This window comes from Numenius arquata, chromosome 13 (genome assembly GCF_964106895.1).
Source record: "Numenius arquata chromosome 13, bNumArq3.hap1.1, whole genome shotgun sequence".
Lineage (NCBI taxonomy): Eukaryota > Metazoa > Chordata > Aves > Charadriiformes > Scolopacidae > Numenius > Numenius arquata.
The window spans coordinates 5,393,147-5,465,235 of NC_133588.1; the positions used below are offsets into that span (position 1 = coordinate 5,393,147).

At 39.3% G+C, this 72,089-nt stretch overlaps 2 protein-coding genes across 3 annotated transcripts; one reads left to right on the plus strand and one right to left on the minus strand.

Annotated features, from left to right (window-relative positions):
* Window positions 1-2,539: 2,539 nt before the first annotated feature.
* On the plus strand, window positions 2,540-18,280 carry BRD7 (bromodomain containing 7). 2 transcript variants are annotated; one of them, XM_074158170.1, is made up of 17 exons: window positions 2,540-2,645; window positions 3,004-3,212; window positions 3,985-4,114; window positions 4,590-4,647; window positions 6,269-6,413; window positions 7,738-7,848; window positions 8,188-8,372; window positions 9,240-9,363; window positions 10,030-10,105; window positions 10,990-11,097; window positions 11,662-11,794; window positions 12,696-12,807; window positions 13,978-14,034; window positions 14,850-14,961; window positions 15,118-15,261; window positions 16,560-16,703; window positions 17,725-18,280. In XM_074158170.1, the coding sequence occupies exons 1-17, from the start codon at window positions 2,597-2,599 to the stop codon at window positions 17,787-17,789; spliced, it is 1,962 nt and encodes a 653-aa protein (XP_074014271.1). In that variant the 5' UTR covers window positions 2,540-2,596; the 3' UTR covers window positions 17,790-18,280. The 2 variants fall into 2 exon arrangements, with proteins under 2 accessions (XP_074014271.1, XP_074014272.1); XM_074158171.1 differs by having other exon boundaries at window positions 2,560-2,645; window positions 13,978-14,028; window positions 17,725-18,248.
* A 3,375-nt stretch (window positions 18,281-21,655) lies between these two features.
* ADCY7 (adenylate cyclase 7) lies at window positions 21,656-53,363 on the minus strand. Its single transcript, XM_074157867.1, has 26 exons — window positions 53,193-53,363; window positions 51,711-51,911; window positions 49,518-49,682; window positions 48,560-48,709; window positions 46,131-46,279; window positions 45,701-45,812; window positions 42,825-42,952; window positions 42,418-42,576; window positions 38,461-38,593; window positions 37,008-37,193; window positions 36,411-36,454; window positions 35,838-35,918; window positions 34,416-34,488; window positions 33,510-33,607; window positions 32,728-32,812; window positions 31,073-31,210; window positions 29,750-29,812; window positions 29,135-29,173; window positions 27,602-27,765; window positions 26,291-26,372; window positions 25,562-25,717; window positions 24,711-24,857; window positions 24,193-24,300; window positions 23,267-23,381; window positions 22,491-22,615; window positions 21,656-22,370 (listed from the first exon to the last, which is right to left on the minus strand). Exons 1-26 carry the CDS (start codon window positions 53,361-53,363, stop codon window positions 22,224-22,226), a joined length of 3,219 nt encoding a protein of 1,072 aa, XP_074013968.1. The 3' UTR covers window positions 21,656-22,223.
* Window positions 53,364-72,089: the final 18,726 nt, after the last annotated feature.

Genomic DNA, 72,089 nt, shown 5'->3' on the forward strand with positions numbered 1-72,089 from the left:
CAGCCGTTCCAAGTCGTATCCAACCTCTGTGTTGATATATAGGACATTAGGACTTCCATCTTTCCTCTTTGCACAACTGAATTCCCCTGGAATACGAAGGACTGCCCCCGATCAGGGCTAAGAAGGCATAATGTATTGGAAGAGGAGGCAGGCATAAGATTCCTTTAGTTTTCCTCTGGTGCTACACGTACCCAGCAGAGCCAGTTGAGTATGCAGGCACATGGGCTTTTTTCTCAGGGACGTGACAAGACCCAACAGCAACGCTTTTGAACATTGCTGAGAAATGCAGTATCTCTTTCCAAGCTTGTCCAAGCTGAACTGTGCTTTAAAAAGCTTCCTGAGTGTTTTGGAGGGAAAGAAATAGTGATCTTTTAATAGGAAAGGAGAGCTAGAGATGAGGATGGCAAAAACGATGCATATTCTTACGTATGTGTGCCTGTGCTAATAGTTAAGAAAAAGTATCTTTCCCTGATCTGGGGATGTTATTCAATGAGACACCTAGAAATGGCAGCTCTCAAAGTTGGCAATATGTCATATTACTTGTTTGTGCATAATTCTCTCAAATTTCATTAAGTTCAGGACAAGATTAGTCAAGAAATTTCAGAATAACAATTGCACAAATGGCCTTGCCATGTAACATTTAAAAGAAAAAAAAAACTTAGAAAGTCTGCCAGTCCTCTTGTGGGAAGAGAGGATATAGCAACTTTTTTTTTTCATTCTATAAAACATGTCCTTTAAATATTTACTAGTCTTATATTTTCTACATGTGGCCACATCCTAAGCAAAAGCCCTCTACCTCTCACTAAAGTACACTTAAGAACATTCACTGCATATGTAATAAGAGTATTAAAGGATCCAGATGTGAATTAGAAAAACAACTGTGTCTATTATAGCTGAATTTCAAACTACTGGAGTAAGATCAAGCGGGAAAGTTGTGGTTTATTCCAGAGCACCACCCATACAATTCTCTGAGTAGGTTACCAAATGACAGTAAATCTAACCAGTAAAATGCAAAACAAAGCTGTCACATCTGATTAAATTCCCAGTGACCGAATAGACAACCAACTTCTCTAACTTTCTCAAGCTTTCAAAATAAAACTTGTGTAGATGTGCAGCCACACAAATCATAAATTTCTCATTAACAGCTATTATTTTCTTTGGCTATACAGTATCACATATGATTCAACAAACCTTAGGAATACAGGATGATTGTGTGGGAATAAAATTAAACTTTCTCTTTTGAAAAAGACACAGTTTATGTTTTCAGTCCAAACTTCACAGAAGTGAAATTTCAGGATGTGTTACAGAACAGGTGTTAGCAGAAAACAATACCTACAGAGTGCTGTTGAAACAGCAATGACTACAGTTAAGTGATACCAACAAATACACTATTAACTTTGAAAGACTATACATTTAATTTTGAAAACCATTTGCCTGCTTTGGGAAGTACTGACAGACAAGGCAAACGTGTTAACTCGCACCATTTCTAAGAAGTCCTAATCTCTAAGATATTTCTAAGATAACCTGTCATGGGCAATACACATTTATTTTCCTTACATTTATAACCTCATTGTAAAGGATTTGCTTTCAAGACTGGCGAGCAAGTTTAGGCACTCAGTCTGTAAGGCTGGAACAGGCAAATCATCGATTCCTGTTCATCGGTGCAGACCTCGGCACATCCCTGCAAACTCTCTACCTTTCCTCAGCCTCTGCTCTTCTCACTGGCACAGATGAGGGCACAGGCTCTCAAACTTTTGGGACTAGCAGGCCTTTATTGAGGCCTGACGTGCTCCCCCCCGGATCACAGCCCCCACCACAGCCAGGAAGCGGGCGACCCTCCCAGGTCCCTTTGCATCAAGTACAACTTAAAACTACACTTTCAGGACAGCAGGCTTCCCCAGCACCCCTTTGGCTAGTACCACGCTTGCCCCCTGGCACTTACAGCCACGGCAGGGGAGACTCTGCAGCACAGGCTCCACACGGGAGTACGCTGGATGAATCCTGCCAAAGCCACTGAAACGCTGCGCTGCCGCAGAGACCCAAGGGGACAAGAGGGACAGGGCTGCTGGCACAGCCTGCCTCCAGGAGGGAACGAAGGGCATCTCCAAGGGAGCAGGAGGCGGACGGCCGGCTGCGGTGTGAGGTGAGAGGGGCCGCGGCCGCCGCGAGGGGAGAGAGGGCGGGAAACCGTGAGGAGAAAGGGGGCGGCGGGCCCTGAGGGGAGGGGGCGCGAGGCTGTGAGGGCTCTGGGGCGGCAACGCTGCCCGAGGAACGGGGCCGGGCCGACCGGCCAGCCTCTCCCCGCGGGCCGCACAACGCCGGGGGCGGCTGAGGGGGCTGCTCACGACAGAAACCCCCCCGACCTCCCCGCTCACCGGCGCGGAGAGCAGCTCCCGGCGCTGGGGTGCAGCCGCCCCGGCCGAGCCAACGGGCCGCCCGCCTAAGCTCTTCCGCGCCTGCGCCGGCGGCAGCGCGTCCGGCCGTACCTCCGGCCCGCCAGGGGGCGCTGCGCGAGGGCGCTCACCCTCCTCCCGGGCGCGCGGGGCGCCGCTCTCCGCCAGAGGAGCGCGGCCTACCCGGGCCGGCCGCCGCCGCCATGGGGAAGAAGCACAAGAAGCACAAGTCGGACAAGCACCCCTACGAGGGTGGGTGGGCAGGGGGACGCCCGGCAGGAAGGCCCCCAGGAGGGCGCGGGTCCTCGGCCTTCGCCGCCGGCCGGCCGGGCCCACCCGCCGGGTCGGGGGTGGGTTGATAACTTGGTGGTGAATCTGAGGGAACGGGGCGGGGAGAGCGGCCTCGGTGGGCCCCGGGGCTGGGCCCAGCGGCTCTGCCGGGGTTCGGGGCGGGAGGGAGGGAGCGGCAGGGTCTGGAAAGAAAATGAGGCGTGGGTGTTAGTGTCAGGGTGTGCAGGGGAGAGCCTGCGCCCTGGGGTCTGAGGCAGAGCAGCAGGGTATGTCCTCGGCGGTGGCCGCTCTCACGGCCGGTTTCTCTGCCGGGTTGTAGAGTATGTGGAGAAGCCGCTGAAGCTGGTGCTGAAGGTTGGAGGGAGCGAAGTGGCTGAGCTGTCTACTGGGAACGCGGGGCTCGATTCCAGCCTCTACGAAGACAAATCGGAACATGAAAAGCACAAGGACAGAAAGAGGAAAAAGAGAAAGAAAGGAGAAAAACAAGCTCCTGGAGAAGAAAAGGAGAAAAGGAAGAGAAAAGTTAAGGTACATACTGATGCTAGTGCATTTTAGGAAAAAAAACCCTTCAATTTTCTCTAGTCTTCACATCAAAACATGAGCAGGTATAACTGTAACTTGTATCCTTAAATTGGAATACATTCAAATTCAGTATATTAGTTTTGCCAATTCCTTTTCTCTGTGTAATTTATTAGAAAAAGATGAGCAAAGTAATCTGAAATTTCTCATCTTTCAAAAAAATATTGGCGAATATAAACGCACAGGAAATTAAAAAGGGGGGGAGATTATGTGTCTAAATAAATCTATTTATAGAAAACATAGTGAAGAGTTTACAAGTTCTTAATTAAAAAGAAAAAAAATTACTTCCCTCTCAGGGTTCTTAATGTGATAATAAATTCTAACACATTTATTTGAAGCATTATGGGTATCTCTAATTTTAAATTTCCTGACTCTTTCTTACTATTTTTTCTAAAACCTTCAAAGATCATCTTAGGGGCTTTGCCGGAGACAATTCTCTGTGCAGAGAACAGCGCAGGGTCGTTCCTGTCATGCCCTAAGTGGCTGTCTGTCACATTTTTTAAAAGAATAATTTTGTGATACATTGCATTGTATAGCTGAATTACTCTATTGTCCAGCAGATGGAGACAGTACATAAAGAATACAAAGTTTTTAAAGACTTAAAAACTGTTATTTTTTTTATACTACGTGAGGTTGTTTTGAAAAATCAGCATTATGTACAGGAATAGTACTGGTTTGGAAGGTTCTCTTAAGTTTTCTGTAAGAATCTTTCTCTTTCCAGGAGGATAAAAGGAAACGAGATCGAGACCATGCAGACAGTGAGGGAGAACAGGAAATGAAATGTCAGACCCCCATCAGGTTGGAATTGCCACCAGAGAAACCACTGACGAGTACTTTATCAAAACAGGAAGGTAGGAAAAAGAAAAAAAAAAAGACATTTATTTTGCTAATTCCACTTTTCTTTAATTGATATGGCAGGGGGTTGGAACTAGATGATCTTTAAGGTCTCTTCCAACCCAAACCATTCTGTGATTCTATGACTGACATTTTATTGGTCTTTGGTTCTATAGCAGCTGACTTGACCTTTTTTTTTTTGTTTGTTTAGCTATGTCAGTGTTTTTACCCATCTCGCACAAATTTGCAGTGAAGTTACTGTGTACTTCCTGGTACCTGTGTCAGAGGGAGCAGAATGTCAAGTCAGACCAATGAGAAAAGTAGATCCCCTATATATGTTGTGGGTTTTACCATTGTATTCTTTTCATTTATGATGAATTCTCAAGTTGCACCAGTTTTTTTATTAGTTCATTTCAATATCTTGGAAGTTTAGTACCTCTTGCAGTCAGTTCTGTTTCACACCCTTTCTTCCCCCACTTCTTTTTGGTCTAGAGGTGGAGCAGACGCCACTTCAGGAAGCTCTGAATCAACTCATGAGGCAGCTGCAGAGGTGAGTGTCTGGGCTACAGGCTTCCAGAGGTATCAGATGAAAATAACATACATTAAGAGAAGAGGCATAGAAAAAGCTGAGTGAAAATATTATTCCTAAATGTATTGCTAACAGGACTATTTTAGGAATTTGAGTACTAGTTTAAGAATGCATACTTATAACTTCTCAGCTTAGGCTTCTTGTAGGCCCTTTCAGTTTCAAGTTTAAAGTACTTTAAAACTTTCAGAAATAGGACAATCTCACAATACTGTGACGCTTTCTTTGTAAGAACCTTTTTTGAGACAGGCACAAGAGTTTGGAGTGAACTTGCCAAAACTTTTTACCTTGAGTTCTCCTGTTTTTAGCATTACTTACTATAAAAAAAGAAGTACGCACTTGAAAACTTAAACCATGTTCTCCTACTGTCTCATTAACCAAATGTCTTCCGATTAAAACAGTCAGACTTGCAGAATTTGCAGTTCTTTCAAGTAGTCTGTGGTTTAAGATATTCTTTCTTGACTTTAGAATTAAGATTATCTGTATGTCTTGTACAAGAGCGGTTGAAGGATCTTTCCCTTTACCCGTCCTGCCAGACTAAGTTTGAATCTGTTCACGAGTTTTCTCTTAACCTTAAATTCTCAAGACCTTGGTGTCACTTTCAAGGAACTAACAACCAGCCATCAAAAAGCGTGTGTGTTTGCTTTGACTGCCCTTCCATGCGTGCAGAAAGCAGCAGCCACCTTTCGTTCTGAATCCTGTCTCTCAGGGGCGTTCCACGGGTGTTGCAGAATGTCTGCGCTGGGCGCTTCTGCAGCACGTATAGCAAAGTGCTTCTCACTCTTCTGTGGCAACTTGGAGTAGAAATCTGCAAGTCACAAGTAAGCCTCAGGAAACAGGCCTGAAACGCCCAGGGTTTCACCAGCGTGCGTAGTATCAGCACTGGCGGAGGCGGCCAGTCTCGTGCTACAGATTTTAGCAAAAAGCAAAAAACCAGTGGCTCTGGAGGAGAGATTCTTGCCGGCTTATCAACTAAGCCTGAGCCTAAGGAGAAAATACCAACCGACTATATTTGATTTTAACGCTATTAGAAAAACCCAGGAACATCGGTGTATGTCAGAGATCACTGAAAGTCTTAGGAAATTCTAATGTAAAAAAAATGATTAACATTACATAACCTGAAAATTATCATAAACATAAATGCACACGTTCTATCACAACTTTTAGCAGCAAACCTTCCCTTCTGTTAATTTCAGAGTAAGCAATGAATGACAAGTAAATATTCTTAGGACATTTGTTCCTTTTATTTTTCAGTAACTTAATTATTATAAAGCCACTTTTCGAAAAGCCAAAACCTCGAAAAAAAAGGGTTGGGTTTTTTTTAATCTTCTTGGGAGCACAGGGAGTTATCAAAATGTAGAGCTTAACTTCTAAAACATGTTTGTAGCACTTTTTTGGTGTATGGGTTTGCGTACGGGATCTTTTCAACCTTCAGAAGTGAAAGATGATGCTGACACAAGCCATTTCTAGCTTTATGTTTTTTATTCCTTTCAGCTTTGTCCTTTCCTTTCTGTTTAATTCCAAGCTCAATATGTTCTTTGTTATAAGTTGAAACATAAAAAACTGTCTTTTCATTTCTTAACAGAAAAGATCCAAGTTCCTTCTTTTCATTTCCTGTGACTGACTTTATTGCCCCTGGCTATTCCATGATCATTAAAAACCCAATGGACTTTAGTACCATGAAGGAGAAGATCAAGAACAACGGGTACCAGTCCATAGAAGAATTAAAGGTAATTCTGTACATTTTATTTTGACTACAGAGATGCGTTATACTTAATTGACTTGAGCTCTAGTATTTTATGAGAATGTGAAAATGCCAAAAAAACCCAGTACTGCTGCCTGAAGAAATGTTTGTTGTTGAATTTTTGTGAGCAAATAAGTTCTGGAAGTGAAAGAGAAAGCGTTTCTGGTTTGTAAATATGCACCTCAAAAAGATGGGGATGGTTTTAGGTTTTATTCAGGATTCAGTAGAACCTGTCAGATTGTCCTTTAGCGCGTCGTTTCAGCGCTTTACTTAAGAACGAAGATGTTAGCATTTCTGTCAGACTGGTCTGTTTTTTAGTGTGTTACCTCTCGAAAACCAAGGAGTCTGGTGAATTTATTGGGTGTTATTGTCACCTGTGTGCCAGCCAGGCTTAGCTAGTTGTGTACATCCCCAGCTAGTGAAGGCAGGATGAGCTCAGTCCTGTTGGCAGCAGCCGCTTAACCCTGTGCTGTACTGTGTCTAGTGGATTCAAGGGCTTGTTTTGAAGCCTCCTAAAGCTTTTAAAAAGTGCGGGGGCTTGTTTTGTTTTGATTTCTTCAGCAGAAGTATTCTCTACTTCTTTACTGGGCTAGCTGAGGACCCGAGACGTGTAATTAACAGTGGAACTTAGGCAGATGTTAGTTAATAGCATTGGCTGTATTTTCTTGCACATTCTTCTTTAGAGCTCCAAAACTTAAGAAGAACATTCCCTGTTGTTTCAGCTGTTTCTGGTTAGTTTTTCATTTTAACTTTTTGGGTTTGTAAATAGCTGAGAATGTGATAAAACATACCAACCTGCAGAGGCTCTGCGATGAGGAAAGTTTCTAGCTCAGTCATTCAAGACATGAACTTGCAACAAGCAGAGATTCCTTTTCTTCGTTGTAACTGAAACTTTGGCATATTCCATGTAATGATTTAACTTTGAATTGCAGCTTTTCTGTATTTTAAGATAGCTTTAGTGTCTTTTTTATGTTGCCTTGCTTTGTTTTTCCTTTAATGACTGCGGATTGGTCAGGGAAGTGGGTAATTTTAGCTAGGATTTCCATTAAAACTTTGAAAACTACAAAAAATACTGAACACTTAGGAATATTTTCAGGATGTTTTTTGTGGTGCTAGTTTTGAGACTTTAATTTACATATTCATTTCTGTTTAAATTTTTAATTAAATAAATTTCTTAAATTCATTAATTAAAAATGTTCTTTGAAGTTCTTTTTCTCTAAAGCTCAAGACACTGCATTTGCAACAAGGATTTTCATACAGTGTACTATAAAATTTTAACTTCCATTCCAAAATTATTAATATCTGTACAGGATAACTTCAAATTGATGTGTACTAACGCAATGATTTACAACAAACCAGACACCATTTACTACAAAGCTGCAAAAAAACTGCTGCACTCAGGGATGAAGATACTTAGCCAGGTAATACAAAATATAAAACAAAATATTCAAAAATATGTTTCTTCCTTTTTGACCCCGATTTCATTCCACTTTTCTTACAGGGACCTCATGAAAATTAATAAAAACTTGCTTAATATTTGTCAATTGCTTGTATATTAGAATTTAAGTAGTACATTGTTTTAACGTTCATGCTTTAGTACCAGATCAGTTATTGAAATATTTGCATTTAATATTTCATTTTCTAAACTGACTTTATACTTGCTAATCTAAGAAAGAAAAAACCAAAACGGTTGTTCTCTGTGGGTAGGTTAGGAAAAGATTCATTGAAGCAGCAAATAAAAGGATTCTGGTGTTTTTTAGGAGAGAATTCAGAGCCTGAAACAAAGTATAGAATTCATGGCTGACCTGCAGAAGACAAGGAAGCAGAAGGACAAGATGGAACTGCAGCAAACTGGGGAAGATGAAAATGGTCCTGGGAAAGACAAAGGAGACCCTGCAGATGGTGACACCAAAGGATTCAAAACACCTAGCAAAGAACACAGAAAGTAAAGTATTAGCTCAATAATATCTCTAATTATAGGATACACCCTTTAAACGCTACCGAAACAAGGTGGCTTTTAGGGACCAGTGGATGTGGGTTTCTCTCTTTCTGGTACCACATCTACACTAAGACTTCGGCAACATTTCTATAAAGTGACTTCATACACCAAAAATAAATAAGTTTAGAATCTTTTATGATACCATCATTTTTTTTTTTGTGTAGGTAACTTACATGAGGTAACCTACCTGATGAGGTAAATGCTCATCCACCCCATTCCTTCAATTACTTTCTATTTTAGTGTCTATTCCACAGAAATAGTATTGTTTGGGAGAAAGCTTGCAAACATGACCTTTAAACATTTTGGTACAGATAACTATATAGCCAATTTCACATACCTTTTTCTTTTGGCATAGTAGTTGCGTTTGAAACATGTAAATGCATAGCTACAGAACATCTACTTCCTGATATGTCTTTTAATACCTAGAAATACCCCTTTCAGTGTTCTGAAATATTAGTGACTTTATTTTCACATATTTGAACATACAGGTAGTAAAATTAAGAGTTATTTAATATTTTATTTTACCAAAAATAAAGTGATCACGTAAAATCTAGCAACACGCTGAAGTAAGCTAAAGACAGAGACCTTCACAGTTGCTAACGTAAAAAAAGCATTTTCTGGTCTAAATCCTTGTTACATATTTTCCCAGTTATATTAAATAGTCATATTAAATGGCTTTTCTTTTTTTTGTTTGTTGTTTTGTCTACAAAACCAGTTTCTTCACTGTATCCTTTTGTGGTATTGGTGTTGAGCCAATTGGTGTCTGTTAACTCTATCTGTTAACCAGCTCAGCTCTGCGGGTTTTATTCACAGGAAGGACAAAGATCTACTTGAAGACAAATTACGAAACAATAGCTTGGAAAGGGAACAAGAGCAGATTGATCGCATTGTTAGAGAGTCTGGAGGAAAGTTAACAAGGCGACCTGCAAACAGCCAGGTAAATCTTCTGTGTATTCAGTAACTCCTGTCACTTTTTCATAACCCAACCCAGGCTTACTCAGCTGCTTACGGCAGTTGAAACTCAAAGAGTGCTTTTCCTCCAGTTTACACCATTTTACATGCGACTGATTGATCTTCTCTGTAACAGCATAAGGTTAAAAAAAAGGCATACCAGTTAAACGCATGCTGAATTGTGTCAGCAGAACAAGTTCAGCTTAAGTTTTCTAGAACTTTTAGATAAAGTAGTAGAAGAGGATGAATGGTAGGAACCTCAAGGAAATATCTCAAATCTGACCTGCAGAAAACCCCGTTGTTCTGAACCAGCCACATATCTGATCAAAGGTTATTAGTGTCACAGGAGGAGGAGCCCAGTTTGGTAATACTGAGCCCATTTCATTTTCTACATGAATTACATGTTTGATCTCTTAGCTTCTGCAGAATCATTAATATTTATCATAATTTCTTAATTCCTTGTGGCTACACTGATAAAGTTATCTAGTGAAAATAAAACACTTAAAGCAGCACTCATTTCTGAGTCTAACTGATCATTCCAAATCCCTTTCTGATTCCTATGGATAGGACAGGTTCATTAGACGTTTTTATTAGTTTAAAGACTGTGAATTTCAACTAATAGGTAAATTAAAATAGTCTGATCTTATTTCAGTGTGAATTTGAAAGAAGAAAACCGGATGGTACAACAACTCTGGGCCTTCTTAATCCGGTTGACCTTACTGCAGGAGGTAAGTTGGCACAGTTCAGGTAACAAGCCCCTTTCACCTACCTGCTCTGCTGCTTTTCTGCTGATCAGCAAATGCTGGCCGAGCACCTCGTGCTCCTTTATGGACTGATAAAGGTCTGGATGTAAAAAGCTGCAGCTGAGGGGACACGTAGATGGGGGTCAATTGTGGCTGTTGCTTCTCCTTTTTGCCTCAGCTGTTTGTGGGAGCTGCAAGAGAAAGCTGTTGCCATTGGAGAAGCGGCCTGCCATATTCTTGTCTCCTGGACTGCCCTGAAGTCTGGCCGTGTACAGAGTGCAGTGTCTGCTGACACAAAAAAGGTCACAGATGTTCCAGAATTGGCCATTGGGACCTGTCTGGATCCCAGATGTTGTCAATGCCACCTATGGAGTGCCACTAGCCAAAAGAGTGCAGGTGCTTGCCCATTTAACTGCCAGCTCGTTACAGAGCTGAACTGACCGGGTCTAGAACAGACAGAAACCCCCCTGAAAACTTGACTTCTTCCTTCTCCCTGTTTGTGCAGTAGGAAACGTCAGCAAGAATAAATAAAGTGTGGTTTTTCACCTTAAGAATGCGATCCTCTTCAATGATGCAGCCTCTGTTAGGGGAGGACAGGAAGGAAGAAAAGTAATAGTGAAAACTTAACATTTAAATTCAATCATCTTCTATGCTTAACCCAGTATCGCCACTTCCTTGGTCTGGATTGTTGTTTAAGACCACACACAGTCTTTAGTATGAAGCCTTTGGAGAGGAAAGCACCCTTTGAGAGTTGTATCCTGTTTATTTTGAAGTTTCTGGCTACAAGTATTAAATGAGCGTGGACATCTTCCTATGTCACTTAATTACACCTTCGTTATTTCTTCATGTTTTGATATATCCTACTGTAGAGCCGGGTTACTGCCCTGTGAAGCTGGGGATGACGGCAGGAAGACTTCAGTCGGGAGTTAATACGTTACAAGGGTTCAAAGAAGATAAAAGAAACAAGGTCACTCCAGGCAAGTGCTGTTTTTTTTTTTTTTTCAAAAACGTAAATCCTCCTCCTTATAGAAATAAAACACGTGACCTCATTACTAGCACACCAATAGTTTGGAACTAAGATTTCACAATGATAAAGCACATTATTGCATGTATCTATCACACAACTAAACAGCATATCATAAACTCTGGCTTAACTTACACATACAAAAGGGGAGGGGTAATTAATAAATTGTTCGTTGATAATGAGAAGAGGAACTTACCAGGCAGATAAAGGATTTTGCCAGCTCGGAAAGAGCGTAGTGGGGAGCCTGAGAACCTCTTACTGGCACAGGACTGAATTTTTATATTGTGTTAAGGCACACAGTATCGTTAATACATTTGTAAATAAAAATATATTTGATGTAGATGATACTAAAAGATGTTACAGCGTGAACAGATGATATTCTGTGAAAGTTCATTTTCACCATAAGAAATCTGTTCCTAAAAGTTTCATTTTGGGGATTGTTTTACAACCCCTTACTCATTTTTTATCTGATACTCACATAGCAGAGGTAGTAATTAGTACTGGTTTTATTCATTAGTGACATACTTGAATTACGGACCCTATAGTTCCTATGCTCCGACGTACGATTCTACATTTGCCAACATAAGCAAAGAAGATTCTGATTTAATCTATTCAACATACGGGGAAGACTCTAATCAAGGATCTTTCAGGTAATGAAACAACCAGGGTGGGTGTTTCAGCTTCCGTGCACCAAAGTCGTTCTGTGCAGCTCTGCAGCACGGGCTTCAGTGGTGCTGTCGGGTGATGCCACTGTCTGCATACCTTACTGAGGTTCGTTGGTTTGTTTTAAGAAACAAGAATTTTAATAAGAGAATTTGTCTATAAAGTAAAATTAGCCAAGATTGGAGGATTTTGATGCTACAGATAGCTAGGAACACACAGTCTAAAATTTAAGTATATTTATGGCTAACTCTGAAGGACTCGTGTTCAAACCCAGAAGTACAAATGCTTATAGAAACTGTATTTTTTAACATTAATGAACTTAATTACAGCCTTGAATGATACGTATCTTTCTTAATGTCAAATACTGACCAAACTACTATGGTCATAGTGGGAGACCTGAGTCCGGAGACAGTGATTCCCAATTTCATTCTTAGTGTGTCTACTGCTCCATTTTCATATTATTTATGGCAGTAATAATAATAAATTGTCATTGTTTTTATTATTCTTGATGATAAAAACTTCAGAGCAAAAGTACTTCTGTTTTATAAGAATCTCAAAAACAAAATACGCGGTGGTATAAACCGATGTGAAGTGTGGGAATGCTTAGGTAGGGTGCAGACGTGAGGTGCCTGTGAAGTTGGCTGTGTTTGCTGCAGCTGCCCCAGACAGGATACTTCTCCTAGTTTTCCGGTTTTTGTGAAGCATCTGAGTGGGTTCCTCAGCTCCGAAAGGCAGGGATAACTAACCCGAAGCACACCCGTCAGATCAAATCCTCTGCTTCTTTTTGTGTTTTCTATGCTGTACATTTTGGTTTGACTTCACCTAACTTTTTGTCCATGGAATGTTTGGTATGAGAATAGTTACCTTAACTATCTTTTGATCTTTTAGTATTCATGATTTTTTGATGAAATCGCAAGATTATCCTCTCTTAATGGCTGATAGTTTGCTTGATGTTCTAACTAAAGGAGGACATTCCAGAGCTCTTAGAGAACTAGAAATGGTAAGAGCACCTTTGTGACCTCTCTGATTTTTGGTTTTAGCGCACAAGCTATAAAGCTAGAGAAAGATGATGCAGTGGGGGCTCCCTTTTAATTGGGAAAATTTGGAAGTGATGACTGAGCTTTGTCTCCAGGGGATGGGCTTTCTGGAAAAGGATTATTCTGACTTGTTAATTAGTGAAACATGAAAATTTACAAAATACTGTACCTCGAGACGAAGTCACACGTCCCTACTCTGTCTGCTCTCCCGCTCCCTCTAGCTCCTATTCCATTTAGTAAGAAAATACCAATAAGCAGTTGTTTAGAAATGAGGTGATCGTGGATGGGCTTTCGTCTTTCCATGAAAAGTTTATCACGTTCCTCGCATCCACTGGTCGGATCAGGAGAATTAGTAACTATTTCCCTTGGCGCAGTGCTTTTAAACTCAAATACGTACTTTTAAACAGCTACTCTTCTGATTCTTGGGAGACTTCAGGACCTGCATATGCCAAACACGATGAATCAAAGGGGCTGATTTGACAATCTTAACTTAATTGACAACCCAAGAATTAGTTGAGAACCTCCACCAGATGGTTCCCGTTAACTAAAAGTCTTGATTTGAGTTTCACCTTAATGTAAACTATTGAAATAAACAGCCCAGAGCCTTTTACTAACAATAGGTCAAATATCAGCTAAACTAATGCTAGAAATAGGTCATGGATAAAAGATCACCCTTTAGCCCCAGTTCAGACCTTTCCTTGGCATTTCCTAGTTTGGCTCTTCTCTAGTACCCAGGAGTGACAGGGACTGGCAGGGTTCCACCACTACTGTGGCAAGTATTAAGGGAAATACACTTGCCTATAGAAAGAGAGTGCATTCCAGCCTCTAATTGTCATCCTTCCTTTTCTTCCTGCCCCTCAGTAAATAATCTCTGATGTGACATCACTGGGGAAAAGCAGGTGGACTTTGCAAAGAGCAATAAATTGTGTGCCCTAAAAATGTATTTTAGTAAACGATACCTGAAGAAAACCCTTGGAAAATAGCTACTTTGTAACTTGGTTTGCAGAGAAAGCTCCTTATGACATTGTATATTTACCTTACTTTAAAAATACTGCATTTTGTGAGGTTTTCACTGTGAACTTCAAGAAAAAATTAATTTTAACGCCTTCTTTGAAAACCCTTTCTCTCTTCAGCCGTTGGAGGAAGCTGAAGGCGCACATGAAAGAAGTGATGCGATAAGAGATGCAAAGGTAAAATTTTTCTCTACCAATTAATTAACCAACCTGTCTGACCCCACAGGTATAACACTGCCTGCAACAGTAAGGCCTGTGCAGCTACACTGAGTAAGAATCTCCAAAAAAGTTAAGTCTTAAACGAGGCCATGTATCAAGAGAACTGCAAGAAAACGCTCATGTGGTTTTGTTTGTGGTTGTTAAACCACGTGTTAGATCTTCTGGTTGGCAGCTGTAGTTGGTTTACTCCTACCTTAATCCAATTTGTTTTAAGATGAACTTGTAATACAAGTGTAAAATACCACACGATACATCGGTAGCTTTGAGAAGTTTTTCTCAAACACCTCGTGCCCCTGCAGGCACACAACAGAGCTCTCAAACCATCCCCCTCAAGCTTTGGTCGATGAGGAAAAGCACAGGGGTAGTTCTAGGGAAAGGGCTGCTCTCCTCCAGCCGCTTCCCAGCCTGGTTTGGAATTTTGGCCTCGGATCTTAGATAAACTGGTTTAGGTGAGCTCAAGGAATTTTTATTTTTATTTAATTGGGATGCTGCTCTTAAGTTACTACATCATTTGTGCCCACACTGGTCTTGGCAGATGCCGTTTGCTGTTTGAATATGACACAGAACAGGAAACTGAGCAACTGCAGAACAGGGAAAGTTTCACGGGGTGTCTTTTCAGCTTTCCCTCCGTACGTTCGCTTTTTTGGTAGAGCAGACTAATTTTAACTAACTTTGTGTTCTCATTTTGCCCAAACGATATTTACATCAACCTTAAAATAAAACTATCATCTAAGTTATTACTTGCTGGTTTGTTGGGTTGGGTTTTTTTTCAGCTGATGGAAATGGATATTGCTGCCAGGTTGGACTCTGCCACCAACGACAGACTTACAGCGCTAAAAGCCGTTACGAGCTTTGGCGTGCCCATGGAGGAGTTTGATTCCGAGGGTGAGTTTTCTTGGTACTTGGCGCTTCTGATACGTCTGTAACTCTTTCAATTTCTCAATCAATCCCTTTGCGTGGTCAGCCTTACCCTATTTTATATCGTAATGCAAGCAAATACACTCTCTTGCTACATAGGGCTTTCTTTTCTTCACTGAACAGAGGCTGAAATCTTCCAGAGGAAACTTGATGAAACAACAAAGCTTCTGCGAGAGCTCCAGGATGCTCAAAATGAACGACTAAGTACAAAACCGCCCCCGAACATGATTTGTCTTCTGGGTCCATCTTACAGAGAGATGCACTTGGGTAAATGCGTTTTGTCATCGTTCTTGCAGAATTGATCACGTCCCAACTTTTATCAACTCTAAAGCAGACAAAGGTTTAACAGTTACAGTGCAGAATAATAATTTAAATTTTTTGTTGTACATAAAGCCAGATGACAGTTTTGAACAGTAATTAAAAGTATTTCCTCTTTATTAATAAATTTCCCTAGAACTGATTGGGAGTGTTCTCTGTGCCATGGGACAGACGGATAACCAAACACCTCAAACTCCAAGGTCTTTACGGTGTCTTTCAACAGGGGTTGCTTAAGTGTTACCAAGTTCTTATTGTAAGAGTAGCTTTAGCCCAGGTTTGATCTAAGTTATCAGTCTATTTTATTATACCAATTAACACCAGTCATACCTTCTGCAGTAATTTGAGCAAAGCTTCTTGTCTCCCAGGTCAGTTCCACGGCCTGTGTTAATGGCAGCCTTCTAAGGCTGGACTGTGCAGAGGGTGGCTGTTGTGCAACTCAAACTGGTGCAGTATCTGCTGCGGCGTACGGGGTCTAACACAGCCCCTGCTCTGTGAGAAGATAAATTCCCCTTTTTGCAGAAACGCTACCAAGTCGGTATTATACCGAGCCTGAACCAGACCAAATAATACCTTTCTTAAGAGGTTTTAAGTACCTGCAGCCTCCTTCGGGAAGGAAAACCACATTTGTAGCAATGATAGCAGTCTCTAGTGTATCTACAGAGCTAATTGCTGAATCCTGAAAGGCAGGAACATCTCTTCCAGCTGCTGCATTCCCGTCACCCAGGTGTCATTCGCTTGCTCTTTAACTTGCGGTGTTTCTTACTGCCAGCAGGCCTTGCTCAGCAGCTGTTTCAGTCCTGCTGCTCTTAGCCCTCTCTTTTACAGTCCCCAGTGCACCCCGCGTGAGTGCGCACGGTACAACAAAACTCTGCTGCTGCAGAAACATTATTTAACGGAGTTCCATTTGTAGAACCGTAGAATTGTCCAGGTTGGAAGGGACCTTTAAGGTCATCGAGTCCAACCATCATCCTAACTCTGATAAAAAACCATCACTAAACCATGTCCCCCAGCACCGTGTCAACCCGTCTTTTAAATACCTCCAGGGATGGTGCCTCAATCACTTCCCTGGGCAGCCCATTCCAAGGCTTAATAACCCTTTCCCAATTGCTCCTAATATGCAATCTGAACCTCCCCTGGCACAACTTGAGGCCATATTGTACTTAAATAATGAGCCTGTTGACAGGCTCATTTTCAGTGATTTTTGAGTGTATATATAGCATATAAACACACCCCCTTATCTCTTCTAGCGGAGAGAGTAACCAATAACCTGAAAGAACTTGCACAACAAGTGACTCCGGGTGACATTGTCAGTACCTACGGCATCCGGAAGGCAATGGGCATTTCAGTCCCTGTACCCGACGCAGAAGAGAGCTGGGTGGATTTGACAGAGGGTAAGTACACACAAATATAAATATAAATATATATATATATATCAGCGTCTGTTCAACTGAGGCAAAACCACACTTGCAAACCATTGCACCGCCTGGGGTAGAGCTTGCAGTAACTCCCTTCCAACTTTTCAGTTCTTCTCCCCTTTTTGAAAAATCCTGTTTCTCATGGAGAGCCGCTGTGTTTGCTCTCAGGCCAGAATTACTCTCCGGGATGTATGGAGCTTTGGTTCAGCTGCATAAAGGAGTTATTTCACTGTTGGTCTTACAGCGCTGCCAAATCTCAAAGCCTGGCGACCCGTTCTAGTTCAGTTTTTCCATTTAGCGTGACGTTACGAGATCAGAGTTAAAAATTCCTCACTTGCTAAAAAGCCGGGACGCGGGGCTTCCTCCTTCTCCGAGCTGTCGGCTGTGCCCTCCCTTTGCTTACCGCGGCAGCTGGAGCGCTTTGCAACCCACGGCATCCGCTCGGCTCAGCTCATCCAGCCCAAAGCAGCTGCTGCCTTTGGTGGATTAAGGAGTCGGGTCAGTGGAAAAATAAAATAAATAAATATATCTTAAGTGCCAGACCCAGCCTCCCCCTGGCGGCGCAGCCGGTAAAAGGACACCCGGAGCTTGTGCTTGTCCCCAGTTTTAAGGCAGGTAACAATTTCCTTTCAAGAAACGTAAAAAAAGAGTTTATAAAGTTTACAAACGTTTATAAAAAGTTTCAGTTAAGATGTTGTTTAATGAAAAGAGCGGGATTACTTCAGGAACTTACCTTTTCAAGGAAACCGCTGAAAAAATCTCAATTTCAAAATTATTGAGCGGTTTCTTTTTCGTGGCGCTGTGCAAGAGCCGCTGTGGAACAGAACCAACGGAACCATCACCTTTCCTTGGACCCTCACGGAAGGTACAGCTCACTCAGGACTGGCTGCACCTTCAGGAGTACTCCCGTTGTGTATGCGTTTCTTTCATTTACAAGTCCGATGTGCTAATTGACCTGCTAATTGACCTCCTCTCTCTCTCTCTTGTAAACTTTCAGACTTTCAAGAACCTAAAAAGACCGTCGCCGCCCCCGAAAGTGAGTGTGGGCCAGTTACAGTCTGACGCTTCGGCAACGTTGACAGCTGTTTGATTCTAGCGAAGAACCGGATGAACTTGCTTCAGGTGCAGTCACCGAGCAGGTGTATATTGTGTGTTAAACTGCTTTTGTTTATTAAATTTTGGAACTGATGAGGACGTTTGAGATGGAATGGTTTGTATTGGGGTTCCTTCTGCTACACAAATGCACTAAATTATTCGTTTTTACGTTCCTTATTATTTTAAAGCCCCTCTGCAGCTTTTAAGGTTTCCTGGATTGTTAAGTGTCTGGAAAAGTCAAAGCGTAAGTGAAAACGTGCCTCTGGACGGTGCAGGGACCAACCCAAAAGTTTCTGGAAGCAACGTATAGACTCTGCATCTGAATCTGGTTGGGGCAAAAATCATTAGTATGTGGAACATTCAGGTTTCCCTTTTTAAAATCACTGTGCGACTCTTACGATCATGAGGAAGAGAAATAAACTTTTTAAATAAATCTGATGTAGCCTGGTGAATTAACCAAAAATCAGCTTTGTGAGACTTTGAACGTGGGTGAATCTCCTCTCACGGAACCAAAACCATCCGCTCGGAGCGTTCTAAAACTGGAGGGCAAGCTCAGAAACGTACCGTGACAGTAAGGCGAGATGAACAAACCCACCTGCTGCCAGTAAGTAAAAATACTACATTAATACACAGCACGTATTCAGTATGTTCAGCCCGGAGAAGAGAAGGCTCCGGGGAGACCTCATAGCAGCCTTCCAGTACCTGAAGGGAGCCTACAGGAGAGCCGGAGAGGGACTCTTTGTCAGGAAATGTAGTGACAGGACAAGGGGTAATGGTTTTAAATTGGATGAGGGGAGATTTAGATTAGATATTAGGAGGAAATTCTTTCCTGTGAGGGTGGTGAGACACTGGAACAGGTTGCCCAGGGAAGTTGTGGATGCCCCATCCCTGAAAGTGTTCCAGGCCAGGCTGGATGGGGCTTTGAGGAACCTGCTCTAGTGGAGGTGTCCCTGCCCAGGGCAGGGGGGTTGGAACTCGATGATCTTTAAAGTCCCTTCCAACTCTAACCATTCTGTGATTCTACAGTCGGCTCCGAGACGCTCACAGGGACTCACTTGGAGGCATTCCTGAACACTACCTGGATAATCATTTCAGGCTTGCTTAGCAGAAAGGAGAGCACATTTAGAAAACCCCTAGCCTGGAAAGTCAGTTCCCTTTTAACTTTCACAATTCTTGAAATTCATTCCACAAAGGTTGAACTGTCACCCTGGATTTTTCTCCGGTAGATTCAGTTGTCCCAGAACGGTTTCTAATAAAGTCCCCAACTAGAATTTTTTCACAGTTGTAGGTAATTGCAGTTGAAATACTACTCCAGGGAATGAATTTTTTTCCGTTAATGTTTAAGTCGTTTCCGTGCTCCAGGAGCAGACACGATGCACAACCTCCGTGCCAGCCGAGCCGTGATGGGCTCGCTCTGGAGCATCCCATTTCCCATCCCTTGCCCTTCACAGAGCGCAGGAGGCGGCTGCAGATGACAGGAAACTGAGTATCGGTGTTATTCTTCAGCTGTTGAATGCAAGCGTGTCACTCTCTGCATCTTCCATTGACACAAATACCAAGTTTACAAGTAAAACCCCTCTCATTGACTCTATAGGGAGTATAGGAAATACACCTCATTTTCCTGGGAATCTTCATCCAAATAACTACAAAACCAAACAAGTTTCAGGAAGTTTTTTTTTATTTTATGAGTAAAACCAGAAGTTTGTTCTTTAAAATAGATTGCTAATTCAAGACGTTATTAGCTCTTCAAATTAGATACAGTGCCATTTTTTTTCAGTTTAACAATAATGCTGTAAGAAAGATTTTTCTAACAAGGTTATTTCCTCATTTTAAATTTCACAGTTCGCTCTCGGAAGGACTGCTGAAAACAAGTCTTTAAATACAGTTGCTTCTTAAATTGAACTTTTTGTGGTTGAATATAGCTCTTACATTCTACAGTTCCAGTTCTGCTGAGAAATTAGAAAGTCACCCTCAGATAGAACCCCTTTTTCATGACACACGGGTTTTGAGTTCCCCGAGCACAGGGCACTAACGCTCCGTGTAAGTGCACGAGGTCCTTTTAAAACGGCAGCAAAACCCTCCTCCTTCCAGTGTGACAGCTACAGCCCCTCCATCACTTCTGCAAGCGGGGTTCAGTGGAAGTTATGTCCAAGCGAGTTACCAGCCTGACAGGCAACAAAATGTAAACAAAAGCATTTCCAAATGCTGTTAACAGACTGGGAATTTTCTTTCCCGGATAACTTACACCTACGTTCTACCAGTCTGTGAACAGAGACGCTGCAGAGCCAGCTCCATCCATAGGCATAATGCGCTTTCCAGACTATATTCGTGAGGCAAATAGTCCCTTTCCCTAACGCGGGGCATCAAAGACTGCCGAGAGGAGCCTTTGACACAGGCATGGTTCCTTATAAAACAATAAATAAAAGTCTCAAAACAAACGAGCATCTGTTACTACAAATATACAACATACGAGAGGAGCAAAAGCTGTTTGAAAGTTTATTCAACTACAACACTGACCTCAGACTGACGGGACACCAAGTGTGAAACTTCCTTCTTCAGCAGAGTCCGCACACGAACCAACCAACCTCAAACGAAGGTTTTCTAACGTGCTATTTTCTGTTGGAGACTTAATTACACACACAGTTTTGACCTAGCAAATTGACAAAGGCTATAAGCACAATTTTTAATCCACGGCTGGACAATATTTAGATTTGTTCCTGTCTTGAAACATAGTCACTTCATCGTCTAAAGAAATTACACAGTAATTAGGAAAGCGGCAGTGATGCACAGGACTGCTCGTTAAACACTTTGCCGGTGCGGTTTAGTACTAAACCCAGAAATATTAGTAAAAGCTGCTTTGTTTGTCGAAGAGTAAGGCTTTACAGAACAGATGGTGAGCTCATTAATCACTGCGCCGTTGAGTCATCTGACAGGCGGTGTATCGGGGAGGGGGAATCCGTCCCTGGTTAACACGTGTAACGGGGTACAAGATGTTCCCCTTACTCAGTACTGTCATCTCCACCAACAGGAAACAGACCGATTGCAGTAAGTAGAAAAATGCTACTTTAGAAATAAGCAGAAGTCATTAACAGCTTAAAAACTTAACTAACTTACAGCAAGTCACTTCCCATGATCTTACCAATCGCCTACTTTCAGTATTGAGGCTCTGCTGAAACATTTCCATTAGGAATATGTTTTTTCCGTACATCCTTTCGTAACCTTCAAACCCCATTTGTTTCATAAACTGCATTGTCTCTAAAAGGCAGAAAGCAGCCAAATTGAAGAAACAAGAATGGAAGAAAACCAACCCCAAAGCCACCCCAGCTGCAGTTCTGCTTATACAGTATCTGCTACTGTCTCTAATACTGTCTCTAATACTATCTTAGTAGTTCTGTTCTTCGGTTTCCAAACGATTTGAAACAGATTATTTTTATTTCCGTTAAGTGCCCTCAGGAAGGCAGCCAGCTCGCAGGGCTCCTGCCGGCGGCCAGCGATACCAGCTGTTACCAGAGCCTGTCCAACCAAGCGGGCAGGAGAAACTGCAGGTGCTCGGTGCTGCCTCAACATCGGGCCTGGTTTTTTTAAAATTTAAAGCCAGAATTTTAAAGCCGCTCTCTTACGTGGCTGTATAAAATGTGCATGCAGATACCGAACGCAGAGGCACAGACACACAAAGGGGAAATGTGCTACAATGCAAAGACTCTGAGCTAGATGAAAGCTGTTTCTGACCAGCTGTTGGTCATGACGACGTTTGTATGATACAAGGTACAACTACGGAGGAGGCCAAGAGAATAAAAGAGCGATCCAAAACTTTGCAATTAATATTTTTTTTTCATTCCCAGAGGAGCTCAGCACAATTATCACATGATATATTTGAGTTTACTTCCGTTCCTCTTTCCATCGTTTGGCCGTCTCCTGCAGTGAAGCCCCATGAGCGTTAAAGAGCAGGACGCGCGGTGCCCGGAGCGTCGTGCCCCGTGTCTGTGATGAAGGCAATACTGTCAGCAGGAGTGTGTCACAGACCGGAGCACTGGAACGTGTCAACGCGGTGAGGAGTTCTGCAGTGCATCCACAGACGTCGTTACTGGAGCCGGTAAGGCTCCCCCAGTGCAAGTAAGGAAAGGAACTAAGTGAACATGGTTCATGGCAATTCCAGGTAAATCCTCAAATTATTTCAGGGAAAGGTAAGTCTTTTTCAGACTGGGGGTTGTGAGTCTTCCAGGATCTTTTCAGAACTTCCTTCAAAAAAATCCAATACATTCCCTTATCTTGAGGTGTAGAAGAAATAGGAATAGTATACATATGTTTTTAGAATAAAGTCCTTCACATAAGGAGGGAAATTCTAAGTCTTCACAGAAGGGAGGCAGTTCTAAGTCTATTTTGATTAACTTCATCACAGCCTCAGTTCAGTCCCATACCTTGGAATTTGGCGGTCTCCGTGCAAACAAAGTAAGTCCTCAGTTCTCCCTTGCCTTTGACATTAATAAGTCCCCTACATTCACATGAATATCCCAGCTCCTGCAGGATTTTACTCGTTTCTTCCGTGACCTTTGTGGGAAAAGAATTAGACACTCTTGTGAAACTCTTCTGGTTATTCACATTAAAAAAAATAATATCCAAAACCAATTAGAAATAATTTCTTAGACATTGCAAGGCTGATAGGCTTACCTGGATTTTCCCAAGTTCCCCCGTGCTCTCCATTCTGCTGGCAACGTTAACAGTGTTGCCCCAAATATCGTACTGAGGCTTCCGGGCACCGATCACACCAGCAATCACAGGGCCATGATTTATCCCTGGATAACCAAAAGCAGGTGTAACTACTGAAGTAGGAAGTTATGTGATATCTAGCTTCATTATTTACTAATTCATTAGTCATTACGTCATGAGATTTGGGGGAAGAAAAAAAAAAAAAACCACAACCAAAATGCAACCCTGCAACATGTTTCTAGCAGCAGGTATTACCAGTGTTCTGTAAATCCTAGTACTGAGGCTCAGGAGACACGAAGTGACTCATCCATTGTAAAATGGGAAGTCTGAGAAAGAGCCAGAGCAAAGTTCACGCCAGAGCAAAATTCTTCCTTTTCTACTTTTAATATATGGAAATAAACATTTGTATAATGACAATACTGTCTTTAGTCTACAGTTAATAACAGGGTACTTCTCTTTTCATCCATATCTTTAATTTTCTCCAACTCGTCCAGCTGCAGTCTTTGTGTTGCTCCCTCTGGTGATTAGAAAAGCCCACCCATGAAGGAGGTTGGTGTATTTAAAAAGCTGGACCAGACACAGCCACCTCCAGCCGCTCAGCGTTTTATAACCACCCACGCACTGGGTTCAGTGTTACAAAGCCTTGGGGAAAGGCTCACCAATTTCCCCAAGTCACCCCTCCTCATTCTTAATGTCACAGAGCTGCAGAGTTCACCTCTGTCACCAGCTGAACTTACCAACGCGTAAGCGGAAGTTGTTAAAGGAATGTCGGTTGATGCCATCCAGTTTACTCATCAAGGCAATTCCATATTCCACCATAATCCCAATGTGAGCGTGCTGTCTTTCCTTATCCTATGCAATCCATACCACATATCCATGATCAAATTACAACACGGAAGGCTGACTCAGGCTACTATTTCAAACTAGGACTATCAGTGAATAAAGTATGTATTTATAAGGATGAGACCACTCATCCTTGTAGCTGTGCAGAATTGCACAGTTCAACAAACATTCCAAATGGATTTAAAAAACGATATTCAATTCAATTGGAACGGCTAGGAGGTGACAAGGATGACACGATTAAATTTTATGATGAATTTATGTCTGTCCTGTAGGATTCCAGATTTAATTTTACATGTTTTGTGTAAAATGCAAACGTGCATCCTACTGTCATACCTGAACCTGCTCTAGTGAAAATGAGCCTGAGTACGGAAATCGTTTTTAATTATTCTGGGTGACAAAGAGTTCCCGGTTCAGATCTGATGTGGCACCTGAGGATTCTCTTTTTGTGTCAGTTCTCTGGTATCACAAAAAGCTTTCTGTCCAGTTCTGAGCTGGCCTTTTCTCTGGCAGCCAGTCTTTGACTTCCCTGTTACTAGAGCTATTCTGTTATGCATCTAGAAATGTTAAGTTACTGGAATCAAAGATTAAAGATGTAAAAAGTATGCTGGGGTTACAGACTTAATACCTGCCTAGGAAAAAAAAATGGAACTAGGAGATAAACAGTGAATTCAACAGGAGACAGTGCAATTTTACCATCTTTTCCCACAATTCAGAAAGTCGCTCTTGGTGATTTGCTTTCTCTTTTATACCCCATTACATTCTGTTACTTTGAAACGCACCGAGGCACACGCAGAACAGGCAGATTTCAGAGACAACGTACCTGGTTGTTCTCTTGGCCTGGCGTAACACTGAGACCAGCTGCTGCCATGTAAGTGCTTCCAATAGTCTTTATTTTTTCAACACCACTAAATTTAGGTTTTAGCAAGAGCTGTTTGAAGGAAAAGAAAATAGAAACTTGAGGCTTTAATACCATATTTCAGCGTCTACTACAATAAGCATTAAACATCTCTAGGAATCCTATCACGTGAAGGTTAGGTAAGAAAGTACTGAGGAGTAGTTTCACACTTTTGCTCTACCTGCTTATAGGAAAAATGAAGTACTGAAATAAAGTACTGAAATTCAGGACTTTCAAACCATATTACTAATGCATTAGATGATGTACCTGAAAAAACCCATCAGACGTGAACATATCTTTCAAGACTGGGAGGCTGAACTCAGAATATTAGTTCAGCTTAAGAGCCTTTCCCCCCCGCCCCCTCTAATGCTCACAGATCTACTGAAAACTTTATTTTGCAGTAAACGTGTAATCCAGTCCAGTTTCGCTAGAAGCTTAATTACCTCATCAAAATCAGCAATGATTTCATTTAACAGCCGCAAGCATTCCAGGCCTTCTTTATTGACATCACATTCAGTATAAAACACCTTAAAATCTGGTACTGATGCAAACATGACGCAGACACAGTCATAAGATTGATGGTACCAGTCCTACAGGAAAACAATACATTCACAAGTTGTCAGCGGTCACCTTCCACCACGTATTCCAAACAATGACTGTTGTTTGTAACCAGTAATCAAATTACATTTTCCTATAAAGCCAACTACAGCACAGGGGGAATCTCTTATTTCATCAGAAACACTGAGGAAGTTGATTTGCCTATGGAAAAGCTGAGATATCTAGGTATCTTAAAGATCTCACGTATTCTGGAGAGTGCCAGTCTCCTGACACTGGCCATGGCTGGGAAATCAGCAGTATTTATTCTCATGACATGCTGGCAGAATAAGATGGATGGCTTTAAAAGAAATAAGTCATTATCAGTGAACTTCTCACTGGGGTTGTTACCAAGGAGATACTATCTGTTCCTCAACTAACTTCTTTAAAAAGAAGGCCAATCTTCTCTGGTAAAAGATGGCCTTTGGAAAGCAGTAAATTCTTTTTAAATATTTGCCAAACTCAAATTGTGTCCTGAAACCAAACTACCAATTCTGGAAACAGGTTTCAGAGACTGACATTAAAAGTTTGCATGTTTTGAGGCCGTCTGGGTAGCAGATTCTTGGGTTTACAAAGGTCTTGGGATGCAGACAAGAGGCAAGGAGAGCAGAAGATTAAAGCCTTCTGTGTGCTTGTCTACGACGTTCTATGTCACACGAGTCCCATTTAATGTCCTTCACACAGCAGAGATTAAACATACCTCGTTTCGCTTTTCCCCAATGAAATACGCGGCAACGTGTGCTGGAAGGACGTTTTCCAGTAAAAGCCTGTTAACGTTCTCCATCGTCTCAAACTGTTCGTGTTCTTTTTTAAACTTATTCTTCCACAGACAATCCAGCCGACAGTAATAGTCAATCTGCAAAGGGACCAAATGTGATAAATTAAATCCATATAATATCTCACTGAAAAATATTAGCCAATTTATTCCAAAAGTGCAGTAGCAATAAAGCTTCTTCAAAGCCTTTTGAGCCTATACAGTTATGAAAAATGCACTTTGAGAACAAAGGTCACAAAAATATGAAGCTGTCAGTATGAATGAATGCCATTTGGGTACCAGCAGGTGTATTTACCAAAATTACATTCTAATAATATGGTGATTATTTGTATCTTTAATTACTGCCTTGATTTAGATGGATATTGTCATATAAATATAGAGAGATTCAAACTGGAAGAATTTGAAAGTTCTGACTTCTGTAATGCAAACACTATTGAAAAATATAAAAATATTTCCACCCTTTCACAGTGAAAATTTTGGCATTATCTATAGCTAAGTACAAGTAAGTACATTATCTACAACTAAATACAAGAATATTAAAAAAAAGATAAAAATGAATATTAATTTAGAGCACAATTTCAATGAAAAACACTTTTGCATTTTATTTAAATTGACTTGCTGCAAGAAAAAACCCATTGCTTTTTAAATACGTACCTGTTTTGCAAGTAAAATTAGGGTTATGTAAAACAGAACCAGATATAAATTAGTCATTATCCCTGGCTCTTTGATGAAAAGCCTGAAAACAAGAAAGCAAGACAAATGTCATCTGTATTCTTTAAGAAAATCCACACCATTAAGGGATGGGGGAGAAGGGGAAGGGAAAAAGAGCAGAGCAGAAGAGGGTGTCTTTGATCAGACATGAACCACCCATGGCCAGCATTCCCTTGTGCCAGTGGCTGGCTCGTTACAGGTCCGATCCTAATAACGAGAAAGGATTATCATTCAGTTCGTGAACTGTGTTTCACGTAGTGACAAAAGGGGTGCTGAAGCCTTGGTGGAGTAGCCATTGGAAAGAGATGGTCAAGTAAACACTTAAAAGGAGCCACCTTCATTTCCACTGCACTGAGCTGCAGCTTTCCTCCCCACACTACCCCACAAAAACACAGCCAACAAAACCTTGAAGTAGGAAAAGAAACTTTCTTATTTGTGGCAGGAAAGATGATAACTAATAAAACCCTGAATCACTAAAACAAAGACAGCCGTTAAACCACACCTATATGTAGTTCCATGCAAACCTGAGCCACCACTTGTATTTCATAGTGAGATCAGTCTGTCTGACCACATCTATTAGTTTTCACAAATGCATCAAATGAAATTCTCATTATATGAATAGCCTGAGATTAAGAGCCTAAATTAAGAGCTCATTTAGGCTTTTTTTTTTTTAAGCTGTGCTGACAGCTCACAGCCTCTGCAAAATAAATTCATCCTAATCTTCAGCTATGAGACTATGCTAAGAATCTGAGAAATACCCACAAAGGAAGAGTAAAACTCTTCCACGTGATTTCTCTTAAGTCTTTTTTAGTTTCTTCAATTAGATCAGGTTAATTGCATTACTTCTCAAAATATGTGCCGTTAGTAAGGCAAATAAATGAAGATTTCACTACCCTATTGACTAGCAAGATCTCACTAGCACAGCCTGAGCATCAGACTTTTTAGCAAGGCTTTTCTTCATACCTTATTATGAGATTAATATTCTGCCCCCTAGTCTTTAATGTAAACTAAGCTTCCCCAGATCTCAAAAGCCATAGTACAAATTATTTCAGAAAACACATACTTTCATAAAAAGACAAAAAAAAAGAAAAAAGGTGACAGTCTAATATGATTTCCATGCCATTAACTTCACAGCAAGATTTGTAATATCTGACTTATGTGATTTTGATATTTCAACATTCCAGTAAGCGTACAAAAATCTCCCACCTCCTTAATGAAACGTTATTGTCAATTATAAGAAACTTCACACTGCACCTGGTGCTGTTGCCATACAAGCTCAAGTTTCTGTGCTGAAGGGTATTAAAAACGATGAGGTACACAGTCACAGCAATGGACAGGAGGAGAACTTTGAGTTCGAAGCTGATTTGAAGAAATACCGAGCAAGCAATGAAGCCCAATATGCAGCAATAAGCATAATACTGTAAAAGAAGAATTTAAAGAGCAGTCGCATTATTCAGGCTTTATGCCCAAGAGACTTTCAAACCATAGCAAACACTCTAAGTTCATGATCATCATAATTTAAATAGAAGAAATTACAATCACTTTCTAAATACACTTAAAGCTTTATTTTTAATTGCACTAAAAGGCTTAACTTAATAACTTCTTTAGTTTAGTTTTTTAATTTGTTAAACACAAGCAAAAAGATTTAAACAAAAAGTATCACACCAACATAAGCTGTGTCAGATAAAACCAGAAGTGTTGAGAATTTATCTTCCGAAGTCTAATAATTTAAGCAATTATTTATTTAAAGTTCAAGACTAACCTAAAGCAGGTTCATAGTCCAGTGAACAGGCTCTGAACCAGGAACTCCAGCATCCTGGTCCTGGTTTTGACAGTGCTCCCCCTTTGCAACCTTAAGCAGATACCACATCCCCATCTCCCCCAGCTGTAACATGCGAAGATCCAACCTTAGACACAGCTCCTTCATAAAACCTTTGATGCTAATAAGCATTATCAAGCCAGGGCCATTTCCCGGTGGAATTACTAAAACATCTCGCTGAGAAATCAGAGTTCAGGCGTGGTGTCCAGGGCCAGCAGGCAGCATTAAAGCTGTCAGGTGGCAGAGAGCGTGTTGCGCAGACAGGATGGCTCCCTGCAGCCACAGGCAGAGGTGCAAGATGCTGAGGCAGCATGCTTTAGTCTGCAAACAACTCCAAAATTACCTCAGCTTCTGCTCCTCAAGAGTTCATTTCTCTTTATGTACAAGGAACAGTTTTTCCACCAGAGATCAGGAGAGCCTTAGCTCAAGAGTTAACATTTCTGCTGAAGCGAATGAAACCAGAACAATTCATGGGGCAACTCTGGATCAGAGCCCGTATAGTAACATATTGTACCAACTCAGTGACACTCAAGGCAGCGAGTCTAGCCTACAAAAGGTAACCACCGCTTAGTTATAGCCCTCACACCAAACCTGAAGAAGAGAAACCCCTACATAGAGAACGCTGACACAGGTCTGTTGGCCATTTAAGGCCCTTTCACTCTATCAAGATACTTTACTGCACATACCGCTCTCAGCTCTCACACTTGAACATAATCGTCATCCTGTTCTACTGCTTTTTCCTCAAAGTTCTAGATCTACTCTTATATCTGAAATTTCAAAAAACTGCAAAGCCATACTGTATTCAGCACAGCAACAGCAGCTGAAATATCTTGATTTCATTAGGAAATTTTCTGCTGTCAGGATACCTAAAAACACCGTTTTACACAGCGACAGAATCTGCCAGCTGTCAGTAATATACACAATACACAAAGATTTGGGTTTTAAAGCAACATGTATTCACTACTTACAGTTTCCTCAACGCAGGACTGAGTTGTGTTTCCAAAAGGCTGATTTACAAACATGCAAGAAGAGAAAATTACCGGATGAGTACAGCGTGCATTATGTCTGCGTAACTTAGCATTTGTCATAAGGACTTGAACTAAAGGTCCTCACACAACCTGCTGTGCACGGTTCAAAAACACGTCCATCATCTAAAGGGGCAGCACCCCAAACATTTGGATGATCTCAAAACAGAATGCTACTTTGGAATTAAAGAGAGAAAAAAGGAAACCCTCTCAAATAATCCTTTTGTGTCATTATTAATTGCTGAATCTATCCTTATAGAAATGCTAGAGAACACCTTTCAATGGTGCTGAGTAACCAAAATAAGCCAAGACTTCAGCTTTATCCCCAAGTACTCCAGTCTTTTGAAAACCCCTAGAAGAGGCACAGTAAAGCCATAGCTAGCGATAGAAAATACCCTTAGAACTTCCTTGTGGCACAAGTCAGTCTTTGTGTTCAATGATTTAAAAATTCTGTCTTTAAAAAAAAGATATCAAAATGCTGCCATCCATCTGTATTGCACAAACCATCCAAGACTCAGTTCATTTGAATCTTAGAAATGAAGACATTGCTGTACTCACATAGCCGGTAGCACCCAGGTCATTTGATCCAGTAAAGTTTGCAGGTTTGTTCTTTTCAGTAGTCTTGGTTTATTGGGGGGGGAAACAACAAGAAAATCACCATACAAACTTGTTTGCAGATAGTCACTAATTTTAAGTTTTTTCTCCTTATATTACACAATGAGCCCTGATCTGGTTGCCCTTTCAGTGCTACTGCAACATGTATGTTAAAATGCAATGATATCCCATAGAGTTGTATAAAACGTATGTGTACACACAAGGTGCATGAAGGTTAAAATTGCCAAGTATTTATTTATTTATTTTTAAATTTGGGGTAAAGTTTCACATTACAGCTACGCTAATCTAACAGCTAACTGGCACAAAACGTATGGTTCTGTCTCACCCCCCGGTTTCACAGCTGCTGTTCCTGTTTTCTTTTAGGCTGTCTCTCGTGGTGTTCACATGATACCACCGTGAGTCAACTCAAGGACCTAAGCCAGCAGAAAAACAACCCTACAAAAAGAAAATTAAGCATTTTCTGCAGTTTAGCTTTCAGAGTAAACTCCCCATGGAATCATAGGAACGGGAGACCAAGCGTATGGGATCAGAAGGACATCACTTTTAGCAGCTTGCTATCAGAGAGGTGTAACTGTTAAAATAGTATGTCACATAAAGCTTGGTTAAAAAAACAAAAAAAAAAACAAAAAAAAAAACCCAACAACAAAACATAACAGATTGGTCTTGAGCATGAGGTTATTCCAAAGGGTTGTTTTTCAAATGTATGTACCCCAGGTGCAATACCACACACAAACTAAAGTTAAAAGACAGACTCTGTTTGCATCTTAGTCTAGCAGTAACTACCCATAATGGCTTTGGCTTTAAAAAGAGAGTCGAGCCATATTATTCCCTCCTCCACCTGCACTATTACTAGCTGGTGCAAACAGCACAGTAACTGCTTCAAACTTCTACCCACTGCAGCCAAACATTTAAACCCACATTAGAAAAAAAAAAGGAAGACATTAGTGATGACAGTTATAATCAACACTAATTACAAATGCCATCTTGAAAGCAAGAAAAGGTGATGTAAAACAGAACTCAAGTCTATCACATGAACTTTCAGTTCTACAAACTGGGAAATTTTACTTTTAATGCTTTTAGTTTTAATGCATCGTGCATTATCCTTGTGTAAATCAATTCATGTTGTGAATCAGACATTGGAAAAAGGAGTAAATAGCAAGGTACTTGAAAAGAATACAGGAAGTTACTTAAACTTCAATACTACAATAAGGTCACAGCTTCAATGCTACAGTAAGTTCACAGAATAAACATAATGCTATTACTTACCAAATTAAAAATGGCTATAATGAGCAAGGCACCTATCGTGATGACTGCTAATGGAAGCCTAAGTAAAGGCATCGTTTCCACCTTTTCTGAGATGGCACAAAGATGGCGCAGGGAAGGCCACCGTTCTGAGCAGCACTTCTGTAGACAAAATTAGTTTGTTTCAGTAACATGGATAATACTTTGATACATGGGAATAAACATTTCTAAATATAAAACACTTTTTCTCTGCAGCAGAGTGTCAAGAATCTTCATTGCAATCCTAATTTAGAACTCTGAATCCATTCATTCAGATTAAATGCCTAATGCCTTTCCACTACTGAAAATGGAGATAATGCTTCCTTATTTCACTGGGGCTGGGTGCTAAAATTTTCTGAATTTCTTCTTGAAAAATAAAAATTATGATCTGAAAGTTCTAGAAAAATATTACTAAAAATACAGTGACAACCTATGTTGTATTTTTTTTAGTTATAGAGCTATAATACTATATTTGGAACTACATTTTCAGATGACTAGATTGAAACCAATATAGTCAGCCCCCTTTCTCACCATGCTAATATCCTCCGTTTGTTGCTATAGAGAAGAACATCTAGTAAAGCACATACTGGTAACAATTGCAGGCATTATTCATGGACGTGACACCAAAACACTCCCAGCGTAAAACTCAAGTCTGATGCAACTGAAGTCTTGGCATTTTCTTTTTCTTTTCTCCATATTTTTTACATATGTAGAAAACATACATGCATACGCATACACACACCTCTCTACATATATATATATAAAAATCCATCCACTCATATAGATATATATACAAACACCATACATGCTGTCTAAGCGTACTTTGAAATTACTCATAAAACTTAATCCCATGTAGAAAGTACAATTTTCTTTTTTTTCCTCTTTTACACAACTTGAACCGGGCTCTGTAAGAGACTGGCTCTTTCTGCGGCAGTTTTCCTGGGGGAGCACAGGATCATGGTGGCATCTTCTCAACAGAACTTCAGAATTCTCTCTCACCCTTGCTCTAGCACAACCTAGATGTGATGAGTGTCAGGAACTCTAAACGTCCCTATGGCACTACAGATTTTTAAACAGTAATTGCATGCATTTAATAATGCAAAGAAAAACGAACTACAAATGCAAAGTGTCCTAATTGATGTAATGGTGAATATGGAATTGTAACAGCTATGAAATTGTTGCCAATAAATTATTCATACATTTGTATTTTTTATGGGGCTTTACAAATGATTATGAAAACTAATCTTGCATTCAGACTTATTTTGATTTTGTTTCTGCTGTAGAAAATATCAGGATTTACAACCAAAATTACTATTCAAGACAAACATAAAAATAAAAATCAATTAAAAAAAAAAACCCAACCCTATTCAGCAAGTGTTCATATCTTCCTCCTCCCTCCTACCCATCTATTCTGGCACCCAAATAATTCTGAATTATAGGGAGAATTTTCAGACATGAAAATCTGTTCTCAGGCAATGAAATCTTGTTGAAACCTGAGTTCAAGGTTTAAGGCTCCTATAACTCCTACTGAAATTAACAGATTAATTTGTCATCCTAAAAGATAGACCATGTTGCCGAATTACATCCATCCACTTTTGGAAACAGGAATTTTTTTTATTTTTTTTTTTAAATAAACTTACCATACAGTTCTCAGCAAAGCACACAAACAAAACGAGTACAATGATGACTGCAACAATGCCAAAGGAAATTCCTAATTTTGCAGTTCTAAACAGAAGAGAAAGCATCAAACAACCCAGTGTTAAATGAAAAACATTTTCAAACCACAATTCAGACTAATGTTTGCTAACAGTGCTTCTCTAAATTTGAATAGAGCTTTTCTTCTAGTTGCACTTGATGACCATAACATTGCACAGGGTTTTGTTGCTCTGCTGCACAAATACTATTTTAAAATATTCTACTCCTCACTGACAGCCTGAACCACATGGAAATTGCACTGCAACAGCCATGAAAAACAAATACGGCAAAACATTCCAAATCAAACACCTGCTTTCTCTGAGAAAGCATGCATGAGAATCTCCTCAAAGTTCCCTCCTTGTACCTCTACACACAAAAGGATCACCTACCAGCTAATCCCTGGTTTTTCTATTGCTCACTTAATGTGCTCACAGCCAACTATTCTTAAAAAATAGTATTTCTCACTTAACTGATCATCTCCCTGTGTGTACTAAGCAAACTCAATATTAAAGGAATATTTCTATTTTATTTCCATACTGATATCTAGGCTCTTATGCCAACAAATGAATACACTGCTTTATTAGGAGGTAAATTAGTCCTGAGAGGTGTACGTTTCTTAAATGTAAACACTCAGGAACTCGAAAAGACTTTAAAGTTTCACGCACATGAGTTTCACTTTAGCTATTGGTTAATTCAAATTATAAATTATTAAAATACTGACACTTACTTTGGCATTATAAACATCTGTATCAGAAATATACAGAGGAACACAAAACTGGCACATGCGAAGTAACTCTTCAGTTTTGGAATAGGAATGGTGCGATACTGAAACACAGATTACAATAAATCTTAAGGATAATTCCACGGGTTTTTTTTTAATTCATTACCTTTTTGTAATGACACATGTATGCAAATTTATACTGCATTATTAAAAATATACATAGAACTAAAAGAGAACAAAAGAAAACCACCAAATAAAATTCACTTGAACATCTGTCATGAAAACCAGCCCAGTCCAAAGGGTAATTTCAAGCCTAGAGGGAAATCCAAGTATGTAAATCAGCACTTCACAGGTGCATGTAATCACAATCCTTATAAAAAAAAGGCTATACACAGAAGTAAACCTGAAGTGTATACACACACCCCCAGTAACTACATACTGTACATCACAGCACCGTAAATTAAAGACCAGTTATTCAAACAGAAAAAGTACACTGTACCTGACAAATAACAGTATTGTACTTGCAATGAAACAACCACAGAAAGCAAAGTATTTTCATTATGGATGCAGAAGTACTTTTAAAAATAAATAAATAAATAAAAATCTCATTACTTTTGAGATAAGTTCTTCCTATAGTAAAGTGGCCAAACTCCTACTAACTCCCTTACAGCAAGAATTTAACCACAGATTAGAGAGAATTTCCTTTAATCTACAGAATTAGCATTCTCAGGGAAGAATGACCAACTCAAACCAGGAAATCTGCTTTCCATTAGTTACCAACACCACCTTGGATGTGCAGTCACCTCCAGAATCCCGTTTCAGAATGAAAAAAACAGTTAATTTCAAATATATTCTTATGTTGCTCTGGAGTGCAAATTAAAGGCTAAAAAGGATTATTTTGCTCCTACCAACCTCTTTTTCAAGACTGGGTTCTGCAAAAATCAGTGAGAATCCCCAGAAGTCATCCGATCTGCCACACCACGGGCTGCAAAGAGACACACGTTACAAAAGGGATGCACCGGGCCAAGGAGGGTACACAGAAGCCTGGCTGTGGTTGAGACTCCACAGCACACAGGGTGAGAGTGCCACTGGCTTACACACATCTGACACTTCTGCAAGGTCTTTATGTTTCACGGCATTAAGACACGAGGGGTTATGTTTTTATGTAGCTGAAAGACAGATCCAGAACACAGACAGCAGCGTCTGCCAGTTACATACATAATGTAACCCCAGACCGTCTCCAAGGTTCACAAATAGGAAACTATAATAGCAGATGTTAGAGATGGCTCACAGCCTCCAAAAACTTTCCCCAAATAATACCAGGCCCCTATAAGGAATAGCTGAGGTACAGTGACAACACTCTTGCTATAATTTACATGAAAGTAAGAGTTTAACTTTCTTCTTGAATACACAGTTTTACTTTTGATAGGAATTAAATCATAGGCTCACAGAACCATAGAGTGGTTAGAGTTGGAAGGGACCTTAAAGATCATTAAGTTCCAGCCCCCCTGCCCTGGGCAGGGACACCTCCACTAGAGCAGGCTGCTCAAAGCCCCATCCAGCCTGGCCTTGAACCCCTCCAGGGATGGGGCAGCCACAGCTTCTCTGGGCAACCAGTTCCAGTGTCTCACCATCCTCACAGTAAATAATTTCTTTCTAGTATCTAATCTAAATCTCCCCTCTTTCAGTTTAAAACCGTTACCCCTCGTCCTATCGCTACACTCCCTGATAAAGAGTCCCTCTCCATTTTCAACATAGGAAAAAAAAAAAAAAAAACAAACAACATTGCCTGCATTTGCCTGCTTTTAAATGCAAATATAGCACCAAATATACCATCAGCTACTGATAGACCATTATCCTTCAGTGAACCAGACACTAAAGCAATTTTATTATTACCCCCAAAACTGCGTTTTGGCTTTATATATAGGTTTTGTTCAGGGCTGCATTCCATTTTCTGACCCTTCTTATTTTAATAAACAGAACACCAACATTAACTTCTGTCCTGCCCTACGCTGCAGTTCAGCTCATTACTTTGGACAGTCATAAACAAAGCAATAATTTTGCTATTTCATAGTACTATACCATATTGACCAGCTAGACTAACCATTGGCTTCTTGCTATAATAAGGCAGCAATACTCTCATTATATTCAATATATTCAGTTCCAAAAAGGAACTAAAATAAGTAAAAACCAACCAAAGACGAAAAAAAGGTAAGATGAAAAATCCTGGTAACTTTTCATTTTTAAGAAGTAAATTTTGTATTTAGACTTAAAAATGAGAATGCAGATTGTTCTCAAAGAAAAGATGAAGAAAAAAAATAAAGTACTGCATACTTAGTTGAACTGAGGCCCTCAATGGTTGACATCATTTCATCATAAATATCTTCCTCTATCCTTCCTTTCTGAGATGAATTTCTGAGAATGAAATGAAGTCCATGTCACAAACGCTATTCAGAAACAATTAATGGCTAGAGAGGAAGATACTTTCTCAGTACACAAGTGGGGTGAGCTACCAGGGAAAAGTTAACCAAGAATGCTCCAAACTGATAAACATATACAACCCTAAGCACTTTACTAAGCATTCCTCTTGTTAGTCAGATCATGCATTTTTAAGATGATACTTTGATAAACTAAGAGAATGTTTCCCACATGAAAAATCATTGACTTAAATAACTCAGTAGTACAAGTACCATTGTATGCATTTCTACATATAGTATTTTTTATTACACTACAATGGCATACAGTAATACTACTAACCAAAGACATATCTTGTAAAATAATTTACTTATAATATTATGTTAAACTGTATTTATTTTGTACTATAATATTTACAAACAAACCTAGCATCTATGAGTAAGAAAACTAAAGGGGGTATTTAAAAAAAAAAATAAAAAGTACTTGACAAACCTGTCGGAAGTTCTCTGGCGCCCAGTGGTACACAAAGGTATTTCCTAAATCAAAGGAATTAAGAATAAGTTACATACTCAGTAAATAGCAAAAAACTATTGAAAATCAACTTCAGGAAGCTGCTAAAAACATTTATTCACATATAAAAATGAAGAACCATTCTCAAATAGATAAGTTTATGAAAATCTACCCTTCCAGCAATGTTTTCTGCTTTAACAAGTTTTCTGACCAAAAAAAAAAATTGTTAGAAAATAATTGAACAGATCTTTCCTCTTATTTTTTTTCCACATACTGAAATAATTATCATCAGCAGAGGCAAGTAGACTGGAAACTACTTCCACAAACCTGGAAGACAGTTTCAAAGTCTTACTTTGAAGGTTTACTATGATTACAGCATGCTAGAGATTGGCAGAGTTTGAATACTGTTAAGTTCTGGCAGAAATAGTTATTGCACAGGTACCTTCTCAGTTCTCTGCACACATTTAAGACCAAGAGTCATAGCAGACAATCAGCCACAAAGCCCATGTCAGATTTCAAGTTTCACACCACAGACAGGAGGAGCAGTTTGCAATCGTAGGATGCCATTTCAAACCTCACCTTTCTTCGCCTTCCTTGTGAACTTGAAGAGTCGCTGCTCACACTTTCTCTGTGGTTCAGGTGGGCAAAGGGCCTGGCTGCTCCCCAGGACTCTAAATAACGTGTCATCCGAACAGATGCTCGCATCTTCAGCCCATCATTAACTCTTGTTTTTGGGAGATGATTATTTGATACACATTGTTTGGACTAAGAGAAAAAACACACTCATTTAGAACACAGAAAATTATACAAATTGCAAAGAAATGAAGCTCTGTGTACTTGAGTAGGTTAGGACTATACAATCTAGGCATTTAGTAGGACTCTAAACACGTATGTGTCAGCCAACCTTGATTCCTTTATCTCATTTAATTAAATGTGAGCTAAAGCAAATTATGACATAATGAATTTGCTTCAGCTGCCTTTACAAGCCTTTGCTTGTAACACTGCAACATTCCAACTTCCTGGTTTATTTACGATGATGCGAGAGATCGCAGGATCTCATGAATAGATACAATTTCCTTGCTGTCAGCACAACCGCAGGGGAAGAAGATTCCCAATTCCTGAGCTAGGGTGTACCAACACTGTGGCTGGGAGAAGATCCCACAGATTACAGACTCAGCATTAGATTATAGCCCTACATCACAGGTGAAGAGGCAGGCAGTATATACAGGACATACAGCAATACCCTTGTGGGTCTAAAAAGGAGCTGAAACTACAGAATAAACCAATACATCAATGACTGTTTAACGCTTCACAGGGATCTTCAAGTGAGCAGGGACCATTTTATAGACTTAGATTCCCATGCTGAGAAGATGCATTGTGTACGTGGGGGGGGTCGCAGTGCTGAGTACATAAAACATGCAAACATAAGATTGAGTTCTTCCTAATTAAAAGTGGCTCTGTACTGTTCCTTCCTGTAAAGATCCTGAAGGAAAAGTCTGTAATTTTCATTCTTTCTTCCTTTGAAATATTTTACTCATCAACCACAAGCAGATTCAAAATACTCCAGGTGTTTGCAGTTACCAGGCTTTAAACGGGCAACCAACAGTTGCTAACTTTACACCTTGAAAAGAAGGCGAATCTCACATCTAAGATAATGAGGAAGATTCCAGAAGCTATTTTATAGGGAATATTTTATCTGAAAGTGGCCACCCACTACAGGTATTCTTTCATGACTTCATCCCACCTTTTGACCTGGATTTGTGAGAGAGACACTTCACACAAATAAATAGTCAAATAAGTATTTTTACTCTATGTGGACCACATAAGAGGTTTCCGCATAACACCTACTACCTTCAAGCTAATAGTCCTATCATAAAACAGTAGGACGTGCTTTTAGATCTGAAGTCCCAAATACAGGCCACTCAGATGACTCATACCTGAATTGAAAAGGTGTATGCACCTCAGACACCTGTGTACTTTAAATGTATGTATATAATTGAATAAGTATACATGTTTAAAAACATACACATACCCTTGGATCAACCACTAAGTAGGTTTTGATATTCATGGATTCCAGGTAAGGATCCCTCAGGTGTCCGTTCCCTTCTTCCACTTCATAAGCTTTGCCTAGGTGATTTAATGTTGCTTCAGTGATGTGTACACGGCTGAGAAGGAGAGAAAGAACAAGAGACCCAAACACTTACCGAAAGGTCACATTAAACATTTAATTTACATTTCAATGGCCACTGCTGACATTTCTGCTTTTCAGCCATCTTGTGCTTTGGCGGCCAACTGCAAAATCCTGCCAGTACTTAAAAGTGTATTTGCAATCCTCTACTGCAGTTCTTTGTCACACATCTTTCATAGCAGGTATGCTAAAAAACACTTCCCAGAATGAGATAGTATCAGTATAAGCTTAAAATTGAAATAAGCAGAGATTTAAGAAACAAGAAGAAATGTGCTCAAAGGAGATCTGATGACTGACAAGACAGACTCACTCACAGGCAGGTTGTTTCAGATGGCAAGAGCTGCAAGGAAGCTCACAAAACACAAGCGAGGATTGTCTCATGCTAGAAATACATGAGGAGGGGAGGAGACGGTTACAAAGTTTGGAAGAAAAAGGTGGAAAAGCTTTTTTGTCAACTAGGAGGATGATTCTGAAAGCCCGCCGTTTCTGACTGAAGCAATCGGAGGAGAGCATAAGGACAGCAACAGACTTCTAAGGGGAGCAGCTTGTATTTTTCTGTACCCATTCACACTTTCCCATAAACACAATTTAGTTCAGTATCACAAATGATGTATTTCCGTATAAATTACAAGTAATATCTTTCCATAGAATTTCTCAACAAGAGATTTGAGCGTGTTCATGAAATAGTGTTTCTTTTCTGATATTGTACTTTCTCATTGTTCGTCTTCCCACAGCTTTTCTCGCTTCTCTTTGGCGCAGAGGGGTTAAACACTGTGCTGTCGGTCCTACAATCCATCAGCACGGAGCTGGGAACAGAACATTTCCCGAATGGAAGCTGACAGTGTGCAGCACTCCTGCTTAACTACAGAGAGCAAGGGGATCCTTGTCCCATCCGCCTCTACTCACACTGCATGTAGGTTTGACTAAATATAACTTAGCCAAAACCTGGAGACCACTGGCTTCCCACAAAGAAGAACAAGAAATTCCTCAATCCTTTTGGAGACAAAAGGTAAGAGTTCTGGAATATGTAGGATGCATGTTTTTATTTGTTTACTGGTAACTGTCTCAAAAACCTGTTTTTTTGTTACCTTGATTATGCAGTTTTGCAATCGAGGCGAACCTTCAAAACGTGAAATTTTAAAGCTTGCTCTAAAGCACTATTTTCTCCCATAGGGGCTGAGGGATACTGACTGATGTCTGTACTGAGCCCTAAAACACTCATGTACTGCAGCAAGTTTTCTTGTGGTATAAGCGGTTTTCCACTTATGTCAAAGAGCAGTACATTTGTTCACTACGCACCATTTTCCATTTTACCAAGCTTCCTCTCCCCTCTTCCCCAGATCACACACTGCCGTACATTTCAGATCTTACTGCAAACTTTTTTTCCCCATTTAAATGACTGTGCTGATGGTTTCTGAGCAGTTACTAATGCTTACTGGATTCCAGGATCAGCACATAAGCAAAAGGTGCTACCACTGAAGCTGCCTCTCAAAGGCAAGCTGTAACATGCACTATTGCACTTACCATGCTAGAACACAAATACCTAAGACACTGCACTCAATTTTCTACGCTAACAGGCCTGAGAAGAACATACTCTGACCTTTCAGGTACATACATGAGAGAAATGGTCCTAAATGCATTTTTAATTTTGGTTCTATGTTAGTCCTTTCTGCTTTACAGTGTATTACATTGTTATGAATGCAAATAATTTTTAAAATCACAAAGATGAACAAGAATACTCTGTCAATGGAAATAAAATATCTATAAAGCCAGACGTTTACCTGCATCCTTTCAAAAGACTTTAGAATTCCTTCATTTACAGAAACCTAAACCACACATACTTCCTATTTTAAGTAAAAACCTCAAACTGCTCCCAGTGACAAAGTTTCTGTTTCCAAAGGAGCAGGACTAGCTAACATTGGAATGGGGAATCCCAGACACATCATTTTTCTGCAGAGCAGGAAACAAATGTAACATAACATTTGCATAACAAATAGAAACCCGTCCTCCCTGTAAGGCTCAGCCTTCCACGAATGGAAGGTTTTCTCTGGCTCGTTCTGAAACCCACGATAAGCAAGTGCTTGACCTGTATAGGTATAGGAAGTATTAAGTGCAATGTTTCAGAATGAGCAAGCCAACCTAAACCAGCTGTGTTCTTAACAGCTTATCAAACGTAAGCACAAAGAATGCAATGGAATAATCAAAGTTTTCAAGATTAGGCAATGGTCCTAAACGTGACTAAGAAAAGTATGTTTTCGTGCCATATTCAGTCACGTTGTTTGCTTTACCAACAAAAGAAACTTTACAACTCTATTCTTGATTAATCATGCTGAGTCAACACACTAAATGCTCAACTTGCAGAGTATTGCAACTGTTAACCAAGCTCCAATTAGTTTTCTTATTGTTTCGGCTACCAATGCAAGAAAACAATTTGATATTCATGTCCCCTTGTCACTTTGCAGAAATTAATTTTTAAATTACAAGCGTACACCTAAAAGCTAAGGGATAGAAATAATAAGAAACCCTATAATGTCACTTGTTAGAATCACTTTCCAAGAGAAACCAATACTTTAATGCTTAAACACCCACATGCTTAATAATGTGGGTGCTTTAAAGCTTAATACACCCACATGAATGCTGTTCAATTAGTAAGTACTAATTTGCACAGACTACCAAGAACATACAAAATCATGGTCTCATTTGGGAATGGAAAAAGGGAAAAGGGGAAAAAAGGGAAGGGAAAAGGGGAAAAAAGGGAAGGGAAAAGGGGAAAAAAGGGAAGGGAAAAGGGGAAAAAAGGGAAGGGAAAAGGGGAAAAAAGGGAAGGGAAAAGGGGAAAAAAGGGAAGGGAAAAGGGGAAAAAAGGGAAGGGAAAAGGGGAAAAAAGGGAAGGGAAAAGGGGAAAAAAGGGAAGGGAAAAGGGGAAAAAAGGGAAGGGAAAAGGGGAAAAAAGGGAAGGGAAAAGGGGGAACAAAGAAATAAAGAGAAGAGTTTCTTAGCTGAATTCTAATCCCCAAATTCAACTTAGAGAATAGGGGGGAAAGTATAGTTTCCTTAATGAGGAAAATATAATTTTTTTTTTTTTTTTAAAACACCGCCATGTTGTATTTGTCCTTTTCAATAAGCATCTTCAAAAAGGCAGCATGAATATCAACCTCAGACCCAATCCTCTGCACTGCTGAGCAGCACATGGCAAGTTGTGTTACTGCTTCGCCTCAGCTCTGCCACTCAGGACTACTCACTCTCCTTCCCGTTCCGCCCATGACAAACACTATGCAGAGAGAATACACAACAACCAACAGCTCCAAACTCCCCTTGTTTGGATGCTTCTCATCGGTCTGCATTTTAATTTCTGAATTGGGGTGGTGCTGAATATAGAGCTAATATAAATCAAGTGGGACAGATTGATATGTTAACAGAAACAGTAGGTAAATATGCAGCTTTGCCTTGCCAACATAAGTAGCATACCTATTCTTTAGCTGAACTTACAAATATAGTATTATCCCTACGCACAACATGAATAACTAAGTCAACATAATGCCCTGTGGAAGACACGCAACTTTCTCCGATGAAGGGAGGTCAAGCAGTAAGTTGCCTAAGAATAGAATTTTATAGTTCACTGAAAACAGAATCAGAAAATATTATCATTTTACAGCTCTGGTAAGTACATATTTGTCCTATATTCATTATGCCATTCTGAGGATTTGTGTCATGGCACAGTTACAAATTCCAGACTCATAAACCAGGGTTATGAAAACCGTGATGACAGAGTGAATCAGCACCGAGAGGGAAGATCCTCACCCAGGTACACCCGCAGACTCCATGCGGTTCGCTAAGGACACGTCGTGTGACCAGACGTCATACTGCCACTTCCGGAGGCCGATCACACCGCAGAGCACGTTCCCAGAATGGATACCAACCCGCATGTTGATATCCACTCCCGTGGCTTCTCTCACCTGCCTGGGGAGGGAGGAGGGAATCAGAGCAGAAGTTACACTTGATTGTCTCTCCTCCTCCTGCAGATCTGTTAAAGTTTAGTCTCATTATGCACTTAGTGCAAAGACAAGAGACAAACTTATGACCTGATGCATAACTATCCAACTACAGCTAATAAACACGCTTTGAATGTTGACAAGAAAACTAAGAATTACTTTATTCAATATCTTCATAGCCGTGATACATTAAAAAGCCTTCTGTGCTGTACCTACTTTATTGCTTCACACATGTCAAGTCCCATTTTGACACAGTTCCTGGCATGGACCGGTAAGGACACAGGCAGGCCTGAGACACAGTAGTAGCAGTCTCCCAGGATTTTTATTCTCATGCATTCATTTTCCTGTGAAATTACAATAAACATATTTAACAGGAAAAAAAAAAAATGAACTGCAAGTAGTCTAATGACATCAAAACTAGGACTTGTCTGTATCATTTTGAGAAAGCCAGGCTTCATTTAATCCTTGTTGAAGCAAAGCTTACTTCTTTCCCACCTCCAAATGCCTGGATGTTGCTCCCTGGAGAGTAACAGAAATGACCGCTTCAAGCATTTCTGAAATAAAATCATCTTACTAGTTTCTGACTTTATTCCTGAACTGTTTACAATTGAGAAACTATAAACAAAAATAAAACTGTCACAGAATTTACCATCTAAAGGATGAAATGTACTTATCTATCTTTTAATCTTCATCTTTATTAAGACTGCCTGAATTACAGTTTGTTCACCTTTTCCTCAATTTTTGCACGGCAGCCTCATAAGTAACATTGTGCAGTGTTGTAAAAAAACCTGCACAGAATTTAGGGAGAAGTTAGGAATTAAGATGCCCAACCTTGTAGTTTTGCAGAAGCAAAATGTTGTTTGTTTTTTTTCAAATATAACTGAAGAGGAAGCCAGCGCACACCACAGCTTGCTCTTGCTAAGCTTCTTGCTAAAAAAATTGCACTACCTGGCAGCAGAAAACTATCTCCTAACTGTGCAATAGAGGCTACTGCTGCCCATTACTGGCTGGAGAGAGGAAAGGGGAAGAGCAAAGAGCTCCTCGTACTGTCTTTTGTTTAAACGTTACTGAAGAATTTTAACTACAAAGGTTGCAAGTGAGCCAGGGCTAATTCTTCGAGGCTGTGTAGTGTTTCCCTGATGAGTAGAGATGGCTTCATTTGGGCCAGCTGATACCTTCAGTTGCCCAACCCTCCCTGCTGTGGGAACAGCCCAGCAATTCTTCAATCAACTCCAAAAGACCCTGCTTTACAACCAGCCCAAATCAGTGACAATTTACCAAGCTAAACTGTTCTTCCTCATCAACGAAAGCCTTAAGAGAACATCCATCATTCTCCACCATCTTAAGCCATCCAGTAGGTTCTGAGCGTTGCAGCAAGCGGCAAGCTCGGATAGCCCTTTGCTTCAGAGATAAATGGGGGAACCTACCCTAGATTAGAGCTGTTAGACCTCAGTATCCAGCTAAGTGGCCAGGTTATTAGGTAAATTGGAGCCTACAATGTTTTTACATTGTGGAAAAGATGACTGAATACTCCCCAGCAGACCAAAAATAGAACAGAAAGCAGCATCCTCTTCTTACGGCTCAACCACAGAGTTGCAAAAGGCCTTGACTTTAAATAGCGCAATGTGCAGGCAGGAGTCAGAAATTAAAACATACAACTCAAAATCTGGAATCTTTTCTATTTTTTTATCTGATGAATAGTTGCAAAAAATGACCAAATGGTCTTTAACCTGAGCTTCTACTGTGGCATAAAAAGATTGTGGCAACTAAGATGATATAACCTATTCTGTGTGTTGTTAATAGCTGCTTCGCAACAACCCAGTTCCAATACAGTTAGTATGACTCTCCTATTTGCCCGTACGTGAAGTGTTAACAGCAACTGAATTCATATAAAAACTGGCAATGTCATTCAGTCAAAAAGGTTAACTAGGATCCTATAGCCAGATTTTAATCAGTGATGTATTTAAGAATTTATTCAATGACATCCACAAAAGTTTAATTAAAGCAACTTCATTCCTCTGCTATAATTTTAGTTTTCCCACTTTTTCTGAAGAACTTTCAAAATTTCACAAAAACAAGATTTTCTAAGTCCGTTCATTTTCTAATTTGCATTCAGACTACATCTAAATATAGCCAATTATGAAATCAAACCAGCATCTTTAAACCATGGGTAGTTTTGATAGGTAGTCACTAGTCTTGACTTATGCTTTACCAATGCTAAATTTCTAGAACTAGAATTTGGGTAGGTATTTGTTTTTTTGATGTCACATAGTATACAACAAAATACAGCGTTTATTTTCTTAAAGCCATATTTGCCTCATAATACTAACAGAAAAATCAATGGATATGACAGAACATATATATATATATCACATATACATATATATATATATAACCTTGGGGTTAGGGTCAGTTTTAGAGGGTTACAGAAACCGTCACATAGAGCCAATCATGCAAACACATATATACGATACAGTCCCTGTAATCCGAGAGCTCAAAAACTGAGTTTGTGATTACAGTTGCAAAGAAATTAACCTCAAGCAGCACTTGGAAGTGGTAAGAAGTACTGCCAGCCTGAAGGGTCAGCAGTGAGGGTATGTCTTAATAGGGACCATTTTAATCTGCTTCCCGTTCTTACACTTTTCTCTAAGTATTATTACTCCTGAGCTGAAGAATGCTTGGTCTGATTAATTATTATTCATGAATTTAAGTGTGTGCCTGAGAGCTCCCCATTTGTAGAGCCAACAGACAACCCTTCTAGCCGAACACAGCAAAGCTCCTCAATAGAGCTTGTATACAGTACCTCTTACAGCCCTATTACAATAATTATTGCCATCAGACAATTCACTGAACAATACAGATAAACCTCCAGACTCACGAACTGGAATTACGGTAACAACTTGCTAAATGTTCTATTTTTGTTTTAAACCTTGTTTTAATGTGATTTTGCTAGTTAGCGTGAAAGCCAAAGCAGTCTTCCCTTCCTGACTTCAGAAGCACTCACAGCAGCTGCCTTCTGTCTTGCAGAAAACACTTCTTGTTTTTCCAGTGGTGGCCTTTCTCCCTACTGCACAACAAACTGCAACACCCACCTTTGCAATCTGATCAAACTTTCCAAAAAGTTCATTCAGCATCACTACTAGTTCCTTAGGAGAGCAGTCACTGGCAAGGCGAGTGAATCCTACAATGTCTGCATAAAGAATGCTAGACAAGAACAAAAGGAAAAAACAACAGAATTGAAATATGAAGGTATGTCTATTCCACAGCCAGCTCACATATTAAACTGTATTTAATAGAAACCATCCCTCTCTTTGGAAAAAACTCCAGAAAAAAGGGTTCAAGTATCGCAGCTGATTTAGAAGAGAGCACATCAGTTCAGGACACACTGATCTTCCCACAACAAGGAAGCAGCTCACTTCAGCCTGAAAAATCTACCTCCAAATTTTAGTTTCACTGGTCCATAAACACTGGTAAGAATCAGCAGCCTATATTAATATAATTACTTTTAGAGTTTCCACTTACCTAACATTTTGGTGCCTTTTTACATATAGGCTGTGGAAGTTGTTGTCATGCATTTGCCTATTATCATTAGTTTCCTTCAGTCGCTCTATGATTGCTAGCTTCATTTCCATAGAGATATGAGCTGGCAGTATGGATAAAAGCAAATTTTCCTAAAAGGAGGGGCAAAAAATGAATGACGCAAAATTCTTAACAGAGTAGGTTTAGAACAGAAGGATTTTGGTGACTGCAAGAAGGAATAAAAAAAAAAATAAAATGCCTTTATTCAAATAGCTTTTTAGTAATGCATGTCAGGTTTTCCAGAAAAGATTTTCACATTTCTGTTCTCAGAAATCACCAATTTTACAGTTAAGCAAGGATGTTGCATATTTTTTCTTTTGTTCCTTGTGACCTAGATGTGACATCCCTCTGTAAGCATGAAACACACGAAAATACAGTATTCAGTACTACAATTTCTGGATAAATGGAAACTTATTTTTTCCGCCAATCTCTGTGTTATGTTACCATCGTCTGATAAAGCTTCTGGTAAAAGCTTATATTCTATAACAAACAATCTATGCGACATTAAAAACCCTTATGAATTCTCAAATGCTGGAAAAGAAGCAACAGACACCAAAGTGTCGACAACACACTGCTAGAGCCTAAATGAACCAGGAACTGATGCCACTGAAAGAGTCTTTTGAACTGAGTGAGAATACAGACTCTTCAAAACCCACTTCTATTGTGTGACTATTCAGTGCACTGTTTTACACTGGCTTTGACTTAAAAGCCAGTTCTTCAAAGACGACCCTTGCTAAGTTGCTGGGCAGAAGAGGAAGACAAAAAGAGAGTACTTTTAACACAAGAAGGGCTCTACCGCTCCAGAGACAGAGTCACCACAGAAGAGGAAATGTTGCATGGAGCGGCTACAAGAAGGAACTTTTTCCGATGACATCGCCAGCAAGGTCAACACATTGTGTAACTGAGTAAAATGCTGTCCCTTTGGACCAAGTTTTGTCCCCTTTTCCCCAATACCTGATGCAGGTATACACGTGGCAGGAAGTTGCCAGGGTTACTTAACCAGTGCCTGCCACCAAAAATAAATGCCTTGGGATCACAGTGGGAAGAGGGATATTGAGCATCAAGTACTGGACTACAGTAGGTACAGACAGCAGTTTAGTTTGAGACTGCTCCCAGAAACAGAAACACCTCCTTCCCCTCTTCTAGCATTTTAAAACTAGGAGAGTGGACCTTGGGGAACAATTTAAACTGACAGCAGAGCCCCAGTGCATGTAACGGGGCCATTTGAGGCCAACACATCACACAGTTTTCAAGGAAGCGATGAGGAACCCTCAACTGCCTTTCTCACATCACTTTCACAGAGAAAAAAGTGGGTGGCAAAAAGGAGACTCAAAATTGTGTGACAAATTACAACACAGATGAAAAGCAAGCTGTCCATACACTTAAGCACATCTACACTTCAAACAAGCAACCATAAAAAAAACCCACCACCATGCAAGTTACCACATCGCCCAAAGAATGAGAGCACGCTGCCTGTGTAAGCTGATTAGATGCTTCCCTGGCTGCTGTGTGGGGAAATTCTGCCAGGACTTTCATGCAGATTTGTCATCTCATCTCACAAGATTAGCATCAGAGGACAGATCGAACTAGCAGCGTGGCATTTTCTTCTTTTCAAGTTAATCAAGTCAATCGCTTTTCAGACCCTTCCTTTTATCTAACAACTGGTGGGCAGAGAACTGGGTACACATCAGCATTCTAGAGCTGCGGTTCTTAACCCTACTTATACCAGGATGAAAGAGGAAAGGCAGCCTAGTTTCAGCTTTGATACTTTTTTACAGTCCTTCCACAGTAAGAAATTCATGTTCCTTGCTTATTCTTTAAATACCACTGGAGTTTATGGAAATAAACAATGTCATACTCGAATACTGTAATGTAATATATGATTTTTTTTCTCCCTTAGGCTTCTTTTTTCTTCCTTCTAGCAAAAGAAAAATAGTTTGTGAAACAAGAAAATACAAGAATAAATAATACCTTAGAATTCAAAACAAAAAAAATGCAACCAAGGGAAGCACAAACTAACTGCTGAAATTACCTTATAAGTATTTTTCAGGGTATTAAGGGCATGTTCTTTTAAGTTACCTTGGGCCAGTCCCAGTAACATTTTATACTAGGAAAAACATAACTAAAATAACTGGCAATTACATTCCTGTCACGAATACTGTGATTTTCATATAGACAAGCCACAGAGAACAGCTTCCTCCCTTTAACTTCCTCCTTTTGTTACAAATGGCACAATTTTTATTTTTGACATTAGGTGGGTATCACAAAGATTGGACCAAGCCTTTCAACATGCATTAGTCACCAACTTTATAAAATTATACAGACTTTAGAAATGAAATCAAGCAATTCATAACATGAATTAGTTCACTCACTTGTTGCCTCTTTTCAATCTTCAACTTCATTCGGACCTGAATACACTTTAATGTGTATCTATACAAATCCCAGGAAGCAACTTGCATTTGGCGTTTGTGAAATGCACCCATCAAATTGCCACAAAGAAAAATGACAGCATTGGCAAGTAGCTGCACAAGAAGAAAAATATTTACCTACTGCAGAACCAGCATTGGTACTTCACTAATACACATTCTAATCCCTTAACAACAATCAATCCCAGGCCACATTCGATTTTTATCATACCCTGCCACACACCAAATCAGTGTTGCAATTAGCCAGGATGTACCTGGGAAATACAAGGTAACTCTCACAGTCACAGGCATTCCTGTATGAACATACAGTAATAAAACGAAACAGAAAATTCTGCTATATCATTTAACATTTATTTGCAGGCACCAGTGCTTGATTTAGGAAGAAACCAGTCTACAAACTCATGCATCAGCATGCTGTGTGAAGTCTGACACACATCTGCATCAAAAGAGCTAGGGTTCTCCCTTGAACACACCCTATTAATAAGTGTTGGGAACCCTGAAAGCATCCAATAGCACTCCCAGGGCCTCCTGACTCCCCAGGGCAGCGACAGCCCTTTTGATCCACCCTGTAAAGCAGTGTCAGATGAAGTTAGATAGACCCATCTGAAACCACACAGATTGGAAAGAATGACTGTGACAAAGTTTGTCATATCTTCAGTAACTTAGTTTAAAAATTAAAATAATAATTCTGCTTCTTTCACTTAGGTCAGAAAACCAGACTGCATTATAGATTAAAATAATTGCAATTTTATAAAAGTATGCAAAACACATTGGCCCCATGTTCCAAATCCATGGAACATCCACGTAGAATTTTGGAACTTATCTAAACAGATGAGTTATGCCAATATCAAATGGTAATATAACTAGGGTACTTAATTACTTAACCATAGTAGTATTTCCTTACCTGAAATAGAATGGATTCCTTATTTTCCTGAGGAGTCATGCTCACCACAATGCTTAGAACAATAATATGGGAGAGAGCAGAAAGCACACTAATTATGACAGCACCTCTCATCCCAAAAGGTAACATGGTATAAACTGTGAAGATTATGAATAGAAAGAATGGCACCTTTGGAAAGAAAGAGAGAAAGAAAGAAAAACAAAAAAGAAAAAAAAGAATCACTCATACATGTTATTAAGTGCCTGACAAAAATCAGTACAGAACAAAGAGGAAAGTAGCAGGATTCTTGCTTGTTTTCAGGCTGAACAATTAACTATTGATGTTTCAAAAGCACAATTAAAAACATAAGGACAGCGGTAGTCCTAAAAGCTTTGAGAGAACTAGCAGCTATAGGTTCATAGATAAGACAGTTTAACGTGACGTATCACCTTTAAGTTTTTCAGTTGTCCTTGCCCTTCATCCTTAATTTATCCATTACAGCTGAAGATGCACTTTGTACATCACGTATCAGGAATGGTGTGTTGCAAGGATAGCAATATTGAATACAATCAGATTTCTCACCTTCTCCAAGCTATTATTCTAATTTTAACATCACCCGATCACATGTGTATGTTTAGTCCATATTTGATAAATACCAGAAATCCAACCAATGCTTCCTGGTGCTGACACAAGAGAGTCATTACTATTGCCACTAACTACATGTTTAGCTGCACAGATTTTTACAAAATGCACAATGGCCCACTAAACTGCAAGGGATCAGAAGGAAGGTCTATACAACTATTTGTTAAAGTGTTTAGCTCATATATATGGAAACTAACAACGCTGATGAGAGGAGAATATCGCGGTGCTCCTGGTTCAGCTCTGCCTCATCCCTGCAACTCATCTCATGCCATTCCAGACATGAGCTTCCTTCAAGGAAGTTTCAAGGTCCAGTCTGCACTCAAAAGTTTTGCCAGAATAGATAGCTTGGCTGGGACAACAATAAACAAACAAACAAGCAAATAAAAGTTTTCATTCAACAAAAGTAATCTTTTCATGTTCACCTTTACTATTTTAGTTAAAAAAAAAAAATAAAAATCTTTTTCTGTCATATGTACAACCCCTGCAACACAATGTTCTGAATGCTGTGTAATGGTTTTATAAGCATGGGCAAGCAAAGATCATACCTGCATTTAAATAATAGCTGTAATTACTGATAAATTCAGAACTTGAGATAAAAGTCTGAAATTAACCTATTCACTTTCTACTCTAGGGTCTCCTTATATTTTAGGCTTTAAATCAACATTAATCAATTATTAGAACAACACAAGACATTGGCTTGCAGCACGGAAACAAAACCAAATCTTGCTTCGTTGCATGTTTGTACTTACAGTTAAGAACAATAAATTTTCTTTTTTTCCTAGCGTAATAGCTTCTTCCTTAGTTAGAAAGAACTGAATAGCAACAGTAAATACACAGTGCTGGATCCAAGCCATAATACAAATCAGATTTTGGTTGTTTAACTGATAGATTTAAATCTATCTTTATTTGAAATAAAGAGGGGAAGGGGAAGAGTCAGTAAAACAAGATAAAAAGTCATTTTTATTTCATTAAAAACTCTTCTGTTTACATTATGAGAGCCTAGGAGGAGTTTCCTACAAATTATGATATTTTTGGCATCATGAAATCGCCCGTCTTCTGATCAGAGATACTGAGCAATGAACTTTAGCCACACCCAGCTATGCCAGGATGTGTCATTAATTCTTATTGTTCACTTCACCTCTCCCACTGATTTGAAAATATGCTCCCTAGGGCACGCCCAGCTCCAGAGTCCTTTATACATTTCTTGACCACTTTGACCCATAGAAATTAGAAAAGCAAGTATTATTACTGAAAAATTCTCTTAAAGATGAATTCAGAGTAATTAAGATTTAGTAAAAATCTTAAATAAAAATACAATTCAATTACAACTTAAAGATGCAACTCCTGCATAGATTTATGCAGTCATCCAGTTTTCTCAGCTGAACTCCGTTTTCCTATAATAAATAATACAAACTAAAATAGGTTATAATAAACCAACTTAGGAAAATTAACCTAAATCTCAAGAAAAAACTATTATGCAGTTATAACATTCAGAAAAAATTAAGCACACACACACATTTCTATATACTGACCACCAGTTCTATGTAAGTACCTGAATGAACAAGATATACATACCTGTTCCCACAGTTGATAATCATCTTTCTTTTCAAAAAGAGACACATACGCTACAGTTAGGAAGCAAATCCAAATCGTAACTCCAAATAACGTTAGCCATCTCCGAAATAGGGATTCAATACATAAAAGTATGTACATGACTGCAAATATGACAAGAGCAGCACACACTGCAATAATGAAAGCAAGATGATAATGTGCTTCCTGCAAAAGCAAAACAAAGTGTTATATTTGGTCTAAATGTCCCCTTTAGAAAAAATGGAAAATGCATCTATGCTATCCTGGAAGCAGCTGAGATAGCTTTAAAACATGCTAACCTGAATTCCTAAGTAGTCCAACTGCGCCAGCATTTACACTTTCTGATATTCACAGAGCTAATAAAATAAATACTATTATAGTTACCCAGTCTACCTCAGTTCTGCCATTATTATTTCCCAAATTAGTGGTTTTGCTTTTGTCTTTTAAAGTAGGTTCTAACTGTACGATATCATACAATGCAGATATACCCAAAGAAATACATGTAAGGAGTTCAAGCTTTGCTAAAAAGAAGTGTAACAGCTCTTTTCCTAAATTTTACAGATGTCTTGCAACATGCAAATAGTGTTGCTACTTCTATTTGTTTTAATAAATAAAAACTAACAGGCATAGAACTGCAATTAGTAAGATTAGATCTGTTGCTAAAGAGACACTTAAAGACACTTTATCATGAAGCAAAGTATTTAGGAAGCAGTGTCAGAAGGCAATGAAGGATTGTTAACAGCTTCCTTATTACATATTTACAACATTATCTTTAAATCAACTCCCCTTTTTTACCAGCTGTCAACTGGGCTGGCTTGTAGAACACCTAATTTCTTTACAGAAAATCATATTACGCTACACAACAAAAAAATTATTTAAGCTGCATCTTTTCTATGCCTATAGGATCCCTGTTCTTTGCTAGCTATTGATTGAACAGATCACCTATTGTACCGAGAGATTCCTGATGTGCTTTTACTACCAAAAAAAATAAAAAAGAACAGGAATGAATATCTACAAGACCCTTGAAAACAAAAATTGCCTCAGAAATTCATAACAATTGAATCACTATTATTTTACATTTCTTAGATTACTCTAAAAGGAAAATATGAGAAATGCAGGACATTTTAACTTAGGTTCAGGTTCCTTCCTTGGACCCTTTATTACTTATTTACTATCGTAACTACCATTTATAGTAAATTATGATTTGTTCATATCAAATCATACAGGAAGGAAAGAACAGTCTTTATAGTAACTGTGCACGTGCCTAACAACACTGTCTCCTCTCTTCCCTGTCCCTTCAAAAACACACACAGCATTATATACACAATTACTTGATTTCTTTCAACATTACAACTTTGATACCATGTGGCTCAAAAAAATTATTTAGCCTGAAAGGTTGTGTGTTCTGTTATAGTGATCCCTTATCATCTTTAAAAACATCGAACACAAAGAAAAAAGTATACTCACATTAGTGACAAAAAAGATTATAATTAGAGTAGTCCAGAAGATGGTTGAAATGAAGAGCAGCAATAGCAGGAGCGGATGCTGCTGGCTTGTGTAGCGGTACTTCTCATAGAGCGGGTCTGATATCCTGCAGTCATCATTTTCATTGAAGAAGTATTTACCTTTAGCTGGCATTTTCTCCCAGGTTGGCTGCTATTTCTCTCAGTTCCCAGCACACGCAGTAAGACACAGCTGAAGCTACTGCTTCAAAGAGAAGTTTTGTCCTTTCGCTGCTGCCTCTGCAATCTTTAGGCACATCAAGTAACACACGTTCTCCGATTTTACTTCTCATGAGCATTAACTTCAGATTTCCAATGCAACCAAAAGAAAAGACTTAGCCTCCCCAAAACCGCAGGCAATTCATCATCAGCTCTACGCGTGAATCTCTAGATCAACTTGTATTGGTGCAGCTAGGAGGTTTTGGCGTTGTCTTTTTTTTTTTTAATTATTATTTTGCAAGTCTCTAGCTCCTTTCCATAAGCTTGAATCTCACTTTCTGGGATGAACTCTGCAGAGAGGGAGTATTATTAAATTAATGTATTCAGTTAAGTGTACACAGTGTTTCCCAAGGAAAATAAAAATAAATACATTCCTTAAAAGTTCCTCTCTGCGTGCTCTAACCAGCGAGCAAAAGCTGCTTCTTGCTGGCAGGGTGGAAGCCCAACAGCCCCGTGCGTGGGCACCGCTGCCCAGCAGCCGCAGAGGCAGGGCTCGCCAATGGCTGCTCTGCGCACACCACTGCACCCTTCTCTAGCAGCTGAAACATTTTCATATGAAAAATGTACTAAATGTGTTTCCTTTTGAGCAAATGAGATGGTTTCCATGAGCATGTGGTGTAAACTGAATACTAACAACTCTTTTGAAGTGATGCACACGCCTGTGTGGATGTATATATATAAAAAAAAAAATCTTTAATCACAATACACATTTTTTGTATTTTTTTTTCAAACCATGCATCTTAATTTTTAAGAATTTTTTTTTTATTCCTTTCACACTTGAATTAGAAGGCACAAAAAATGTGAAAAGAATACAGCTGTCCAAGCCAATACTCAAACTTTTTTTTTTAAAAAAAAGATACTTAATATCTAGTTCTATATATTTCATTCAACTCTAATTAATAGTGTTTCCAAGGCAATAGGTGTGTTCTGTCAACAATGAACATTAAGGAATGAACTGTATTGTTAATTACTAATGACCAATGTTTTTCAAATAGATTCATGAATATAGTTCACTCGATGCCAAGAGACATAAAACAAAAAAAGCAGGGGGATGGGATGGAGGGAAGCATGAAAAACAGGATTTCAGAAGAAGTCTTATTAAAACTTGATAACAGGACAACAGCTTCTTTGCCACTTGACTGTTGTCACCATGGTGCCCAAGGCCATTGCTCTGGGGAGAAAGAACCCGCTAAAAGACTTGTAGAAAAGCCAAATCCTAGCCAGTTACTCTCAAAAGGCAAAATGCTTATCCACCACATGTGTTTAGACTGCACTTACATTACAACCAGGAGTGTTCCTAAGGAAGAAGTTTCAGAAACCGTACCGAATGATTTAGCCTATGTAAATAGAGCCAAACACTAGCACACTACCCAATTATTAGTGACCAGGCAGGCAAAAGCAAATATACCAATACTGAGACTGGACAAAAAAAAAAACAAACAAACTTTTGCAGCAAAATGAGTAACTACAATTTCTTGCTCAGAGTATATCACAAACTTGGATTGATCACAAAAAGAGAAAAGACCATATTGCATGACATTTATTCAGTAACACCCAGAATAAATTCACATATGTATTAAAAACTGAAATAAAATGGAAGACATCTTTCAATACATCTTTCCTGTGTATAGTCAATGACACACCTTTACTGTTTTATTACTGAACTTTTCTTCATAAAACATCTCCCATTTTTCACCTGAAAACAATCTTTTGTTACTCATACCATTTGCATGTGCATAATAATGATCTTGCAAAAGTGTGTGGATGGATTATAGAAATCACTGACGCTTAAAGAGGATGCCAAGAAACCGAAACATTGAAATCATGCCCTAATGCATTTTCCAAGTCATACAGGTGACTGCAGAATTACTTCACTCGAGCGTAGGCCAGCTTTTTCTGAAGAGGAAACTATGAGAAGGTTTGCACAGGGGCAAGTATTTTAGTCTGACTTAGTCTTTCAGTAATAAAGACAACTCGCTGTAGAAAGTGGGAAGGTTACAACTGCAATGCACCAGAGGCTAAACAACTGAACAGCCTGAAGGAGTGAGAATGGGGGTGCAGGAACACACTGCCTAAAGTGATCCACTATACATAAGGGACAACAGGCTTGCCATCCCACAACCCTCTAAAAGTGTATTTTCAGAATCAAAACAATGAAAAAGTTCTTTAATATGCTTGCAGAAATCTGACTTTGAGGGTAATTTATATGAAAATAGGTATTTTGAGAGGCAGCTTTATTTTTCCAGTTAGCAAAACCAAATCCATTTTCTAAAAATAACTATTAATTGCTTAAGCAGTAATAAATTTGCAATTACGAGAGACAAGTAATCCGGTCTTGGGCTACTTAATATTGAAATCCAAGAAAAATAACTTCACAGCTTGTTTTCTGTAATTTATTCTTCTTATTATGTTAATGAAAAAACAACACCAGGAACAATCTATTCTACAGAACGATACTGTGTGGTTGTGGTTCCGTTATCTAATGTTCAAAAGATGAAAACAAATGTCAAACGTCAGCTTGGAACTGTCTCTGAATATTATTTAAGAGTTTTACAGGACACCAAGTTGAAGAGACATATGTCTTCAATAGTTTAATCCATTTTAATAAAAAGAGATTGCTGCCTTATCAATTTTTTTTTATTCCTGCGCTGACCTTTGTAAAATTATGTAAATAGTTATGAATGGCTCCTAGCTCATAGCATTTTCTTCTCAAAATTCTATTAGGCAAGGAAACCCCCAAACAGCACTTTATTGGTTTACCAAGAATCTATAGTACACTACAGAAATGCTACTTTGAAATGAGTAATTCAACTCTGAACTAGTTTCAATTTGCATCCCATGTCCCATTGACACTACCATCCCCCTTTTAAAAAAGAGCCACAGAGCAACTTGTGCTCCTTCAGTACAAGTTAAATATTTTTTTAAATTGCAAATTACTTGCAACAGACCAAATTAGCTATTTGAGAATCATGCAATTACACATTAGTTGAATAAACACATTTTTACACGTGACAAACATAATGATCTGCTAATCATCATCTTAAAATTGGAAACAGAAACACACACACACATATATTAGTACAGGAATTGTATTTCAGTTCCAAAACCACTATAAACACTTAAACAGCTTTTTGCCTTTTTAAAAAAAACCAACCAAACAAGAAAAACATTACTGGCATTACCTCTTTCCACTAATATACAAGAAAATCTTTTGTTTAAGAAACTGTAATAGACTTAGCTGAAAGGTTTTGCACCCTTTCCCCTTCTCTGAATTTTTTCTGGCAACCTTCTGAAAATGCAGAAGACAGACTTGAGAGAGAAAAAGATTCTGTCTCACGGATAGCATCACACACTAGTAAAATCTTCAATTTCACACACTCCTGTTTATATATTTAAGGATCATGTGAGCACTGTGCACCACAGCATCACTTTTGCTTTTTTGGGTCATTGTTTCTTGGAGATTTGCCGTTCTGACACCACAAGAGAGGTGTAACCCTGAAACAGCAACAGGCCACAAAAACCAAACAGTACTCCCAGAAGCACCAGCGGCAAACACCCCAAGCCAAATAGGAACTGGATTTGGGCTGCTGCCAGAAAACCCTGGAGGTCTGATCATCAATTTATTGAGAAAAAGCCTCATTTCTTTAGAAGCCTTCACTGTGTTCTGAAGAATTAAAAAGGAGAAGGAACATTTTATCAAGCAGATTACTATATATAAGAAACAACCCCAGCAGTATGGGTTGGAAACTGCACTGAGAACTGACAGAACAGCTACCAAACAAACCAATACAATTCAGTCAGATCTGGGTGAGCTCCACAGCCATCTGCAGGCCAATTAATGGGAAAAACATTTGTCAGATAAAGAAATTTGCCCAATGCATATGTGAGAACAAACACTGGACATGTGACAGGCATAAAATATTGGACAACAGGATTCATTCCAGAACATGAATCACAACAGCTACAGCTTTCCAAATCAACTCTGTTTCAAGCCACTGGGAACAAGGTTATGTTCAGATTCAGCAACAGAAACTTATCTAGGTAAGCACTGGGCAAGACCTGGCGCACACGTACAGCTACCTTTCCCTTGCAAGCAAAAAAGACAACATTTCCATCTTCCACAAATCTGGGTATTTCTGACTGCTTTTTGCTTTCCTTCCCATAGATAGGAATTTTCAAGCATCGCTAAACTCCCTGGTCTCCTACTGACAAACCCATTGGAATTAGTTGCAACAAAAATATGAAAGCAAACATCTCATTAGGCTACTAGGCTTGCACTGAAGCTCTTTTGTTCTCCTGGGCTGGTTAAAACTGTCCACACTGCTTTGTGTCAATACCCAACATTTTCTTAAGAATTGGCCTGGACTCAACAGTTGCAGAACAGATACGACCATACGACAGAGCCTATAGAGACCAAGTGTTTTAAAGAAAAGTAACTGAAACACTTTATCATGGGCTACACTAACAAGTCATATTACAAAAGCCAGAAAAGCTTCTTTCTTTTGCAGCTTGCTCAAGATAAGTAGCTATAAAAAAGCAAGTCCCTTCACAAGAAAACTAACCTGGGAAGATGCATCACACAGAGCAACACTTCACCGAAGCAAATAGAAAGTTCAGGGCAGACGAGGCAAATCAGCTGATGAGGCAAGAACACGATTCCTTGTGCCTCCAAAGCAGCAAGGACTTCCCTCATTTCCTATTTCCAGCCTTGTCATAAAAAATATGCAATGTATCACTAGGTAACAGCCTTCCCCCTGCACATTTGCATTGCAGGTATATTTTCAAAATATAGCTAGTTACTAAACAGACGGTTCTTCCTCACATTTTATTTTCTAAATAGGCTATTACTACTTTCCAAGGTGCATCAGCACTATATTTTCCATTCTAATACCAAACTGTCACCCAAATAATTTTGTTTGCATGTCAAATTTCATTCTCTGGTCAGGTGATCACCTCTAAAATAAAGTAAATGTTTGCGAGGTGGACATGACTTTTTGTTTCCCAGCGATTCATTCAGCCTACCTGTGCATACTCCAACCAGCATAGATGAAGCAAGCACTGAACAGCCAGGAAAAATCAAGTCGATTTTTCTGTCAACTTCAAATAGAATCACAAATTCTTGCATTTCATAAGCCTCTTGAAGCTTCTGGCTGCAAAGGTTTTATTTCTCTGAAACAATTCTGAACAGGCAAATGCCACGAAGCTCCAGACTTCTCAAGATGCCTCTCAAAATATATCGAGATTAAAAGTTTGGCGTGAGCCTTTGTCCTGGTAATAACTAAATGGTCTTGCCCCTGGACCCCAGCTCTTTCAACCAGCAGAAGTTAGTGATGAACTATCCAGCAGCTCTTCGTTTCAGTTCCAGTGATCTTCCCTGCTGTCTGGACAACTGCCTTGCCTCCAGAAAGTCCCTAGTCCCCACTGCCTGCTTGGACCCAAAGGTAGGAACCGCACATCCATCCCATCCATCACAATTATCTCTTGGTCATCCACTTTCCATCTAGAGCTCAAGTTAGTAGCCCATCATTTTTCCCCCAGGACATGCAGGTGCATTTGTTTCAGGGACACTGCACTGTGGCTCTTCCCCCCCCCCCCCCCAAAAGCACTGCAGGTCACACATCAGCCCAAGGGCTTACCTGGGGTAACTTCAGCACCCTCCTCAGCAATTTTCTGCAAGGAACAATGCGAAGGCAGACAGAGGAGGGAGAAATGGGAGAAGATTGAAGACATTGAGAGAGCAGAGCAGAAAGCCACTCACCCACAGGGTCTTCTCACTCGAATTGTGGCACAAAGAGCGTTCTTCCACCAGCAATGCAAGGTGGAGCAACAGAAAGAATGATGTGCTATCTGATACAAAAATTAGATTGGTAACAACCAGTTTGAGGGACGGCTCTCTCATTCTCTATATTTGCAGAGCATGAACAGTTTTCAGGTGCTAGCTCTATCGCAGGCTGGGGAGTGGGTCTGGTAAGCCCGCACCCTCCTGCCCGCTCTCTCACTCACACAACTGAATGCACAGACTGCCAGGGATCACGTCCTTTCTCCCCTCTCTTTGGAGAATTATTCATAGCAGCTACTGACCAAGTTAATGGCTTTCCAAATGGGATCCGACTGTGTTGCAGTTTTGTTCTTAATTTCAAAGCTATTGATGTATTCACAAACACATCCACAGTAACCTCCTGGACAGTTTTTAAAGTATTTTTCCACTTAGCTGTTCATCTGCCAAGGAGTTGCAAATGTCTTGCTCACCTAAAGCTATTTACTAAAAAGCAGTTCTCACCAGTGAAACATTAAAACAAACCCTAACAGCAAGAGCCAAGTGAAGTGATACACATTGCCTTATTCCTCTCAGTACCTGCTGCACAAAAGCAAGCAGAACCAGTTTTTCCAACTACTACAGCACCAAAGACAGAGGTTACAGATCTGATTTCCATTCCATCTTTCGTTTCACACAAATGACAACAGTGCTTCTGAAATTACTTTAGCAATTTCCATGACAAGAATGATTGCTGACCGTAATTACCCATTAGCAGATATTAAAAGGGAATCAGGAATCTGTAAACATCCAGCAGAATAATTGAAGGAGATTAGTAGATGAGTTATGAATCTCAGGCAAAAATAATCTCCAGTCTAGTGGACTCCACAACTAATTCAGTCTAGGAAATGGACAAATGAACATTAGCAATACAGACATACACCACAGGAAATACCATTCATGTTAAAGACAACACTTTTTCCTTCTACACTGTGCTTTCAAATGCTGGCCTGCAGTCACCTTAGCTTTTTCTACTCATACAAAAATATTAAATGGAGAACAGATGCATTTTTAATCATCTATCTGCTAGCAGCGGTAAATACTAGTTGAACAAGTAAATTTCTTTACAAAGATGAACCTTTTTTTATATATATTTTGAAGGTTTTCCTGTGAAATTTCACCTTCCTTAATTACATTTAATTTCTAAAGAACAACTTCTGCAATACAGAAAAATCTTACTTATTTACCTTCTATTTTCTTCAAAAAAGTGAGCATACCCACTTCAACACATCATCACTCAAAACTGTATTTACATAAAATAGTCAAATCAATACAAAAAAGAAGTCTGTCATTAGGAAAAAAAATCAGGAGGCAGAAGTAATCCCACTATGTGTCAGAACAATCAGGGTAAAATACGACACTACTTCACTTAGAGTGTGCCTTTGAACATTGAGGGTCACGGCAATGATAGTGCTAAATATACTGCGAGGAAAGCATTGAACTTTTTAAATTCACATTATTATTTTAGTAGATTGCTTCTTCTTGGAACTTATGCTCCACAATAGCCTTTAAAATAGGAATAACAAATTGTGTAATTTGTAAACAGTTTTTCAGTCACTAGTAGAAATGGAAGATGTGAAATAACAGAGGCTGTGGTTTCAGAAACACCTGAGCCCAACAGCTCACTCAGACCAACCAAAAGAGAAGGTCTCACCCACTGGGACACCGTGTCCTGTGCCAGTTGCATGGCCTGCCTGCCCAGGCACCCGGCACCCACCCAGCTCCCTTCCGAGCCTATTCCCCAAATACAACAGAAAGCTATTTTTGGCAGGCCACTTCTCTGTCAGGGTGGCACAGCATGACAGCTAGCACAGGTACAGACGAGCTCCGGAGCTGGCCCAGTGTTCGGAAAGGAAAGGCAAACCCAAAGTAGGAGAGCAAGGGCAGCAGTGAGTTGTTAAATTAACTCATCACTTCCCATGGGTCCACAGCCTAAGAAAAAGAATACCAAGATATCACTTCTAGAGCTGGGGGGTTTGTTGCTCATTTTTAAATACCACTATTATTACAGGATGTGCTTTGAGGAAAGAGATAACAGTCACAGAAAGAAACCTCTACGCTACCGATCCAGATAGGACAGAGAAATGGTGACAATAGATGGCTCAGGAAACTGAAGATTTGTAATTTTAGACTAGCTCACAAATTAAGATAGTAAAAAAGAAGAAGAATCATGTAACCATTACATGATTGGGTTTACCACTGTTCTAAAGTAGTTTATAGTGCAAACACATGGTGGTTCAACCATCAAATCTATTAAGCCTCACAATTAACTGCTGGGTCTGGCTCAGCAGGGGAAAAAAAGAAAAGAAAAAAAAAAAGTCCTTTTATAATACTGGTTTTCATAAGCAGCAAACTCCAGGGTGTAGAAAGATATATCACACCAGAAGGGAACTGAGCTGTATTTTGCATCTTTCAAAGTCCAAGTTGTGTGATTACTTCATGATTCTCGGACTCCCTGTCACATCTTACAGATAGATTTTCTGACTTTAGCCGATTTAAAAATTGAACTTACCACTAAAAAATTCAATATTCCACTAAGTTTTCAGTGACCTATTTAAAATTCATGTATTTGAACACAGCAGCCTCAGAAGTCAGGATAGCTTCTCATTATGTAATTTCAGTTTAATTATATCAAAAGCAGAATGCTTGTGCAGTTATATATAGTAATAAAACCTGCAATATTAAGCTATATAAACTGCGGGGAAAAAAAAAAAACCTGAAACACAATGTTTAACTTAAACACTATGGGGTAAAATAGAGTTTTCAACTGAGATAAGAATAGGAATGGAGTGTGTGTGTGTGTGTGTAAGCCTCAATAACTTCTACTAGAACAGCCTGATTTTTACAGAAATTAAAATCCCTGATATTTTCAGAAGATTTTTTTTTTTAAAAGGAAAAAAGGTTTTACACTAGGTAATACTCAGCCTATATTGACATTAGTGATAAGAAAAAAACCCAATCACTTCATGCAAGATGTTTAAACTGTCAAGAGTTGTTTTCAGTCATTATAATTTAGAACACAGAACTATAAGTATACAGCAAACAAAAGTTCTCAGATTGCAAAACTTCCTAAGCTCTATATAATTACTTAATTACTTGTAGAATTAAATCCCTCTCATCTGTACAGCAATATTTCAACTACGTCTCAACTTTTCTACCTCACTAAAGCAATCAAGAAGCACAGACTGCTGATGTGAAAGAGTCAGAATAAGAAGGACGTAACTTGGCCCTTCTCACTATGGCTGGATATGCCAACAGATGTTCAAAAAGGAAAAAAACAACAAATCACAAAAGCAATTAAAAAAAAAGAATCACTGTGAACAGGAGTGTAATGGGCACCATATATTACTCTTAGTTTTTTCCCTGTCTTGCTTAGTTATTTAGGGGGAGTGTTACAGTTCAGCATAGAAATGCATCTTTCCCACCTCTAGGGTAAATAGTGTATTTGCACAGAACAGGTGCAATCATAATATGGCAAGGGATAAGGGTCATGCTATGGGCGGGAAGAAGATAAAACCTGTCCTGAGCAAGATAAGAAATCACTTGCTATTTAGGTTCAGTCCAACTAAAACCAGTAGAACAGAGGAGGCGGCTCAAAGATAAAAACCTTTCTCTCCTACCTACAACACTTCCATGCTACTGAGGTGAGTAGAAATACATACAGGCAGCTGCAAATCAACTAATGTACTGACACCACCATCAACTTTGGTTTCTTCAGTTTTTTTTTTTCCCCCCACAAGCTTTAATTTTTCAGATGAACTAACACTGGCATGTACACTGAAAACGTGCCACTGAATAGTAGGTAACAGACCTTTGAGGCTGCTCAAAGCACAAATCAGCGCTATATTCCTACTGCACTCTGTTATCAGTACAGATTTCTACTACAGAGCCAAGGATTTTTTTTTTTAAAGCGATTTTGCCGAATATCACAACCAAAATGCAAGAGTAAACTACAATGTAAGAACAACATCACTTGTGTCCACTGCCAAAGGCCAAAATGGTTGTTTCTATCTGAATCTCTGCTTACTCAACAATAGCATCTGTGTCATTCTTCGGATCAGTATTTCTCCCGAAGCGATCAGACGCACTGGCAATCTCGCTTTGGAAATAACTTCAGCCCAACACCAAGAGATGGACAATGGAAAAAAGCCCAATTGTGCATCAGTACCTGGAGCAGTGTACTGCAGGGTCATATTACACTACAAATACTTATATTAAGATATAAAATACCCTCTAAGTTTCAGAAAGAAAAGCCTTCATACTATTTATAAAACAAGAGGGAAGGAGAGGAAATACATTAAATCCAATGCCCCTTTCACTTAACTACTAGTACTTCAAGAGTAAGTCCTATCAAATACAAGTTTTAAAAATCTTATTTCTAGATAACTTTTATTACAGGGGAATTTTAATGTTCCCCAAACTTCTTCACATGTCAACCATGCAACATTTGTTACACCACCACATCCGTACTTCACAGCCAAAAAACCTAAAACTAACACTTGCAATGAGGAAGTTCCCTCCCTTGGAGGTTAAATATTAAAAACAACATTACCAAGACATACCTATGCTTCTAAGGCAGGCATTATTTCTGCAGTCATGCCCTACCTCAGGACACAACAGCAGTCAAACACACACAGTTCTTTTTAAAAAGTTTCTCAAAATGTAACATTGGGTTTAGGAAGGATCCTTTGTGGACTCATTCTGAAAGAAAACGATGATGAGATGCAAACCTCTGAAATCTTGTCTTTTCAGTCCCACTTGATAGCAACACACACTTCAAAATTATTAGGAGTTGTATACAACAAGTTTTGGGCCCCTTACCACAAAAAAGACATTGAGGTGCTGGAGTGGGTCCAGAGAAGGACAACGAAGCTTGTGAGGGGTCTGGAGAGTAAGTCTTATGAGGAGAGGCTGAGGGAGCTGGGGGTGTTCAGCCTGGAGAAAAGGAGGCTGAGGGGAGACCTTCTCACTCTCTACTCTAATGGCCTCAAGTTGCGCCAGGGGAGGTTCAGATTGGATATTAGGAAAATTTTTTACACTGAAAGGGTTATTAAGCCTTGTAATGAGCTGCCCAGGGAAGTGGTTGAGGCACCAGCCCTGGAGGTATTCAAAAGACGGGCTGACGTAGAGCTTAGTGACATGGTTTAGTGATAGTTTTTTATCAGAGTTAGGTTGATGGTTGAACTAGATGATCTTAAAAGGTCCTTTCCAACCTAAACAATTCTATGATTCTACATATTTTTCACCAACCCAGACGAAATGCCACATAAGCCAAGCATTCATAAGTGCCTGGGCAAGCTCTTTTGGATCACGGAAAGAGCCAAACTGTGCAGCAGCAGTGAGAGCTTTCCACAGAAAACCAACATGCCTCCAGGGATTATTTTTTTTCCACGCTAAGTTTTGACTGCCTAGTAAGATAATGGAATGTCTGAATACAGACCTAATCACTATCATTCTTCTTGTTACATCTTACCATTTTCAAAGCTTTTCTTGACGGTCAGCCCAGCTGTTTCCAACTCCAACAGGCTACTGGAAACCTGCACCATGTAAAGCACTGACTCCCCATGGGAAACACGGGTATCTCAGCTGGCAACAGCCAAAATGAAGCAGACATTTTTAAATTAAATTTTCCTTAAGCAGCTTTATCCTTTGGATTTGCTGATACTAAGACCAGTTAACTAGTATTAAAACAGAACTAGTTAATACCAAAAGCCTGAAATAACACGATAGTCACAGCAAAACATCAGGATATGGCAAAAGTCACTTTTCTAAGAAGCTCTGCAATTACTGCCTCAGAGGAACACGAAGTCCACAGAAGAACTTTCCAAAATAGCAAAGTATGCAGCCATGACCCTAGTGAAGGTTATTGCTGATCAGTATCTAAGCATTCCCCAGGGCTGTGTGCAGCCATTGAGAAAGCACTTTTTTACCTGGACTGTAATGCTGAGCTGTGCATAACAGATTACTCTGGGGTTTTATGGTCCTACACCTTACTGAGACTACTGATAAAAACCACATGCTTATGGTTTGCTTACCGTTAAAGGCCACAGGATTCATCGGCAAAAGTTGTATTTCTCCACTCTACTGTGGTCTGTTTGATCATTTTGAAAGTCCTGCAGTAGAGCAAGTACAGCGCACTCAGGTATGATCCTTCACAATAAATCTTTTGACGTATCATGGACACCAACCTGCAACAAGACAAGGAATCTTTACTCCAAGGACCACTGTAAGCATTAACAACACTTCTATTTCTTCCCCTCGTAGTTCAAGGAAGAAAAAACTACTCAATCGCTGTCTCCACATATTATAAACATTTTACCCAGACAATCAATAGAAGTAAAAGCACTTAACTATACTGTGGCAAGCTGCAGCATGAATGTAACTTGATTGAAATACTTAACAATAGATAGAAATGGCTGGAAAGAAGGTTGAAGACAAATGAGAGGTACCATCTTCAAGCTAACTGATCCCTTGCTTTTCAAGCAAGGCCTGTGTGACAGCAAAGGATATTCTGATAAAGATAGGAGAAGAATGTTTTACTAACTTTTACAGCATTCTTGATGATGAAAGCCCTAATTTTTTTCAGAAGTGTTATTATACACAAGATCAAATATCAGCAACTAAAAAAACCACCCCAAGAAGAAAAATTTGAATAAAATAATGTATAATTCAAAACAGCATAAAATATTGCTTCGGATTTTGGATCACAGATCAGTGGATATGATAATATGACAGGAAAACCAGCTAAAAAACCCCCAAACGTCCCCTCCCTGCACTTTGCAGCTGTAGATAAAGATTTATCTACTGGTACGGTGGAAATGAAGAGATTCAGCCCACAAGGTTTGCTTGTCCTGGAGCACGAGAAGGTCAGAAAGGCACATTCCTAGAATGTCATGAACAGAAAATTCTCTGGGTAGGCAGATGATCAGAAGATGTGGTCAGGTTACCATCCTTGAACTTAGTGCACCAGCCCTCTAGGAGGGGAATCCATATCATACATAACAGCTCTTGGCTTTGTCTTCCTCTCTTCCTGCCTTATCATCTGTACACGCATTATGGGAACAACTGTTTAGATGTGACAAGATGCCAAAGAAGTTCAACACCTCAGCAAAGATCCAGTCACTGGTAGGAGGCATGGTTGCTCATGATTCATTGTTGAATCCAGTACATGCTCACCAGGGACAGGAATCAAGAAGGGGAATAAATGGTTACACAGCAGCGTTGAAACAATGACCCAGAGTAAAAGACGCCCAGAGCAGGAAATTGAAATTAAGATGTCAGTGGGAAACCTGATACAAGTTAAATAGCTGTGCTGGGAAGGGAACATATCAACACCTACTTTGTTGTTCACCCCAAAGCTCTGTCACTAGAGACCCACTTTGGGAACTGAAAGGCAAGCTAAACTGCCAAATAACCTGGCACAAAATCAGAGTGGATGCAAAGTATTTTATTGCAAAAAAGAATTCAAATAAACCTATAGTAATTTTCTGTCTAATCTTTGCTAGGATATACAAACTACTTGAATCACCACTCAAAATAGGCACTCATTCTGTTACAGTGTGTTAAATGCCCAGTTCGTACCCAAGCCCTGGGACAGTTGTGACCAAGTCCCATTAGCTTTTGTCCAGGACTTAGCTCCACCTAGCCAAGCCCAACAGGCATTAATATTTATGAAATTTAAGTGGAAAGTGGAGATGTTTCTTAAGAAAAAAGATCAAGATCCTAACAAAGCCCTCTGGCGGTCTTGGGGATAGATGAGAGGAAAAAACAGTAAGACATCTTGCAGAGTTCATCTGAAAAGGCAGATACAAATCTGCTGTGTCTGTGCGTGTCAGAAAATCAGAAGAAAAAAAAAAAGGCTTTGTTTAACCTCTGTTACATGTTCAATCTGGAATGCCCAAATAAGCTGCTGCTTTACTTTCATCTTATTATGTACCCAGTATTAAGGATGAGTCCCTGGTAATCAGCAGAGAGTTGCCTCATGGTCCTTTGAAATGGACCAGTGCTGCCTGGAGAGCAATACTGGTCAGCAGTTTACTGGTATTTAGTTGGGAAAATGAGGAGGATGCCCAAATAGTTAGCATGTCCCAGAAATTTCATAATGTCTTTTAGAAAAATATACTGTTACAGTTTTTAAAAATCATCCCAGAAACAACACTCTTCAGAGATTTTAGAAGAGGAGCTAAAAGGACCTAGACTTGTTGTTTTCAATGTTTGTGAAGATGCTTGTAGCAATTCAGACTTGCCACATACCTAGGTAGCTTTTGGAGAATTAATTTAAGGACTATGCCAAATTCACAAAGTTTCACTGATTTTTTTCTTAAATTATTTTACTTTTTAAAGATGTGCCTAAAACCCTAACTTTCCCCAGAGCCCGTGAGAGACAGTTATATTACTTTAGTTGCAGAGGGATCAAGCTGCTGCTCCCTCAGAAGTGTTCTCGGGACCAGGTTCTGAGCACAGTATTCTTCCCATCAATCACAGACGTTATAAACAAAGGTAACAAGTGAGAGAAAAGTACTTTACATCAAAAGGGGGGGAAGAAAAAAAACCAAACAAAAAAGAAGAGATTCTCTCTAAATTTGTAACTGAAGCTCCTGAGAGGCACAGAGACCAGCTTGCTGATAAGCAACAAGTTTGCGGAAGTAAAGTGATACGCAGACTAAGTACTTTGAGCCATTTTTTGATCTGCAAGAGAGACAAACCTCTCTGCATTCAACACTAACCACAGGCGCCTATTTCCCCAGCAACAGCTTGCAGGCAGTTTTCGTTTTGACTGAAGAACATTTAACCAGTTACATTATGACCACCCCACCTTGCCGCTCTAACAGCGGTTGCTTTTCACACCTACCAAATTGTTATTTGCCTGGCATTGAGCTGGGGGATCAATGCTCTATCTGCAGCAGACCTGCTTTACCCTGTTGTTTTTGTTTTTTTTTTTTTTTTAAAAAGTATCTAAACTTTATCAAGCTAAAACTGTTACAAGGTGAAAAAAACCACCTACAGTACAACAACAAAAAAAAAAGTCTTCCTTTTGCTCCTTAGTAACTCCTCTGCCTGTTAACCTAAAGCAAAGGAAAAAAGTTGAAAAATTAAAGTAATATTTTTTCAGGATTTTTCCTTTGCTTTACATTTGGAGTATTAAAGCACAAAGAAGAAAAGGACACAACAACAGCTCTTGATCAATTTTAAGGAAACTTCATTAGCTTCAAGAAACACATATTTCACATAACAGAAACTCCAGAATGGAGAGATAGATTGGTTTTGTATTATGAAATCCCAGATTTATCATACTTCACCAAATGTAACGCTTGTTTAGACCAAAGACTTCCAAAATTGTTTGATTCTTCCCAGTTTTATTCAAGACATCTGTTCACTGACCATTCACCAGCAGATTAAATAAACTGTGGAAATCCAGATTTCACTGTGGTTATGGAAATTATATAAAAGTTAACAAAACATCAGTTTTGTCTGACTCCTTTTTCAAAAAAGCAGCCTCCCTCACTTTTTTTCTTTTGATCCAGTTATGAAATAGACTTTGTATTCTAACCAATAGCTTCAATTTTTAAAGATGAGTAAAAATTATTAACAATAACAGCTTTGACTGCTATTTTCAAAAGTGTTAACACTATCCTTACTCAGACTTTCCGACTGGTTCAGTAGACACTTCCACAAACCTCTGTAAAGAAACCCTGCAGTGCACCAAGGGTTTCTGGTTATCTACTTAGTTTATTTATTAACTTAAAAGTATAAAGTTGCCCTGAGTCTCAAGAGTTCACCCTGCCAGTGGGCACAACAGCAACACCAGGACTGCTGGAGCCTTAATATAAATGCTCATCCTGAATATGCACAATTGTAGAAATATCCTAATGCAGTTCAAATTAATCACATTTACACTGAGAACTGAAATATTTTACAGGAAATCTCTTGTATCATTTTTGAATGACTTCACTAATAAATATTCTGAATGAAAATACTGACATTCATTCCAAGTCTTTTGGGGCAAAAGAAAGTGGCATAATGAGTACCTGGTACACGTTGGGAAGTATTTTATATCAAATCTGTAAAAACCACATTTCATTACAATAATTTTAACTGAACAAAGTGATTTTAAAACAAAAATGTTATTTGTATTATTAAAATACCATGCTGTAGTTCAACTGTATCTTAACAGGCAGATCCTTCAGACACCATCTTATAACACTGTGAAAGTTATTTCCCCCTCAGCTACACATAGCCTGTGTTTAAGAACTCTCAGTATGTTTCAGAAATGTTTAAAATATGTTTCATATTATCTTTTTTAAAATAAACAATCATTTATAAATCAAACTAAGCCTATTACAAATACTAAGATGCTTCTTTCTACCTTACTGCCTGGCTAACACAGACCTTCTAAAAATCACTTCCATGTTATCCTAAATGATAGTACAAGGAAACAGGAATTGAACTGATGCTTAAAGTCTACTTTATTCAGAAACATCCAAGACAGTTTACTGTAGAAACAATATAAATGCTCAGGAACAAAAAAGAAAGTCAGAACAAAGCAAACAATATTAGATAAAACTGGCACTACTTCATCTCCCATACCACCTTCAAAATCACATTGAAAACCACAAGAAGAGTCAAGAGTGTGTTGATTTCTCCCATAAAAGGGAATTAAAATTCCTAAACTATAACAGGAAGGAGCATGCTGACTGTACGTGTTACAGCTCACTGAACAGCCTTCAGTTCCCTTCTGAAGGGAACTGATTTTACCTCTTCATTTTACCTCTTGTTGCATTTGAACTTGGCTACCGCTGTCTTATAAACTCACATAAAATGACATCCCCCTCTGGATACACCTAGAAAACTGGATTTCTACACAAAGACTGGTTTCTGGTCTCTGGGGAGTATATTCAATTAATGAAGGGACTATTTCCTGAAAGCGGGAAGTTTGAAGTAAGAACACACACAGAGCTAATAGTGCTAAGAAGGTCTCCAAGAGTTTCTGGTACAATCTTTCTTGCTCTGACAGGTCTAAAGGTTATGTAGCACTGCTGGAATGATTTTCAGTTTCAGTAATGAAACCTGGTACAAGAAGTTAATTAAGAACTGAGGAAACAGAAGTTCACATTTAAAGTATTTCACATCTAAAATTGCAACTTATATTTTTTTTTAATATGCAAATGTAATGACAGAAACAACATTACTACAAGGCTGTTTCAAAGCATACATGGTTTCTGCTCTTGCAGCTGCAGCTCTCCAGCTTCAGCGGAAGCTATTTGGCAAAACCCAGCGTGGGTCTATCTGAAGCTCTCTTTCTCTCAGCACATTCATACCGTCGTCTGGTTTACACATGTACCTTGATGGGGTTGACAGTGACAGGGATTTACACCAAAACTAGCCGGAGTGAAAAGGACTATAGAGTTTAAACCCTATAGGACCAACCAAAAGGGACAGAAAGTGTTGCAAACTAATAGTGCAACATTTCAACTATTCATCTATAAGCGGATCAAATGGCATAGTAACATAAAAAATTAAAAGTGACAGAAATGCAAAAATTACAGCCTAGGTGGTAACCATTCAAAACTGAGAAAAGGCAATATACTATAATGAAAATGTAATTAAACTATACAATTAAATTTCATAAAATCCCATTTTAATGTTGGGGGAGGAAAGAATAAGTTTTTATTAACACTACACACCAACAAAATTCAAAATTTTTTTGTTGACCTAAACCACAGCGCTAAGACCTATCTGCTGGTAGTTTCCTGGAAGATAATTCATGATTCAAATACTTCACGTTACATAGAAACACAGTTACACATAGAGAAAGTGCTCAACCAAAACCCACGCACGAAGCACCTCAGGAGCAGATCTGGGAAGAGAACCCTGGCTCGGTAGTTCACTGGCCAAATCTTACCTGGTAGATCAGGGAGCTCCTATGGAAGCATAAATTACTCATTTAATTAGCATCACAGCCATGTCTCCGCTTTTCAAAATTCTGATTACTTTTAACTTTCACTGAAGTTGTTCAGCACAGTTTAAGACCAGACTTGAAATCCAAACATTGCTAAAAACCCAAGAACAGTATTTCAGCAACCACATCCTCTGGTTAAAGCATAATAAATTCCAGAGGTAGTTTTCTTGCCTGTAATCTTGTCTTCCCATCCTGTGGACATACAAATTTTCAAAGCCTTCTGAAGCCCTTAGCCCCTGGATGAGAAGGATGACCACTGTGGTTAAAGCAAATAACACAAACCCATTTTCTAGCTTTTGGCTCTCCCACAGATTTCCTGCTGGTTGGCTCTGAGTGTGTGGGTATCCTTTTTTTCTCTCCCAAAGGAACTGACAAAATACCATCTTCCACCCACAAAAGGTGCCGGCAAAATAAATGAATACTCACAAGAGATTTTAGGAATACAGTAGTCCCAAGCTGATAAAACACAAATAATTTGGATTATAACAATGCATTACAGTAAACATCTTCATTGACACTTAAATCTTTTGTTGGACTTTAATCTTGTACTCCCAGAAACTGATATAATCACTGGAGGAGAATGTCTGTTCAGCTGTGGCAGGAAGCACATTGCTGGGCTTTAAATATCCCATAAAATAATAATTAAATTATTGTGTAACATTATTATATTTTAAAAATAAATATATAATTAAATAAGAATGCACGATATTAAGGACAGCAGAACGTCAGTCCAACTCCCACTGACAAACACGGCGGTTACAAAAACAACATGGCAAGTCAGTGCTGTAAATTCAGTTACAGAAGTGGAGGAATCTTTCATTTAACGCCTTTTTTTTTTTTCAGTAGTAAATGAAATCAGTATCTCTGAG

What these genes read in the sequence shown, in the direction of transcription:
- ADCY7 (XM_074157867.1), bottom strand. Translation starts at nt 53,363, where the DNA reads ATGCCAGCTAAAGGTAAATACTTCTTCAATGAAAATGATGACTGCAGG. An exon ending in AGATTGAAAAGAGGCAACAA is followed by an intron (nt 46,280 to 48,559) that starts GTGAGTGAACTA and finishes CCCTCCTTTTAG; the next exon opens with GAAAATTTGCTTTTATCCAT. An exon ending in TCATTGCTGATTTTGATGAG is followed by an intron (nt 24,301 to 24,710) that starts GTAATTAAGCTT and finishes TCCTTCAAACAG; the next exon opens with CTCTTGCTAAAACCTAAATT.
- BRD7 (XM_074158170.1), top strand. Translation starts at nt 2,597, where the DNA reads ATGGGGAAGAAGCACAAGAAGCACAAGTCGGACAAGCACCCCTACGAG. An exon ending in CCTAGCAAAGAACACAGAAA is followed by an intron (nt 8,373 to 9,239) that starts GTAAAGTATTAG and finishes TTTTATTCACAG; the next exon opens with GAAGGACAAAGATCTACTTG. An exon ending in TTACAGAGAGATGCACTTGG is followed by an intron (nt 15,262 to 16,559) that starts GTAAATGCGTTT and finishes TATCTCTTCTAG; the next exon opens with CGGAGAGAGTAACCAATAAC.